The 71,321-nt window shown below is 46.4% G+C and overlaps 1 protein-coding gene across 9 annotated transcripts; it reads right to left on the bottom strand.

Annotated features, from left to right (window-relative positions):
• Positions 1-13,442: 13,442 nt before the first annotated feature.
• Positions 13,443-58,452, bottom strand: LOC119514278 (NACHT, LRR and PYD domains-containing protein 1-like). 9 transcript variants are annotated; one of them, XM_037809973.1, is made up of 17 exons: positions 58,296-58,452; positions 57,631-57,915; positions 56,532-56,705; positions 54,820-55,035; positions 51,665-51,972; positions 50,313-50,821; positions 39,592-39,762; positions 31,779-31,949; positions 31,028-31,117; positions 28,757-28,848; positions 28,007-28,169; positions 26,478-26,701; positions 19,038-19,297; positions 18,349-18,474; positions 16,569-16,710; positions 14,645-14,689; positions 13,443-14,225 (listed from the first exon to the last, which is right to left on the bottom strand). In XM_037809973.1, exons 2-17 carry the CDS (start codon positions 57,911-57,913, stop codon positions 13,891-13,893), a joined length of 3,309 nt encoding a protein of 1,102 aa, XP_037665901.1. In that variant the 5' UTR covers positions 57,914-57,915; positions 58,296-58,452; the 3' UTR covers positions 13,443-13,890. The 9 variants fall into 9 exon arrangements, 7 of the variants coding, with proteins under 7 accessions (XP_037665901.1, XP_037665896.1, XP_037665898.1 ...); XR_005212776.1 differs by adding an exon at positions 15,914-16,038 and having other exon boundaries at positions 14,120-14,207; positions 16,594-16,710; positions 50,313-51,972; XR_005212777.1 differs by adding an exon at positions 15,914-16,038 and having other exon boundaries at positions 14,192-14,225; positions 16,594-16,710; positions 50,313-51,972.
• Positions 58,453-71,321: the final 12,869 nt, after the last annotated feature.

Raw genomic sequence — 71,321 nt, 5'->3', positions numbered from 1 at the left:
CAGTACAAATTATAGATTGATCTAAGGTACATGATAATTACATTTACTCGGGTCATTCTCAGAAGACTCCATGATCCGGCGTCTTCCAAGGGTTTCCCATTTGAGGCACCACATTGTCCATCTGTCCCTCACTGGGAATGGCAACTTCATGACTCCTGAGGATGTTATCCCAACTCTACAATATGTAATTAGTGCCCCCACCCCGTCCCCTCCTAAGAACCACAGGGGAGACATGAGAAGACCAGGCATGTACCCAGCCTCTCAGTGACCCTTCCCCTGCATTCCCCAATGTCCCCCCTCGTGGGTGAGTCCGGCCTCATCTGTCTATACGGGGTGATGGCGGAAGGGACGGTCTCCACACCTGAGTCCTCCCCGTTCACCTGACGGGTCTCGGGTTCCCCTTTAAGGAGGAGTCATCCTACCTGTCCTCTTTATTATTTATTGTCCATTAATACTCAGTCAATATTTCCATACTCTGATAGTCCCAGCTCTGGCTACTAGGCCCCCTGTGAGCTGGTTGGCTTCTTTAGGAAAGGCCCAGTTAGTTTTTGAAGTTTCCTTTTTTGTTCTAACAGTTTTTTATTTTCCACCTGAAGAAAATGTTCCAGGGATATTATATTCCTACATGACACAGACAGATTCAGCCACCACAAGACTCCCGATCTTATTGATTTTAGAGACTGTCATCTGGTCACTAGGTGTGCTTTTTGTTGCTGGGGTGTCTTTGGCCTGCTGTCACTTAGAGTGGGTGGAGATGTGAGATACAGGCATGTATATGCATGCACACATATATGGTTAGACATCACCATCCGTGTGTTTGTATATCTGTGCACTTGCACATGCATGCCTATATGTGTGAATATTTATATAGATGTGTATATACAGTGGAAACCTCTCTGAACCAGCTCCATCACAATGAGCCCATTATTCTAACTCCTTCCATACACGTTCTGGCTTAACAAAGTAGCCCAGAGTCACCTTTTTTTCCCGTTGTCCTAGGCCTAGACTCAGACTTTTCTCCCAACTGCCCTGGTTCCTTTTGATAGCAAATATCATTTCAACCTAAGATATTGACCCTAGGTGTGCTGGGGTTTCTTTTCTTTCAGATGTTTTCAGTGGTCAGAAGATTTTACTCTAATCCATCTGAAATACATGTTGATGTGTGGTGTGAAGTGGGGCTCTCTCTATATGGTTCACTAATTCTACCAGCACTTGTCTTGCTTAATTCTGTCTTTTCCCACTGATTTGTGATGCCTCCTTCATTGTAGATTTAATTATTAAACTAAAGAGCCTTTGTTTCTGGGTCTGCAACTCCAAGGCATTCTTCTGTAAAGGTGTGCACCGTGGCCACTCCAGATTTCAATTTTTTTTCTTTTTGTTTTTAAGTAGTGTTGTAGTTTGCTAATGCTGCCAGAATGCAAAACACCAGAAATGAATTGGCTTTTTTAAAGGGGGTTTATTTGGTTATACAGTTACAGTCTTAAGGCCATAAAGTGTCCAAGGTAATGCATCAACAATCGGGTACCTTCACTGGAGGATGGCCGATGGCGTCCGGAAAACCTTTGTTAGCTGGGAAGGCATGTGGCTGGCATCTGCTCCAAAGTTCTGGTTTCAAAATGGCTTTCTCCCAGGACATTCCTCTCTAGGCTGCAGTTCCTCAAAAATGTCACTCTTAGGTGCTCTTGGGGTGTTTGTCCTCTCTTAACTTCTCCAGAGCAAGAGTCTGCTTTCAACGACCATCTTCAAACTGTTTCTCATCTGCAGCTACTCTCTCAGCTCCTGTGCATTCTTTAATGTGTCTCTCTTGGCTGTAGCTCCTTTTCAAAATGTCACTCTCAGTTGGTCTTCAAAATGTCACTCTCAGCTCCCTGAGTTCCTTCTGTTTGTCAGCTCATTTATATGGCTCCAGAGATTTAATTTAGACCCACCCTGAATGGGTGGGGTAAGATCTCCATGGAAATTATCCAATCAGAGTCATCACCCACAGTTGGGTGGGGTGCATCTCCACAGAAACACTCCAAGGATTCCAAAATCTAATCAACACTGATAGATCTGCCCACACAAGATTGCATCAAAGATAATGGCATTTTGGGGGACATAATACATCGAACTGACACATGTAGTCATTGGTTTAGTCTTCCAGAAAGGCATTAGAATAATTTTGTAAAGTTCTAAAAAAACTCTGTTGTTATTTCGACTGGGTTTGGGTCAAGCCTCAAATAGGTGGGCACAAGGATAGCCTCAAAATATTTAGGATACTATTTCTTCAAGCATTTGTATAGTTTAAGAAATTTGTTTACTTTTTTTTTACAAAGATCTAACATATTTCTTACCAAGGTTATTGTTCCAGTTTGCTAATGCTGCTGGAATGCAAAACACCAGAAATGGATCAGCTTTTATAAAAGGGGGTTTATTTGGTTACACAGTTACAGTCTTAAGGCCATAAAGTGTCCAAGGTAATGCATCAGCAATCAGATACCTTCACTGGAGGATGGCCAATGGTGTCTGGAAAACCTCTGTTAGCTGGGAAGGCACATGGCCGGCATCTGCTCCAAAGTTCTGGTTTCAAAATGGCTTTCTCCCAGGACGTTCCTCTCTAGGCTGCAGTTCCTCAAAAATGTCACTCTTAGTTGCTCTTGGGGCGTTTGTCCTCTCTTAGCTTCTCTGGAGCAAGAGTCTGCCTTGATGGCCATCTTCAAACTGTCTCTCATCTGCAGCTACTCTCTCAGCTCCTGTGCATTCTTCAAAGTGTCCCTCTTGGCTGCAGCAAGCTCGCTGCTTCTGTCTTAGCTTATACAGTGCTCCAGTAATTTAATTCAGACTCATCCTGAATGGGTGGGGCAACACCTCCATGGAAAGTATCCAATCAGAGTCATCACCCACAGTTGGGTGGGGTGCATCTCCATGGAAACACTCAAAGAATTACAATCTAATCAATACTGATAAGTCTGCCCACAAAGATTACATCAAAGATAATGGCATTTTGGGGGACATAATACATTCAAACCAGCACAGTTATTGTTTTATATGTCACTTTTTGTTATGCTCTGGTGAATAAAATTTTTTTTTGATTTTTCCTTTCCTTTATTTTTTATGGTGAATATATTCTTACTTTTATTGCCAAATTAAAAAAATTATCACAGTAACATATGAATATACATATACATGCAAATATATATGTCTGGATATAGGTATATCTACAAATATGTTTGTATTACATGCATATGTGATATATGGATATGGTGTATACATTATGTGATACATGTGTATAGATTATATAGACATATGAATATGTGTCTATATAGCATATACATATATGTGAATGCTAGTATATTTCTTTAAAATAAAATAATGCAGACTGTTAGAAAAATAAGCGTGTTCATTATTTCAGGAACTATTCAATGAGCTTATTTATTTACACATTTTATTCAGTTATTCACATATGCAATTATTTCTACATGACAGATTTCTAGAAGTTATATGACTAGATATTGGATCAAAGGGTATTGAACTTTAAATCTCAAAGGTTATTACCAAATTACCTTCAAAAGTGGTCCTACCAATTTATATCCCCATGGTAATATATGAGATTACCTGTTTGCCCACAGCTTCCATCTTGCCATTCAGCTTTTTGGTCATGCCAATCTCATGTGTTAAATATAGCTCATTGAAATTTTAATTTTAATTTGCGTTTCTGAAAGCACATCCTTTTCATGTGTTTAAAATCATTCATGTTTCATTTCCTGTGAACCGCTTTTGTCCTTTACCTGTTGTCATAATTTATCAGGCCACTATGACACATACCACACAATGGGTTGGCTAAAACCACAGGAATTTAGTAATATACAAGTACTCATATATATGTATATGCTATATACACGCATATTCATATGTGTTTCCAGCAGTATTTGCAGAGTGAGAAAAAGTTCCTGGGAAGGAAGGGGTGCAGTCTATTCCAGCAGGACTTCTGTGTCCCACCCCCCACCCCGCGCCGCCCAGCGTGTGGTAATGTCCCTACAAGGCCCATCTGGGAGCCCTGTCCCTGCAGAGCCACTGCCTGAGCCTTTCCTTTTTGGGGGGTTGGGGGGGGGCATTTTAAAAAATCTACTATTATGAGGTGACATCATAGGAACACCTCCCTAAACATTTTGGGGGCTCATCCTCCGAGCTTGGTCTTACAGACAAGTCCAGCCTCGTCTTTGGCCAACTCTACTAGGGGGAGGGGATCGGTGGGGGGAAAGGAAAAAAGAAACGAAGAGTAAACCTTGCTGCCGTTTAACCAAACTGAATCTGCACCAGACGATTTAATTGATGACCGGGTATTTTCAAGACACTGTTCATTGCAAGAAGGCTGTACGTATTGCAGTTCAGTACAGCTGTCTGTTTTAGTTTTTATTTTCTAAATCGGAAACAGAAGCCTAAGGTTTTGGGGGGACAGCAGAAAACAAGTGACACCAAGCTTACCTTTTATCCGAGTGGTTTTTACCACCACCACCTGAGCGTGGCTCATCCGTGCGCGGGTCAGGGCGCTGAGCACCCATTTAGGCTCCGCGGCAGGTCAGTTCCTGGTCCAGCGTCCGGGACTCGGGGGGCTGCCAGCCGGGGACCTCGGCCCCTTTCCCAAGGGCGTGTTGAGAACCCCTCCAAGGCCCCTGCGGGCGCCCCCTGCACCCCGACGGCCCAGCCGCAGCCGCACGAGCCGCTGCGTGTGCTTGCCAGTTTTTCAAGTGGATTTCTGCAGCTGTCACATCCCGGCTTATCTGGTCCTGGGACTCGCATAACCCCTGCCCCCCACTCCTCTCCCCCCTCCCCCTCCTCTCCCCCCTCCCCCTCCCCTCTCCCCTCCCCCTCCCCGCTCCACCTGCAGAGGTTTTCCTGATCCAGCCCCCTGACCTGACCTGGCGGCTGGTGTTGACTCCCCTCTTCTGGCTTTTCCAGGTGTGTTTTGAACCCAGAGCCTGACACCCTCTGCCAGGTGTGGGAGCAGCTGCCCTCCGCCCCCCCTGTCCTCTCCAGGGCCGAGTGGCCCGGTGGAGGTGCTGGGGGCGGGCAGGAGAACACCCCGTTTCCCTCTCCCAGTGCAGGGACCTGGGGCTGCTGGGACCCGGGAGAGGCGGGAAGGCGGGGCTCCCTCTGCATTTACCCCCGGAGGGTCCCGGGACCCAGGGCCTCCGTGGGGGAAGGAGTCCCGAGGCCCGTTTTCCAGGCCACCCAGGTGACTGGTAGAGGGGCTTCCTGACGCTATCCTATTTTTCTGTATGTTCGAAATGTTTCCTAAGGAAGAGTGAGAAGGCAGCAAGCTCCATGGGGCTGCGAGGAACTTTTTAAAGAGGAAAGTCATGTGGGATTTCTTTGGTCGACTGCATAGATGTCTTTAGTAAATATTCAAGCTGGTTTCTTTAGAAACACAACTGTTTTTTAATTTTTTAATGACGTGTCTTTCCTAAAGCAATCAAACATGCAAACAGACACCCTCCCCTGAGTCCTGGGCAGCTCCCAAGAGGGAGCGGCTGTGTTTCGGATAAGAGACCAGGGTCTCTGGTGGGTAAGGGGCGGCCGAGGGTCCTCTGGCAGGGCCCGGGCCTGATGCATCCCCAGCGGACAAGAAAAGATGCTGCCGGCCCAGCTACAGGGAAGCCCGGGGTCCGCGCACACCGCGCTGGCGGCGGCTGGAGCATCAGCTGGGGAAACGGACGTCCCTGACCCCGACGTGACTTGAACACGCCACCTTCCGACCTGGAACCAGACGCGATGCCATTGCGCCACGGAGTCACTGGGAGACTGTGTCTCTCCTGTGCTTTAAGACTCTGTCTTCTGGCAAAGCCCAGCCGTTTTTCCTGGGAACTTCAGATCGAGCAAGAAAGGAGGAAAAGGACGGGGCGGAGCAGCCAATGGGCGCCGGCGCTGGGGCCGGGAGGCGGGAGCCCGGGAGCTGGGGACGGGCCGGTTTCGAGGGGCGGGGCTGAGGGCGGGACCTGGCCGAGAGGGGTGGGGCTCGGCGAGGGGCGGGGCCCGGCGAGGGGCGGGGCCCGGCGAGGGGCGGGGCCGAGGCTGCCATCCCCGCCGGCCCCGATTCCTGGGGCGAGGTGGGCACCCCGCGGGGTTACGCCCCCTCCGCGTACCCCAAGCGGCGCCCCCGCAGTGCGGGTGGGGCGGACGCGCGAACCCCGTCTTGGGGAGTTGGGATAAAAACAGCCTGCGCATGAATTCCCCCGCCCCACGCCCATCCTAAACTAAAACTCAGTTTCGAAAACGTGGACGTTATACAATAAGGAATAAAAATTTGAGTCATCAGTAATCCCCCCACGCACTCCTCATACTTGGATGTGCTTCTCTCCAGCTTTTCAAGTCGACACGTGCGCACCTCTTGAGTTTTAAACTTCGGTGACACCGGGTCACCAAAGGCCACGCAGACAGACAGACACAGCTCAGTGCGAGCTTGAACATGGGGAAGCTGTTTCCAGCTTCTTGACTTGGTAGCTTAGATAAGTGACTTTCAACTTATTTTCCGATGTGTGCATTGAAAACAACACATCGTCTTCTGAAGATTGCTTTAGCTGCGGCCCCCAGGCTTTGATATGGCATATTTTCTTCATCATTCAGCCCAAAATATTTTACTTACATTGTGAATTTTTTTCTTTAACCCATTTTTTCCCTCTTTTAACCCAAACATTAGAGCTTTTCTCAGTTATCCTTTGTTGAGGTCTACACAGCCTGCCAGGCCCCCGAGGCTCGTCCCCCGCGACCCTTCGTTCCCCAACACAACAACCGGCCTCACCCCGGTGGCCACTGCCTTGCTTTCCTCCGCAGCTTTAGTCTCCAGAGGTGAGTCCAGGAACACCGTAGTGTGGTTCTGCCTGGAGCATCTCCTTTTCCCCAGTGCACAGTTATGTTGGTAAAAGGCTGTAGGTCACCCTGGGGAAGGCTGGGAGGAAGATTAACAGTATAAATTTTTGGCAGTGTAACGGGGTACTTCCCCAAGAGTATCCGGCCTTCCCCTCACTCAAGGGGCTCTGGGTCTGTAAACTGTCTCAAGGCTGGGAATTGATTAAGGGGCTGTGACTCTGTTTTTGTAATTCAAGTTAGACTTTTGTTCATTTGACCTAGAATTTTTCTGCTTATGTAGATGAAACAAGGATTTCATAGACTATCCATCTATTTTACTTCTAGGTACTGCATGATCTACTAGCCAAGGCCATAAGTCTCTGTGAGTCAGATTATTTTGACTGTTGCTTTGAGCCTGTTTTCCATTATGGTAGCCACACCCACCTTGTCTTTGGCAATTAACTGCTGCCACATGGCTTCTGCCAACTCAGGATCCGATTGTCCCCACTGTGTTTAAGGATTCCAGCTCAGTGACAGCAGTTCCACAGTAATATCTGACTTACAGAGAAGAGTGACTACAGAGCTCTTCAGGGATGACAGAGCTACTCTCACAAATTTTTTTCTCACAGTCCTGGTGAAAGGTGTGTCCTCTGGACATTCCAGGGGTGTAAGAGCAGGTCTTCCATGATAAATTCACTCTAACATTCCAATTTCTGTAAGCCTTTGAATCTCCTCCTCTACATTATACCAGGGCAGTTCTGGCATTTTGACCTCAGGTAGTGTTGGCCAACTTTTGGTCCATGTTTCAGCCAACTGCCCAAACAAACTGTTAACGCCCATTCTAACCCCTCGAGCTACAACACTGAATGCAGAATCTCTGCTTAGTGGACCCATATCAATAAATTTCGCCTGGTCCAACTTTATATTCCTTCCACCATTATCACACACCCCTAATATTTATTCCCACGTATATTCCCCTGATTTTTATCTATACAAATAGGAAAGCTCATGCAGTTCTTTTTGAGTATAGCATACTTTCTCATGGGTCACACTTTGTACCTTACCCTTTGGAGCCTGTTGAGACTTCAGTCCAGTTATAGGTCTTGAAGCAAAGACTGGTGATGGGGGTAGGGCATTAAAAGAATTTGAAGTATCCCTCAAGCCATTTACCTTGGAACATTCCATTGCAGTTTTATCTCCTGAAACAGGATTAATCTCTCCAGAGGAGTGAGGGCTGCTTCCTCAGGGGAGGTGATTATAGGTTTAGCAGGCACTGAAGGGTTAATCTCTTTAGGTTGAGGTTGGATGGCAGGATTCTCAGGGCAGACTGGAGGTTGAGAAGCTCTTTCCTCAAAGCAGGCTGGAGGTTGTGTAGTTGTCTCCTCAGGACAGACTGTAGGTAGGGGGCTGTTTCTTCAAGACAGACCACTACAGGTATATCTAGCAAAGACTCAGCAGATTCCAGGGTTCCAATGTCCTCACTGCCATTATTATCTATCCATGTGTCCCCATCCCAAGTTTCAGGATCCCATTCTTTTCCAATCAATGCCTTTACTTTAACAGCGGACATCCTGTGAAGCTGAGATTTTAGTTTATATTGTAAATCTGCTGCTCACACAATGAGACTCTGGGTCTGGTTTTCAGAAATCTCAAGTGTGTGGCCATAGAAAATAAGATTTTCTTTCAAGGTGCACACAGAAACATTTACATCTGTCTTATGGCACTTAAGTTTCAAATTTGGAGCCTTTAGCTCATCCTTTTCTCTTATAACTTTATCCAGTGTATCTAAGAGCAACAAACTAACATCATTATAACTCTTAACCAAACAAAAGTCTGTTAAGGTGTCAAAAACACTGTCACCCATAGCCTCGCTTCATATAAGAGTATGATTAGGAGAATCAAATGGTGATATTTTGTGTATCTCCATTGCCAACTCATGCCATGGACTATCAGTGTCATCTCGATTAATGCAAATGGAGTCCTTAGTGCCTTTGAATCTAATCAAAGTAGAAAGCCAATTGTAAAAGCCCATTTTAAGATTCATTTCTCAAGAACCACTCCTGGTACCAAGTTGTACTAGTTAGGGTTCTCTAGGGAAACAGAACCAACAAGAGATATCTATAAATACAAGATTTTATAAAAGTCTCTCACCCAACTGTGGGGATGCACGAGTCCAAATTCTAGAGGGCAGAATGCATGAGTCCAAATCCCAGAGGGCAGGCAGCAAGCTGGCAAGCCCGATGAAGGTCTTTGATGAACTCCCCAGGGGAAGCTGGCTGGCTGAAGAAGAAGTGAAAGTTCTCTCTCTTCTTCTTTAAAAGTCTTCAACTAATTGGATTAAATCCAGCTGACTGAATTCTCTCATTGCAGAAAACATGTCCTTCATTGATGTTAGCAGCCACAGATGCAGTCAATTGACTGATGATTTAATAAACGAGCCTTCTAGTTTATTATCCAGCTGTAAATGTCCTTGCAGTAATGGTTAGGCCAGTGCTTGCTTGACCAGACACCTGGACACCATCACATGGCCAAGTTGACACATGAACCTAACCCTCGGGGGTGGGGTTGGGGGCTCATGCTCTGAAAGCACCTGATTTGGAACTCATTTGGGCCCCAGAAAACCTGTGGTCAATAGAACCAAATATTGATGTTATGATTAGGAACTGGATGTAATGAGGAGCTGGATAGAATTTCAAGGGATCCTGGAAAGATGAAGGAAAAGATTAAAGACATAATTGTTCATTTTGTTTCTGCCTTATTCCCAAAGAGATTGAAGGCAGTGAATTTTATAGGAGTCTTGGTCACCAATAACAGAAAAGACACTGGAACTAGGGAAAGCAGAAAAGGGGGAAATTATAATGAAGCAGGATGGCTCCTGGAAACCAGGGCACAGATGCATCTTGGCTTTAGCAACACTCTGGAAGCAAGGACTGGGGGGCAATCCAGGGAAACCACCATCTCCATCCCTTCCTCCTGCTTCTCTCTGCTCATCAGTTTCATTTTCTTTCCTACTGCAGCCTGGCTTGCTCTGTTTTTCCTAGAAATTGGCCCCTGGTAACAGCTCCTCTGTGGCCAGTCTGCTGGATCTGGGGGGAAAGTTCACTTGTACAAACATGGCTATTTCTGCTACAATTTAGTATTCATGGCAGTGGGTGGGTGGCTCCATTATAGTCCATTCTTGGCTGCCTGTCACTCGTGGATACACGTGCAGGATCACAACTCACAAACTTTACAACACTACACCCACACAGTCTGGCTTTCCTTCACGTGGGCTATTTCAAAGATGTCCTCACCTAGCCCATCTGACTTCATTATACAAACTAACTGTACCAGTTTGTATACATTATGTCTCCCAGAACATGTTCTTTGATGCAATCTTGTGGGGGCAGACATATTAGGTGGGGATTAAGTTGGAATGTTTGGATTAGATTATTTCCATGGAAATGCACCCAACCCAACTGTCAGTGATAAGTCTGATTGGATAATTTCCATGAAGTTGTGGCCCCACCCATTCAGCATGGGCCTTCATTAGTTTACTGGAGCACTACAGTTTGCTACAGCCAAGAGGGACACTTTGAAGAACACACAGGAGCTGAGAGAGGAGCTGCAGATGAGAGACAGTTCAAAGAGGGCCGTTGAAAGCAGACTTTTGCTCCAGAGAAGTTGAGAGAGGAAAAACACCCCAAGAGCAACTAAGAGTGACATTTTTGAGGAGCTGCATCCTAGAGAGGAACATCCTGGGAGAAAGCCATTTTGAAACCAGAACTCTGGAGCAGACACCAGCCACGTGCCTACCTAGCTAATAGAGGTTTTCCGGATGCCATTGGCCATCCTCCAGTGAAGGTACCCAATTGCTGACCTTGGATACTTTATGGCTTTAAGACTGTAACTTTGTAACCAAATAAATCCCCTTTATAAAAGCCAATCCATTTCTGGTGTTTTGCAACAAGGCAGCATTAGCAAACTAGAACATAGTTACTGCCCTTGTCAGTGGAAGGCAATCTCCAAACATGCCCGGCTCCTGCAAGCAGAGGTGAAAGGGGGTGGGTTTCTCTGAAGGGACTGGATATTCCCACAGTTATTCTTGGGAGTGATTAAATTTGGTCCAGGAGAGGCTGGAACTGCTCTACAAGCATTTCCAGTAGGAGACATGGGCCTGATGTTCACGCCGAAGTCAATTTTGTCAGACTTGGGTAAAATATGTTGCAGGCAGAACACAGATCCTGAAAATAGCCCTGCTTTTACCAATTGACTACATCCCACCAGGTAAAGAAAATTAGAATATCTTGGAATTCAGTGGATACTATAAGGAGTTAGAAAAGATCTCAAAAGGGAGTAAAAGCCTACTAGCTGAAGTCTATCTGATAATAAGAAATAATGACTCAGTCCTAAATGTATGTTTGTGGCCCTACTGTGGTGAATTGAAACAAGTTCCAGCAATCTCTTCTTTGGTTTGGAATGACAGTGAGCCATTTACCTAAGAGAAGCTTGGGTGGTGGTTAGGAGAGCAGACTCCAGAGCCAGCCTGCCACGGGTTGAATCCCAACTCTGCCACTCTGTGGGACTTTAGGAAAGCTGCTAATATCTCTCTGTCTCAGTTTCCTTGTAAAGTGAGGATGATAATGGTACCTGTTATCATAGTGTTGTCATTAGGATTAGATGGGTAATGCACATAAAACTTCTAGAACAGGGCAGGGATGGGTGGGGTGGCTGCACTAGCAGACTGTAACTTCCGAGTTCACCCAAACTTGGGTTCAGCTTTGAGGAATCTGATACTCTCGGTTTTTTAACCTACCACAGGCTATTGAAAATTTCCTCATACCCTCAGCAAGGGAGTGAGGGCCTTTTGGGCCTCCCGCAGAGGTTGGGCACTCCTTCCCAGACACTCTGCCTGCCATGACTCTCAGCAATTGTCACACCCCCGGCTGGGGGCTAAAAATTGGAGGACTGTACCTTGGGCAGACCCGGAGCTACCAACTCTACCTGCAGCTTCCTGGGGGGGGGGGGGATCAGAGTCCCCTCTGGGGTGATGGGAATTTTTACCTTCAGAATGGATAAAATAGAACCAATTGATGGAGAACTATTCCAGCGTGTTGTCCTCTGTAAGGCATAGAAGCAAATAGTTTTGTCCTAGAGCACCCTCCCATGGTTCTAAGGGACTTATATGAGGGCTTTGGCCATTTGGGGAGGAATTAAGTTCTAAAAAATATATGGCTGACATCATCACATTCTGATGTAAGTCATGCACCTGCCACATTCAGCAGGTAATTGTGGATGCAGCTGGTCTGGAATCTGTTCAAATAAGCAAGCTTGCTGTGCACAGCTTTCCTCTCCTTGGAAGTGCAGAGTCAGGGTCTTGGGTGCAGAGTTGTGATGATCTCATGCCTTCTACCCAGGCTTATCGACCTTTGAGAGAGCAGCCACAGTTGCCTGGATCCTTCTCAAAGTATGGATGTCCTGTCCAAATCCACTTCCATCACAGGACAGCTCCAAGAGCTGGGATATGAGAGTTCAAGCACATTTCATCTCCAGGGGGAGATCCTGATGGAGTCAACCAGATGTACTGAGCGTGTTTAGCAACGTGGCCTGCGTGGGAAATCAATGGTTCATGAAGGGAGCTCCTCTGGTGCATGCTAATGATGCTGCTGGAACTGATGCCACAGGTGTGGGCCTTTCCCTTCTCAATTTTTTGATGTTTGTGTCCCCACCCTCTTGAATTCTCTTTGGGATTAGCTGTGAGAAGTTGAGATTTGATGACCTCTCTCACCGAGCCAATGAGCAATAAAACCAAGAGGTTATACCTGTCACTGTGTACTTACCATGTGCTGGACACTGATCTGAGCATATATATGTGGCTCATTTAACCCTTGGAACAACCCTTGGATTCAAGGAGGCCAAAGAAGAGACCCCCCAGGGCTGTGCAGTGACCCAAGTGGGTGGTGAGAAGTGATAGAGAAGGTGGGGAGGGAGATGCATTCAGCTTGTGCTTCTGTATCTCAGGGAAGGGTAATGCAAGGAGGTTTTGCTTTCATGAGTTGAGGACATTTATATAAGTGTCGCAACACCAATGGGTCCAGTTCTAAGATTACTGATTGCCTGGGGCTGTGGAGGTGGCCCACTCACAGGCATTGTCACTAGGGTGGGTCCTGATATGACATGGGCGGTATGGCAGCCAGGAAGGGAGTGAAGGGAGACATCTGGGCACAGTACCTAGTTATTTGGCTAATAATAAATCCTCACTGATTATGCTCCATATGCCATGCACTGTACTAGGTGCTAGGAATAAACTGATGAGCAGATCAGATGTGGTTCCTGTCCTCAGAGAGGTTACCATCTAGTGGGAATAGGCAGGCGAGGAAGCAGTGGGGCCAATGCAGCATGGTAAGTGCTCTGAGAGGGGCGCTCAGGCTGCTGCATGAGCACAGGGCAGTGGAACCTAAGCCAGGGGCAAGGGTACAGCATGGCTTCCCACAGGAGGAGACATCTAAGCTAAGGCTTAGACTCCATTCCCCCCAATGCCTTCTCCTTCACCCCTCTCCTGGCTCTATTAACACCAGACCTCACAACGACATGGCACAAATAATACCAGTAGAAAAGCCAAGCCCAACATAGGGTGCTGAAAAATGTTTGTTTTTGCACGTATTTGTAAGCCATTCAAATCCCCCAAAGCATCTGCGTCTGCTGCTGTTTCCAGCCAGAGTCACCCAGTCCCATGCCATCTCCCACACCCCACCGATTCCTCCTTGCATCCAGAGGGGACAGGAAGGGCTCTAGGCTTGGCTGCTGGGGTCATCAACCAGACCCTTGGGTTAGGCTTCCACAGGTCTGCAGAACCCTTGCCAGCTCCAGATGGACGTTTCCTGAGATGCTGTTGCCCCACCTGGATGGTTGGCCTGTGAAGTCCCAGGAGGTAGGCTGGGTGCCTGGGTGGACATGGACATATAAAGCCCAGCAGAGGCACCATCAAAGCTCTGTAACTTTAGAGCTGGAAGGTACCACCAAGGGCAACTTGTTTATAGATGAAGAAACTGGGACAGCCAGGACTCAAACATGAGTGTTCAGACTTCAGCTGCCAATCTCATCAGGACCCATCTCCCCTCCATCTCTGCTGCTGCCCCACTTCTCCCACAGTTCCACGATTAGGTGAGGATGGGTCTCCTTCAGGGCTCGGTAGAGTCGATCTTTGCAGGCCCAGTCCCAGGACGGACTGAAGCTGAAGAGCTTCCGCATCTGGCTCGGCTTGGTGGCCTCAGCCTGCACCCTCTCATACTGCTCCTGGCTCAGCACCTGCCCATACAGCTTGTCCAGGACAGGGTCCACCGATGTCACCCGGGCCACCAGCTGCTCCCGATACCGGTCCACGAAGTGCAGGGCTGGGGCTTCTGGAAATGGAGATGAGGCTGTTCACGAACAAAGAAGGGTTCCCATCATAGCCTCTACCTCTGATCCCCCAACTTTAGCCCCCTGCATCCCTGACTTTCTTTTCTTCCTGTAAGGGCATTTGGCCACCAGAAGGGCAACCCTGCCCTCCCTCACATCAGTCTCCAGCCTGGCATTTTTCCGAACACAGAGAGGGGAGGCAGCCATGCTGGGGCTATTTGAGGCTACCCAGTGGAGGTGCCAGGGCCTCCATGGGCTGGGAGTATGGGGACAAAGGGTGGGACTCTGCCCCTGGGCATGCACCCTCTTTCCAAGGCCTGATCCCTTGTGAGGTTTGCATCGACAATCTCTTCCTTTCTCTCTTTCCATCCCCCCAGGGCCAGACAGAACACTCCAGAAGTGCCACTGGCTCCTGTGGTCTCTAACAGCCTTTACTAACCTGTCAGGGTTGGAGGGAGCAGCGTGACTGCAGGTCTGAGATCTCCTGGGGGGAAACAGAGATGAAGAAGCGTCCATAACAGTGCCAGTTGTTAACACATAAGATACATCTCAAACCCCTCACCCACGTCTGAGATAACTTGGATTCTGTGAACGAGCTATAGACAAGTTCTGACAGAATCTGGGAGTAAGGGCTGGAGGGACCCTTAGAGATTTTCAAGCTGAATCTCTTCCTGTGCCAATGGGGAAACTGAGGCCTAGAGGCCCATATCATAGACTAACACACACACATGTGCACACACACACACACACACAGAGAAGGCAACAGCAATTTCTCCCACAACACCACAACACTCCAGGCATGGTTTTATCCAGTCTTGGCTTGAACAGAATACCTGGCAGAGAACAAAGCCAGTCCCTTGCTAGATAGCTTATTGAGATCTCCTTATTCTGAGTGAACCTAAACTGTTTGTTCTACATTTGCACATCAGAATCTGGAGTCAAGCAAATCTTGGCATTTGGGAGTAATGGGTGAATTTTCATAGAAAAATAAACAAAAACCTGAAGGGGCTTAAACAGTTACTTGCAAAAGGAGAGGAAGGAAGTTCCCAGCAGCTTGTGGGAACAAGGCCTGAGGGTTTGAGCAGATTCCAAGGACAGTGTGACCTCACAGCCTGGGGAGGTGGCGCAGGAGATGGGAGCTCAGGCTGCATTACTGGGAGCCCTGGGTCTTGTGGATGGAAGGAGGAGGGTGTTCTACATTCCTTACTGCTGACTGGAAAGTCCTGGACTCAGTCCTGACTCCATTCACAAAGGAGCACGTACTGAGGAAGGCTGCTGGATGCAAAGAATTTTAAAAATCCAAAATGTAAGAGGAATGACAGGAGGAACTGAAGATGTTTAACTGGAATAAGAGGAGACTTTAGGGAGGCCATGGTTACATCTTCAACCTGAAGGGTTTTCCCATGGAGAAGGAGATGGCCTTCTGTGAGTTCCAAGAGACAGAATTAAGACTGATAGGAAGAACAGATTGGCTTAGCGTGAGGGAAAAGAAGAATATTGCTACTATTTATTGAGACATGTACCTACATCATTTTACTTCATCTTTCCAACAATCCTGCAAATTAGGCATAAAAATCCCCATTTTACAGATGAGGAACCAAAGCTCAAACAAGGTTAGTGCTTTCCCACAGTTACACAGCAAGCAAAAGTAAGTGCCAGAGTGGGACTCAAACTCATGTCTGATGTTGCAGCTTGGTTAGTTGTCTACCTGTGGTTGACTAAAGTCAAGAAGGAGTAAAGCTCTTCCTCTTTCCATCACACTGTGCAGCCTGTTTGGAGCAGCTCAGGAGGCAGCTCCATCATATTTCAACTGCTGACAAGGGCTGGTCATTGCTGGAAAAAGTATTAAGGGAATTTTGGCTCTTGGAGGTGGTGGTGCTAGACTATGAGAGTGTAGGTTTCTTACATGCCTGAAGGTTTATTATTTGATTCCCTCTTGAGAATATCTGAATGATACTGGTGAGAGTATCTGATGTTGCCAAAGTTGGCTTAATCCACCCAACTACTGTGTAATCATCAAGTTCTTATTCTTTCATATCATATCCATGCTATCATGAAAGACTTTGCCAACGGCCTTAACCACTATGTCAAAATTTGGGGAAGTCAAAATCTGTTAATTCCAGTTCAGCATGTTGATAACATCCTATATGGGAAAGAGCATGGGGGTTGGAGTCAGATTGACTTAAATTCAAATTCTGATCAGACCAGCTGTTATATAATTTGAAAAAGTCACTTAACCTCTCTGGACTTTTTCTTCCCATTTGTAAATTGTGATAATACAAACTGCCTCCCTGACGAGCACACACATACTTTTACTGACTTTCTCCCACTTTTAAGACTGTTGGACTTGACCTGGCTTTTACCTGCTTTCACCAAGGCCTCCCATACCATAGTTTCATTTTTCTTATCTTTCACTTGAAGTCTGATTCCTGATCCCAAGTGGCCAACATAGAACTCAGAGAAGAGCTGGGATTCTCCGGGGCTCCGATAGCAGAGTTCCAGTTCCTGAAGAAAGAAAGAGTCACCATGTGAGAAGTTACCATTCATCCTGCACGTAATGTCTTTTCCCACATGACACCTTCTTGGCCCTCCTGGTAATGCCCCAACCCCACTGGGACACTTTGATTATCTCCTGCACTGAAATCAATTGGTACCTTCAGATGCTGCTCTTTCCTTAATTCCCCATGATCCTGATTCAGAAAGATGGAGACACAGCTGGGTACCACATGGATGAGTCAGGGCTCATCCCTAATCTATACTGTTTTCCATTGGGCATACACAATCTCACAGAAAACCCACTTCAGACAAGGTCGCTGTGTAACCCACACAATATCAAACATCTACCTTTCAGTACTACTTCTTTTTTTTTTTTTTTTATCTTCATTTTATTGAGATATATTCACATACCACGCAGTCATGCAAAACAAATCGTACATTCGATTGTTCACAGTACCATTACATAGTTGTACATTCATCACCTAAATCAATCCCTGACACCTTCATTAGCACACACACAAAAATAACAAGAATAATAGAGTGAAAAAGAGCAATTGAAGTAAAAAAGAACACTGGGTACCTTTGTCTGTTTGTTTCCTTTCCCTATTTTTCTACTCATCCATCCATAAACTAGACAAAGTAGAGTGTGGTCCTTATGGCTTTCCCAATCCCATTGTCACCCCTCATAAGCTACATTTTTATACAACTGTCTTCGAGATTCATGGGTTCTGGGTTGTAGTTTGATAGCTTCAGGTATCCACCACCAGCTACCCCAATTCTTTAGAACCTAAAAAGGGTTGTCTAAAGTGTGCGTAAGAGTGCCCACCAGAGTGACCTCTCGGCTCCTTTTGGAATCTCTCTGCCACTGAAGCTTATTTCATTTCCTTTCACATCCCCCTTTTGGTCAAGAAGATGTTCTCCGTCCCACGATGCCGGGTCTACATTCCTCCCCGGGAGTCATATTCCACGTTGCCAGGGAGATTCACTCCCCTGGGTGTCTGATCCCATGTAGCGGGGAGGGCAGTGATCTCACCCTTCAAGTTGGCTTAGCTAGAGAGAGAGGGCCACATCCAAGCAACAAAGAGGCACTCGGGAGGAGGCTCTTAGGCACAATTATAGGGTCGGTACTACTTCTTCAGCAATTCCAGCTTTATCCTCAATTTAGTCTGCCCTCCCTATAGATAAGACTTATTGAGATTCCAGTCATAGGGTTGCCCCTGCTTTCTGACAATACCCAATCTGCAGCAAATCTCTGCTTCCATAGACCCGCCCCCAAATTATACAACCAAGATCCAAATCACATATGTTCTTTCTAACACCCTCCTAATGAGATACCCCACTGGCTCCTCGTGTATGAGTTATCTCTCACTGCAAGATTAATAAACCCAACTACAAGTGTGTTCCTGCTGATTGTTGACACCCTATAACTCAAACACTTCTCAGTGCCCCCAAGTCAAACCCCATTGTCCTCCCCATCCTGAATGTGATCCTCCCTCCTAACCTCTTTTCCCCCAATCTTTGAAACCCAAATCCCACTTGCTTTCTGCCCACCCCCAAATCATCCTGTTCTCGGGAAAACTCTGAGACCTGCCCCACCTGGCATGACTGCTGGTCCCCTGGGGGTGGGGTGAACTCTGGGCTGCTCACCTTGGGGATTATTTCCAGCTTCCCTGGACCACACACAGTGTATCGGGAGCCCATGAAGAGTGGGGTCAGTGGGGGCGGCTTGAGTATTCGCACAAACTGGAACTTCTTTTCTTCATCATCTATGGCCTGAGGGACACGCAGAGCAATGATTAAAGGGTAGGGAGGGGGGTGCCTGGCAGCGCAGCGATTCTGCCCTATGGAGTCTGTCTGAATAAGGTGAAATCTGTTTCGGTGTATTTGTGTGGGTGGAGGGGGCTGTACCATCCCTGCATCCCTGTCCCCCTGTGCACTGAAATGCAGAGAGCCCCCCACTGGGCCCTAGCTTTATGCAGGGTCTGGCTGCACAGAATAGGGTGGGAACAGGGTCCTTGGTAGAGAAGAAGAGAGAATGGGGGAAAAGGCTAGAATTCAGAGCATGGAGGCCTCCCATCATTTGACTCTTGGGAAGCGGCTGCCAAAAGTCATCCAGAAATCAGCAATGGAGGTGTGAACTCAATCTGGGGAGACCTTGGGGAACCAGGAGACCAGTCCATGGCTGAGCAGTGGGAAGACTCTACCCTCATCAAGTACCCACTAATACGAGGCCAATCCCTATTTCTAATTCAGGAACCATCTAGGGGGCTCTCTGGCTGCACCTCATGTTTGCCATCAGCCCACCCTGGCCTGGCCCTTCTGGCTCTCAGCATCACCTTCTGAATGGTGCAGTCACTGGGGATCAGGTAGAGGTGGAAGGAGACTTCCTCAGGATGGGGGTGATGGTAGAGCAACACGGTGGAGGTGATGGGTATGCGCAGGGCAGCGTGGATCACTCTCAGGAGAACTCCCATGGGGGAGAAGCTGGGGCTTTCCAGGATGATGTAAGAGGGCTCCACCCTAGCTGGCTTCTCCAGGAGCATCCCCTCTTCTTTAAAGTGGGCCACTTGGAACAGAGAGTTGTCCACATGGCCTCCTGTCAAATAATGGATTCAAGAGTCATGGATTGAGTGCCCTCACTGGGTCAGGCTCTGGCTGGGGCAGTGGGATCCCAGGGTTTAGGCTCAGCAGCATTCCTGGGAGAACTTACTATGGGGGATGGGGCACTCCTGGGCCCAGGGCCTTTGGAGGCTGCAAGAGATACTGTCTGTAGGGTGGAAGCACCACAAGAGCCCCCTTGGGCCTGGCCATACACATCTAGGTTCCTGCACAGGTCCAGACCCTGGCTCTGGGGCCGGGACAGATGCTGAATCTGTGGTTCCCTGTGCTGTCCTGGACTCCATAACAGCGAGGGGCTGCTGAGTGATACTGGCAGGTCTGATTTCAGGCAGATAGAGAACAAGGGGGTAGGGACAGTGGGAAAATGGAGTGACCAAGGGAACTGTGCATGTATCAAGTATTTGGCACCTGCGATTCAAACCCTTCTTTTGGGGAAGAACCCCTCCCCCCCATTGTGTGGGTCTTGGCAGGGCACAAGTTGGGGCTCCCACTCAGGAGAGTGCTACTCCCTGACTAAATGGACACTCCTCACCAGGACCTCTAGAGATGGTGAAGCAAGGATGAAAAACCAGAGATTACTGTGGCAGCAGCAGTGGGGTCAAGAGTCCAGCAGCCACCATGGCAAGGAGGGTCCTGCCATGGACCTGGGCATGGAACCCAGTGGCTATGTCTGCAGCAGAGGCCTCTCCAGACTTTTCTTTGTGTGACCTTGGCATGTCCTTAGCTTTTCAGCCTCCTTTGGTCACTGCCTTGATTTTTTTTTTCCCAGTCTGGTTACCTAACCTTTTGTTAAGTCTATGAGCTACTCAACAAGTCTTCCAGTATATTCCTTTCTGCCTACATCAGCCAGAATTGGTTTCTTTGTTTACAGCCAAGAACTCTGGCCAATGCACCAGGTGGGGACTTTGAAGCCACAAGAGACAGCTTTAGGAGCAAAGGATGGTAGTTGGAGACATAATGGACTCGAGGTAGGGGTTGTGGCTCCATCCCACAGCACAGATGGTTTCTGGACATCACAGAGGGGTCCAGCAAGTCGGACAAAGCCTTTAGTCTGTGTAGGCATTGGTCAGAACATTGCAGAGTGATGTTGATCCCAGAAGGGACCATGGAGTCCATAACTTAAGTTTTCCTGTTTACTAACTGCTATTACCATATGAAAAATAATGTAACAGTGGTGCACATGGTCTGAAACAAGGAGAAAGAATTCACGTATGAGCTCACTAATCAAACACTGCAACTACTACCTCTTCCCCTTTTCCATTATAGCCTTTCTTTGCAGGAACACATTTTCATGTTTCCATTGTAGTGCATGTAGTTTTGTGTCCTGCTTTTTCTTTGTCAGCTTAAATTGCCACAAGCATCTGTTACCTTCCTAATGACTGCATATGATTTCTGCTACTGGACACATTATCCTATAATGAATCGTTTGCCTCTTGTTTCAGTCTCTTGTTCTGGTCACCACGATAAACAGCACTGCAATGCATATATTTCTGCAGAGAGTTTTGCTATTTCCCTTGGGTTATTGCCTTGGAATTAGTAAGCACCAAGGGATGTAAAAAGTGCATGAAAGGACAAGAATATTGTTGTGACTTGCCGTATTTTGCCAGATTGCTTCTCAAAGAAGATAGTGCTGGTTTGGTTGAGCTTGTTAAGTGGACTGATCTCACCTCATCCTCCAGGGCAACAGAACTTCCTCATCTGTCAGATAGGGGAACTGAAATCCTGAAGGGGAAAGCAGTTTTCCCAAGGTCACCAGCCAGCATCAGCACTGGCACCAGATCCTTGCACTCCCATCACAGCTCCCAGCTGTGTCAAGCTAATTGTAGCTGCATTCTGGAAGTTGCTGTGCAGCTTCCTGCTGGGGTGACCAGCTGTCCCAGTCTGCCTGGGACCAAGCAGGTTCCCAGGATGCAGGGCTTTCAGGGCTAAAACCAGGACAGCCCCAGGCAGACCAAGATGAGCTGCTCACCCTACTTCTTGCACAGACTGTAGCAGAATCACTTTCTCCAAACCTGCTGCTTAATAGTATAATTGTGCTGGTAGATTGGAGAGAGAAGAGAAGGAACAGGGAAGACTCGAAACTGAAAGGGAAGAAGCTTGAGTGGTGACTGGGGCATGTACCACTGCCAGAAAGTCCGAGTCCTCCCTGGAGGTGCCTGTGGCTGGTCTCATTAGAAATGTTCAGAACAACCTGTTATGGGCTAGGAGTGTCTCCACAGCAGGGGCTGGGGCTGAGGTTCTAGCATCCCTTTATTAAACAAAGTTTATCGAGCTCTGTGGTCTGCGCAGCGTGGCCACTGCAATTGTGAAGCCCACGGCCCAGCAGGGAAGACTGAGAGCCAACCCATCAGCAACCCAAAGCCTAACAAGTTCTCTGACGGGGAGGCCTAACTCAGCAGCCTGGGGGCTCCTCTCCTGCAGACCCTGCTCTTGGGCCTGTGGTCTGACACCGCAGCTCTGCCCTCCCTGCCCAGTATCCTCGGCACCTTCCAGGCTCAAGTGACCTGTCGAGGAGTAAAGTCACCTTCCCACCCAAAGCGGGACCTAGGATACACACCACGTGAAGGTGGGGGTGCTGGAGGGCAATACAGCAGCGTGGTTAATGACAGAGGCTGCCAGTGTGAGTTCAGCTCCTGGGAAAGCACTTACAGCTACAAGACCATGCCCACCTGCAACATAAAGCACCTGGAGCGGCATGGGTTACCTGCTACTGTTAGGGATAAAATGCAGCCTGACCAAGGCCATCAGGACCTGGCCATTGGGTTCTTTCTGTTCCTTCCTTAGGCAACCCTCAGTGTCTGGGCAAATCTTTTAAAGACACATTTTGCTGAACCTGAGGAGTTTCAGGCCTCTCTGTTGAACAATTCAGGTGTTGGTTCTAGACAACAGATGGTTTTGAGGCGTGTGGGCTCTCTCTGTGATTCCCGGCACTATGGTCCTGGTCAGCTTCTGGGGCAAGCGGGATGGGGTGGACAGAACTGAAGAATGAGCCCCTGGAGGTGGTCATATAAAGACTCTTGTTCCCAGTGGGGAGAACAGAGAGAAGGTTCCAGAAAAAAGTTGCATCAGCCCACTTCCTGGAGGGAGGACATGTGGAGAGCAGGGATCTGTGTGAGCTGAAGGAGGTGGGCAGTGAGGGGGGAAGGAGCCAGAAGGGCAGGTCCAGCTTCTTGGGCATGCTGCCTGTGCAGTTACATGGAGGCCCCATGCTCATAAATTGCTCCATCCTTGGGATTTAATGCTTTGCTATTGCCATCTTGAAAGCTTTAATATTTTTGAACAGGGGATCCCACATTTTCTTCTTTGCACTGGGCTCCACAGATGATGTAGCTGGTCCTGCAGGAAGGTGAGGTTTGCTGGACCCTGGGGTGAAGCAAAGATGCTGAAAGCTCTATGTTCTATCTAGTAGGAGAAGATCTACCATGGAAAATTAAAACTTGATGGAGAACTTAAGCTGTGATGGTGAAGAATCAGCTAGGGCCCAAGACCTAAGTTAGGGAGTGAGGTCTTGGTTTCCAGGACAATCAACAGCTACAGCCCAGAGGACAGACAGCAGGAATTCCAGGAAGGGGCCCTGCTCAATCCCAGGGCTTGGTTTTCTGGGCCGTGCACAGACACCATGAGCTAAAAGCATCCTTTGTACATTTTGCCTCTTGCTCTGTGTGCAGAATCTAAAGGGACACAGGGCGAGGCACAAAATGTACTAGGGAGGCTGGTGGGACATGGGCTTCGGCAGGCCTGGGCTAGGGCTGGGGGTGGGTTGGAATCTCAGCTCTGGAGATGGGTCTTCATCTTTCTGAGCTTCAATTTTCTCATTGGCACATTGCAGGGAAACAGCAGGACCTAACTCACGGGGTCATTATGAATGCTGAGAGGATACCACCTTGCACGGTGCTTGGCACGGAGTGCTCAGTAAATATTCACAAATGCCATTGGCCATGTCCAGGCACCTTCATAGGAAAGTTCCACCTACTTGGTAGGACAGGTTCACCCCTGTCCATATAGGGCCTTCAGTCTGACTGGCTCAAGCTGGACTCCTGTGGCCTCTTTCTTGGGCACATCCCTTTCCCAGGCCCATAGATGGCCACACAAGGCTGACCGGGGTATGGCTGGGGTCTTCCCCAGTGGGAGGGGCTGCTTGCCCACCTGTGAGAGGGGGTGTGGGAGGAGGCCCAGGAGCAGGAACCAAAGGCAGACCTGGTCTCCTGGGCCTGTTGGTGCCTCATGGCTCCAGGTTTTTTTCCTGGAACACCCAACATACAGTAGGAATGGCAGTCCAGCCCTGAGCACCCCAGGCCATGGGCAGACAAAGACTCTGGGTGCAGGCAGAGTGATGGCAGAGTTGGACCCACTGACTCCTTTGGCCAAGCCCCTCTCTTGGGGCCAAGGTCTTGCTTTGTGGAAGGGGCAGAATGGGTGCAGTGGTGGCTATAGCCATTACTCTGTATATGACCAGGTGGGGAAAAATAACTTCTCCCAGCTTGCCTGCTCCATTCCCCCAACTTCTTCTCATGCAAATGGGCCTCTGCAGCTCCCAGGACTCATCTTGCACCTCCCTCTTTCAACCCCTGCTTTATTTGGAATCTTCCCTAGTGAATGCTTGCATGATCCCATCTGTCAGACCAGGTACCCCAGGATGCTCGAGGCTCCTAAATCTTTCCCCACTGCCTCCACCTCTGCTAGGATCCTACAGCTTTCCCCTTGGTTATGGCCTCCATTTCACCTGTCCCCCAGGCTCTCTGCCTGAGAGCTTGAATTGTGTACAGCCTGAATGATTTCCTGAGCTTCTGTAACCTCAATAAATGAGACTTTCCTGGTCCTGGGTGTTGGATAAGTCCTTGCTTTTCATCTTTCTCATTCCATTTTTTTCTTTCTTCTGGTGTGTAAATTATTCTTCTTAACATTTATTCTTTGATTGACTCCCTTAATATTTTTAATGTGCACACTTAAAGTCTAAAGTTAGTTAGTACTTTTACCTAGAGGAGATATTAAATATATTTAACTACCGGGACAGCACTATAAATTAATATGTAAATCAATATATAAATAAAAAATTATCCTGTTATTATCTAATTAAACTTTACCTATTATGAAAGTGTTTACAACTAGTTTAAATGGTAATATATATTGTTTATCAAATCATTCATCAATGAAATGAGACCCTTGCCTGAGTCATGATTTGACATGGAGAATTGCACTGGATTATTTTGAAGACTTTCCAGTTAAATTGATAGACATTAGGTCCCTTGCACCCAACATTGGCTGGATTTGCACCCGATGTCATTTGGCCAGATCCAGAGAGCCTGCTCCACAGGTCATCAACACTGCTCTGGAGACCTCTGTCCTGCTGCCTGGTGGGCTCTGATCCTCCTACGTCCCCTGGGCCAGCCTGGAGCAACGCTGTCTCAGCCACCCCGTTCCAGCCTGCACCACACCAGGCCCTGTTACCCACCTCTGTGGCCAACACTGGATGACATTGTTATGTAATTTGTGGTCTCAATAAGTAGGAAGGCTTTCAGAAGCATTTCAGTATTTTAACAGCCTGGAGCATGACTGAATGTCAGCCCTGCATTCACCATCCTGAGCTGTACAAAGATCTCAGACTTTTGGACATTCTTATTTCCTGTTATTGCTGATATGTTAGTTCTTTCTCTCGCTCTCTTTACTCCCCACACAACACGCATTATTATTGTTGCCTTATCAAGTCAATGTTTTGTTAGGTTTACCCACACATGTATCAGTGTCTTTGCTAATCACGTCCTCTTGTACCTGAGACCTTCTGTATCATTTTCCTTTTGTCTAAAGTGTATACTTCAGAATTTCCTTCAGGAAGGATTTGGAAAACTCTTTTGGTTTTAGTTAGTTTTAAAATGTCTATTTTACCTCCTTAAATCATATTTCTTGGCATTTACAATTCTTGGTTGACATTTATTTTCTCCATACATTGAAGATACCATTCCATTGTCTTCCGCCTTCCATTGTTGCTCTTCAAAAGTCAGTCATCAGCCTAATTGCATTACCTTTCTAGGTAATCTATCTTTCTGGTTGCTGTCAAGATCTTGCTTTAGACTTGGTATTCTGTGATTTCACTATAATGGGTATAGTGAAGGTTTTTGTTTTCTCTTCTGGTTTGGATTATCAGGATGTCTGATTCTGAGAAGTTATCTCTTTCAGCAATTTGGGAAATTTCTTGGTAATTATCTTTTCCAATATTACATCTTCTCCATTCTCCCTGACATATCCTTCTGCAATCAGTTAGATGAATGTTAAGTTTTCTCACACTATCCTCCATGTCACTCTCTTTTTTTCATATTTTCTGTCAATTTTATTCGTTTCTAAATTTGCTTTATCATTTTTAATGGTTTTTGGCTTCTTGCTTATATTTTAAAGATTATATATATAGTTAAGCATATGAAACATACTTATTTTATGTTCTTGTTTTATAATTCCAATGTCTAAAGTTGTTATGGGAGTCATCCTGGTGCCCTTAGTTGCTGCTGGCTCTCACTTATGGTGACTTGTTTACTGTTTGTGAGATTTTTGACAGTGAGCCTGTGTTTTAGAACTTAAGCTGTGGGAAGTCTTTGGAGGCAAGAGAGGTCTGGATAACTACAATGCTTTAAAACCATGTCTCCAATTGGGAAGTCCCTCTTTTATGGCTCCAATTCTCAACTGGACTCTGGCGACACTGTTTCTTCTTGCTTGTAGTAATAGTAATGGCTTCCCATTGTTGCTAGTCCCTGGGTATTCCAACCATCCTTGTTGGTTCACTTAACCTTACTTTGCAAATGGTTCTGTCTTTGAAAAGTCTCCCCAAATATCTCATCTGTTTCATGCAGGGACCTTGACTGATACAATCTATGTTAATAGAACTTAATAAATGTTAGTTATTATTGTTACTGAGGAGATAACTTTCTATTTAGGGAGACTTGCAAGTAAGCTCAAGTGAAATTAATTTGAGGCTGGGAGACAAATGCTTCAAAAAGATATGTTTAGAGTACTGTGGAAAGAGGGAAAACTTGTTTCTACTTCCATAACCTTCTCTCAGTCTTTCAATGAAGCCACAAAGCTCCTCCCCTAGGACACTGTCATCCTATAGCCCTTTCAGGCCCACTATTGCTTCCACCCACCCCCTCACCCTTCTCCCTCTTGCTTACCTTCCAGGGCCACGAAGTGAGGGAGGTGCACAGCTGCCACAGCTCCTGGCTCAGCCTTGATGTCAAACAAAGGTCCTGCAACCATCCAGCTGTGCTGTGGGCCTGTCCCATTCAGCAACTGCTTCCACGCACAGAACTCAATCTCAAGGGTCACTGCCCATCGCACCACAAAGCAGAGGCCCGTGTTGGGCCAGTGGTAGGAGCCGGCCACAGGGAAGTGCACTCTGGGAAGAACAGGGAGAGGCAGACACTAAGTCTACACAGACTCAATGAACTTCTGTGCTAGACCCTGCACTGGGCACTGCAGATACAGGAGAGGGGCTACAAGCCCAGACTTTGCAGTCAGACAGACGTGGGTTTGAGTCCTGGCTCCTCAACTTTCTAACTGCGGATCCCTGAGCAAGTCATTTAACCTCAGGAAGTCAGTTTCCTCATCTGTAAATGGGGATTATGATAGCACTCATCCCATTGGACTGTGAGTTATAAGTGAAGGAATGCATGCTGACAGTTTCTTACTATATGTTGGGGAGTGATCAGTTGTTTCTATTATGATGATGATATTGATGAAATAGGCAAGCATTTTTTCTTTTTAATTAAGGGGCCATTTACTACTAAGTAAAACAGGCTATAAACCAATATCAGTGATAATCCTTTGGACCTGAAAGTATACTTTACAGAGATTGTAAGTGACTTCCAACTTCCCCATCAGGAAAATCAAGTCTCCCCAAATCTTCCAATCTGGCAAATGGTGGGGAACCTGTACGCCAGCTTCTGTGGATCTAAGCTGAGAGTGACATTATCTCCCAGCTGAGACAATGTCTGTGACAGTGTTTGGTGAATGGTAACGTGTCATACAAATACCCAGGACCATGATTATGATTATAGTCATTTATTAATTATCATTAGTATGGTACTTAGCCTATAGCACTAATAAAGGAGGAGCATATGAATTTTAAATGAGATGCAGATGAGGCTTAAGGACATAGAAAATCAAATACAATGAAAGGACCTTGTTTGGATCCTGAATAGAACAAACTGCTAGAAGATAAATGAGCAAATGTGAATATGGACTGGGTAGTAGATGATGTGAAGGACATCAATTTTGTCAGATGTAATAGTGCCATAGTGGATATGGAAGATAACGTCTTTATTTTTATTTTTTGAAATGCATAATGGAATATTTAAAGAGAAATTTTTTTTATCTGGATGTCTTGGCTATAAAATAGTAGAACAACAAAAAAGGGAGAGGATGAATAGTTGAAACCAGTCTGGTAAAATGGTTGGCAAAGCTGGATAAGGAGTAAATGGAAGTTTCCTGTACTCTATTTTGTGTATATTTGGAAATATTTGTAGCAGAACAATTTTTTTTTTCACTTGTTAAAAGCAGTAGCTCAGCTCTGACCCTGCCTGCTTGCTTGGCAAGGGGTGGGGGCATTGGAGGAGAGTGAAGTGCTGACTATGGGGCCCAGCGTGGGGAAAGTGGGGTAGAGGAGGCCAGCTTGGGGAGCAGGCAGATCCCCCTCACTCACCGGTACAGGCTCTTCTCCTTGTCGAGCACTTGCATGGCCACGGGCCCTGTGGGGCCCCAGAAGTCATCTTCAGTTGCCAGTGGCTCCATGTGCAGGTCCTCGGGAAGGGTGGGACCAGGCACCCAGTGGGGCTTCACTTGTGCTACTTGTGGGGACTGTCCCTCTGGAACAGGTGAGGCAGGGGTCACTCCGGGTTCTCCTGCCTGGTCTCCCCCAGCCCCCCTGCAGCTAGACAGAGGGGTCCTTCCAAGGCTGGGGCCTGCCTGAACTATGGCAGGGAGCAAATCTGCAGCCTCTTTCCTGTGCCTGGGGCCCAGCCCCAACTGCCCCCAGCCCCAGCCTCTGCCCATCTCCGCTTTCCATGGGCCCAGAAGTGTTGGTCTTCCCAGTATGCCCCGGTTGGACAGGATGAGAGAGGAATGTTGTTCAAAAGATGGATGGATAGGTATGAAAAGGTGATTCACAGGCCTCGGCAGATAAGAATGGGCCTTGGGTGACTGGGCCCTGGTTCAGAGTCTGATCCATGCCACAGCCATTCTGGAGCGGGGCAGCGCCAGCCTCTGAGACTTGGAGAGAGGGAAGCAGAAGCCCCACCAGATTCAGGAGCAGAAGCTCCCAAGTGGGGTGGGACCCAGCTATCTCGTCTTCATGCCAGAGGCAGGGGGATGGAGGGGATGACCTTCCACAGCCGCCCCCTCCTACCCATCCCTCTCCAGTCGTGATGCTGCCAGCCCGGCCTCTTCAAACTACCTGATTCTGATCTCTGCCGCTTGAGTGAGGACTTGCTACGATCCATCTGGCTCCCATCTGAGTCCTCGTTAGGAATTGCCACATTTTGCTTCCTAGAAACAGAGTTGTTCGTTGCCCCTGAGAACTCGGAGGGGCTGAGGCTGTCTACATGAGATCCCCACCTCAAAATTCACTCATTTGAATGTGATCCCGTGATCCCCCCCATGCCGGCCTCTCCTTAGTCCCTGCCTCGGTGATGATTCTCCATTCACCCAGCCAGGCCAGGGACACCATCCTTGGCTCCTCCCTCTCCTACCCTGAGAGCTGATCTACCATCTTGTTGCTACCTCAAAATAGCTCTCCTTTTATCTTCTTCTCTCCCCCACCATGGCCTCTACCCTGGTCCCAAGCCTAGTCATCAGAGATCTGGGCCTGGACCACTGCCTGCTCCTTCAAAAGGTTTCTCTGCTTCTATTCTTGTCCCTCTCCAGTCCATTTTCTACACAGCAGCTGATTTTAAAATCTGAATCTGGCATGTGGCTTTGTTTAAAAGCACCCCCATTGCTTTTAAGGTTAAGACTGAAAGTTCTTAACATGGTCCTAAAGGCCTTGCCTTGCCCCATCCACCCTCCAGCCCCACCTGTGTCTCCCTCCTCCTGCTCACTGACCCCTCGACCAGGGGTTCTCAAACTTGGTGTGCTTAAACATCACCGGGAGGGCTGGTGAAAACAGATTCCTGGCCCCACTCCTAGGGATTCTGGTTCAGCAGGTCTGGGGAGGGGCCTGGGAAGTTGCATTTCTAATGAGCTCCCAAGTGATGGGGTGATGCTGACAGTGCCAGTCCATGGACCACACTTTGAGTAGCACAGCTTCAGACCCCTGGCCTCCTCCCAGTTTCTCAAAGGAGCTAAGCTCTTTCCTCCATCAGAGCCTCTGCCTCTGCTTGGACTCGACCCTCTCTTGGCCCAGCTAACCCCTTCCACCTGTCCGAGCTCAGCTCAGCTTCTTGGCAGGGTCAATGGGTTTGTCAATGAACTCACTGGCCCCAGGTGTAACTATACAGGCTTCTGGGATAACTTGTTTATGCCCATCTTCCCACTGGACCAAGCTCCTGGAGGCTGGGGCTGTGTCTGCCTGGTTCACGCTGTATCCTCAGAGCCCTCTGCAGTGCCCGGCACACAGTGGGTCTGCGGGAAATGTTTGCTCAATGAATGAATGAATCCTCCTAGGCCTAGGAGCCCTTTCCCTTCCATTTCAGGTGAGACACAGAAACTGGGAACTTGGGGACAAGCAGTGAGATGTACTTCACAGTGACAGGCTGAAATGGGCCTAACTGGGGAAGTATGGGGATCCTAGGGGGATCTGCAGGGATGGGGTGGGGGATCGACTTTCCTGCCCCTGGGCTCCACCTTCAAGCTTGGGGTGGTGTGTGTGTGTGTGTGTGTGTGTGTGTGTGGTGTATGCACATGAGGTGTATGTTTGGTGTGTGCACATGAGGTATGTGCATGGTGTGCAAGATGTGAGCCTGGTGTGTGTGTGATGTGGTGTGTGCACAGTGATGTGTGTGCACCTATGGTGTGTGCACATGGGGTGTGTATGTGTGTGTGTGGTGTATGCACATGAGGTGTATATGTGGTGTGCACACTTGAGTTGTGTGCATGGTGTGTGTGGTTAGTATGGTGTGTGCACATGTGATATGTGTGTGCATCTGTGGTGTGTGCATGTGGGGTGTGTGTGTGTGGTGTGTGCATGGTGTGTGTGGTGTGTGCACAAGGGGTGTGTGCGGGCATGTGATGTGTGGTGCTTGGTGCGCGTGTGTGGTGTATGTGGTGTGTGCACATGGGGTGCGTGTGTGATATTTGCTGCCTGTGGGGTGTGTGCGTGGTGTGTGCCGTGATGGTGGTCTTTTTCCCAAGACACTCTCCATGTCTTTGTCTCTCCTTTGTGGCCACTTCTTTCCATTTTCCAAACCATCCCTGTTCTTCATTGAACAGGTACCTGCACCCACCCCATCAAGCTTCGCAGGCACAGAGGATTCATTCATTCATTCACTCACTCACTGCATTGGTTCACCTCCTTATTCATCTCATTGGAAGGGTTAAGCAGAGGAATGACATGACTGTATTTGCACTAAACAAACATAAAAGCAAATCCCACTCCGGCTGCTGTGCTCGCTCTAGGAAGCTTGGTCTCTCCCTGGCTCTGTCTCTCCCCCACCCCTAGTCTCTTTCCCGACCTCCTGGGTCTGGACCAGCCTGGGTCAGCTGGAGGGAGTTCAGGTCCCGCCCTTACCATCTGCTGAGGACACACAGCTGAGGCTTCTCTTCCTTCAGGGCCCTCAGCTCCCGGCTCACCTCCTCACTCCGAGGGATCTGGCCCAGCCTGCAAGCACAAGGAAGCCTCATTCCCCCAGGACCCCTCAATGATCCTGAGGTCCTCAGGGCCTGGGACCCTGGAAACCAGGCACTGAGAGGGAGACTGGGGTGAGGATGTTCACTGGGGGGTGTTCTGGGGTCAACATCAGTGAAAGGGAAGGGAGGGAAGCAGGGCTGGGCTGAGGGAGGCCTTGGCCTGCTTTTGGGGGGGTCCTGAAGCTTTTAGGGATGACCCTTCAGAGCTGTCCAGAGTTGGGATGAGGGGACTGGCCTCTATACCCCACCATGGATCAGTCTTTGGGTTCAGGACACTCCAGGGAGGGGACTCTTGGAGAAGATGGCTGTCTTGGGCAGAGGCCATCCCTGTATGGCTGCCAGCAGCCGGGGGCTCTGTCCTCACTCCTGAAGGGGGATCTGGGTGGTGGTGCTCAGCACCGTTGCATACATTTTATTTAATTCCAACCCACGAGGTGGATATTGTGTTCCCATTGCACAGATGAAGAAGCCAAGTCTCGGAGAAGACACACAGCGTAAGTGGGTAGAGTCAACCCAGGCTGACTCTGCATTTCACCACCCCCTTTCCTTCCCCTGCCAATTGCACAGCACCCCCTACCTCTTCCCCTGCCCCCTGCCCTGCCCTCCACCCAGGAGGGACCCCTGGGCCTTACCGCAGGCGCTTGAGGATGCAGGTGGGGTGTCTCAGCCCCTGGAAGAGCAGCCCCAGGCCCGGGCCTCCCAGGTCGTTCTGCTGCAGGTCCAGCTCCACCAGGCTGGGGCTGGCACTGAGCACAGAGGCCAGATCCTGGCAGCAGCTGGATGTGAGGCCACAACCCGCCAGCCTGAGGGAGAGAAGCACACAGGCCCCCATCATTGTCCCAAGGGCTCCCTCCTCTGGGTACCTGGGGCCCATCACCCATCCTGGTAGCTGTGGTCCTTTGGGGGTCCTGGGGTGATCATTAAGGAAGAGAATGACTTGCCTAGCTTGCAGGAACCTGGGCGATTTTAATTCCACATCTGCAGCCAAGGAGTCCCCCTTCTCCCTCCCATGCGATTTACGTGGATCCTGCCCACTCACCATAGCAGCCTCAGATGAGTAATTTGCCCAGTGTTCCCCTCTATACTTATGTCTAATTGTCAACCATATTGGCCTTTGTTAATCATAAATGCCCAGAGTCAGCTGGCTTAGGGTCTTATGGTGGGTTTCAATATTCTGGGCATTTATAGTACAGGAGGGAAAAATAAAGTGAGCTCTCATTATAAGAACAAGAGTTGAGGGAGTGGATGGTGGCTTCAGACAGAATCAAGGGCCCATCCTCAGCTCCACACTTAGGTATTAGGGTCTAGGATATGTGATGTCCCCAGACAAAGCTACAGGTTTCTGGCCTGTGTTGCCTCCTCCAGGGATTAACCCCACGTCTCCCATGGGTGAACTGCAGGTTTGAGGAAACCATGGCAGGGGCCAGCTGGGCAGGCCTGAGCTCTGTGAGGTCTCGGGCAGTGTGGGTCCTCACCTTTCAGGGGCCAAGTATCATAGGGAGCCAGGGGGACAGCTCATCCCAGAGGAGAAGTGAGGGGGGAGGGGTGGGCCACGTACAGGGGTCTCCTGCTAAAGACCCCTTGCCCTAATGTGTGACACCCCTGGGCCCCCAGCCCTAGTTCTCCAGTATTGTGGTCACAGAGATACTTTGGGCAGGATCTGATATTAGGGGTTGGGGATGAGGCTTACTGTGGCCCAGCTGATCTTGATTGTATCTCTAGAAAAGTACAGTCTCCTTAGAGGGCAAAATGAACAATGCCCATACTCTCCACCTAGCACTCCTACTTTTCAGAATTTAGCCTACAGATAATTCCCTGTGTCTAAAGATGCACGTAGGAGGATGTAAACTGTCTCAGTTTACTATGGCAAAGACTGGAAGTAAACCAGATGCCCGTCAGTAGGGGACTGATTAAATGAACAATGCTACCTCATGTACTGAAATTCCATGCAGCCGTTAAAAAGAAAGGAGCAGCTTATCATGTACTGATGTGGGATCGTGTCCAAGATACATTTGTAAATGATAAAGCATGGGCAGGGCATTGTTTGCGGTATATTATCATTTATGTAAGATGAGGGCTGAGCGTACGCCATATGCTGTTTATCTGGAGATCCTCTGCCCTGCTTCTGCCACTTTGGCCCCCACAGCTGGGTCTGTTCAGCAACCAGCAGAAAGCTCAGGCCCGAACGCCTTCATCTGCAGACCAAGCTGACACTTAAAGGTCTTGGCTAAGACAGGGGCCAGGGAAAGGAGAAACCAGACTCCGACCCCAGAGCTGGCTTCAAACCTGGGTGCTGCTCCTTCCTAGCAATGTGACTTTGGGACTCTCTGGGACTCAATTTGTCATCTGTAGATGTGGTGAGGATTCAATGTTAGAGAGTTCCTCACTCCCAGGGATCACAGACCCCTGGTATTGGAAGGGGATCCCAGTCGGCGACCCTTCTTGTCCCTCCTCCCATCTGCCTCCTTGCTCAGGATTACTGGATGGGGAAAGAGGCGATGGCCCAGTGAGGGCAGTGGTGTGGACTTGAGCAGAAGGGAGGGTGGAGTGCAAGGTCCAGCGAGTGAGCAAGGATCCCTCAGGGTGTGGGAAGAAACCAGAAGGAGACCCAGAGGGCAGCCCTCTGAGGCAGTGAGCAGAGATGTGTGCATGTGTGCATGTGTGTGTGTGTGTGTGTGTGTGTGTGTGCGCGCGCGCGTAGCCCAGGAGGGATGTGCAATCCACTCCTGTGTCTGGACAGCTGGGCCTGCCTCTGTCCCCTTGGATGGGGATGGAAGTGAGACTGAATTAAGGGGAACAGACCCCCAGGAGTCTTGCTCTCTTTGATGGAGCCCCTTGTTGAGGAGAAGGGCCTATTGCTTGGCAGATGACAGCTGGTGGGAACAGGCAGAGTGACAGCATACCTAGTAAACTGCAGAAATAGGCAAGAGTTCTAAGCACTTGACACTATTGCCCCATTAGTCCTCCCAATGAATCAGAGGCAGCTGGCACCCCCTTGCATCCATGCATGTTGTAGTGCCCTCCCATCAAGAAGTGGAGTCTGTTTCTCTAGCCCTAGAAGCTGGGCTTGGTCGTCATGTGACAATAGCAAATGTAACCCAGGCAGGGGCTCAGAAAGGGCTTGCACATTCATTGGGACTTGCATTCTCTTGCTGCCCTTGGAGTTCCAAGGTCACTTCTTTCAGTCTAGACTAGGATGAGGTTTCTCCAGGGCCATCCCTGCCTGGCTGAGCTCCTGAGTGCCCTGGGCCTCCTTTCCAGGGGCTCTCCCCTTCTGTTTGCTCCCACCTCCACCTACCCCATGGTGGTAGGGCAGTCCCCTCCTCCTCTCTATGCCCACCCCCACAAGGCAGTATCAACCAGGGAGCAATCACTACAGTCGCTGTAGCGTGCAGCTTGGTGGCCTCAGCCCCTGGCCAAGGCTCTGGGCTCCAGCCTGTTAGTGTGTTGAAGCTCAGCTCCAGCTCCACCAGAGTCTGGCTGGAGCTCAGCCCAGAGGTGGGGTCCTTGCAGCCCTCAACTGTGAAGCCGCAGCTGGCCCATGGTGGGAGACAAACCTACGGCCTTGTGTTTACTCACCTGTTGATTCAAAAGACACCCACAAGCACCCACTGAGCATCTGCTCTGGGCCAGGCCTGTGGGTCAGATGTAGGTCAATAAGCACCCCCACCCCCCGACTTCCCCAGGGCCTGAGAAATGCACTATCTGTTAGGAGAACAGACTTAGAAACCAGTTAACAAGTCAGTTTTCAGATCTCATTTGATCAAAACCCTCCAATGGTTTACCACCTCGCTCAGAGTAAAAGCCAAGGTCTTCACTCTGGCTTCCAGGGCCCTCAGCAGCCTGGCTCCTTGTCACCTCTGCCCTCATCTCATATCCTCTTAACTCCATCCTCACTGGGCTCCTCATTGTTCCTTAAATACCCCAGTCATGGTTGTACCTGAGGGCCTGGAACATGCTTCTTGCCAGATATCTCATGACTTGTTCCCTCACCTTCTTCAGCTTTTTGCTCAAAAGTCACCTTGGTAGAGCCTAGCCTCACCACCATCCTTATTTCAAATTGTACCTCCACCCACCCCTAGCCTCTCTGTTCCCCTTTCTGCTTTACTTTTCTCTATAGTCCCTATCACATACAATATAGTTTATGTACTTAGTTGGCTTTTTGTCTCCTCCCAACCTCCAGCGTATAAGCTCCATGAGAAAGCAGCTTTGTCTGTCTGTTTTTTGGCAGTGCCCAGAGCAGTATCTGGCACATAGTGGTCACTAAATAGGTGAATGAATGTGTGAAATAGTGTCAAAGGAAGGAGAAGTCAGGTGTAAGCGAGGGCAGAGGAATGAGTGATTGATTTTGACAAGAGGATGGGAGAATGGGGAAGGAGGGGGGACACACGAGGTGTGCACTGAAAGAGTAGGAGTTTGCCAAGAAGAGGGGGAGGGGTGGGGACTTTCCAGGTTGGCAGGACAGACGTGTAATTACTGCACATGCTCAGTTGAGCCATGGTGGCATCAAGGCTACATGGGGGAAGATGAAATTTGAGGGTAATGCTAGAAAAATATTGTGCCAGTTTGGATGTATTATGTCCCCCAAAATGACATGTTCTTTGATGCAATCTTGTGGGGGCAGATGTACTAGTGTTGATTAGGTTGGAATCCTTTGATTGAGTGTTTCCATGGAGATGTGACTCAATCAACTGTGAGTGAAATGTTTGGATAATTTCCATGGAGGTGTTACCCCACCCATTCAGGGTGGGTGTTAATTGGATCATTGGAGTCAAATAAAGGAGTTCACAGAGGACCTCAGAGCAACTGAGAGTGACATTTTGAAGAGGAGCTGCAGCTAAGAGAGGACAGAACGCCCCAAGAGTAACATTTTGGAGAATGCCATTTTGAAACACAGCCTGGGAGCAAGCAGATGCCAGCCATGTACCTTCTGAGCTAACAGGATTTCCGGATGCCAATGGCCATCCTCCAGTGAAGGTACCCTATTGTTGATGTCTTACCTTGGACACTTTATGCCTTAAGACTGTAACTTTCTAACCAAATAAACACCCTTTTATAAAAGCCAATCCATTTCTGGTATTTTGCATTTCGGCAGCATTAGCAAACCAGAACAAATATCAAGATAGTAGTAGGTCTCAAAGGTTATTATAAGATGTTTGGACCTTATCCAGGCAGCAGTGAAAGCTCTTGAGTGGGGCTATGGTAGCTGCATGGCCTTCCCTCTTCACTCCTGCCCAGGGACCCCTGCCACCCTCTGTCCCTGGTGGGGGGCCTGGTGGCCGCCACCCCATGCTGGTCTGGCAGCATGATGGAGCATTTGGTGGGCAACTTGGTGGGGGCAATCCTCTTCTCCACCCCTGAGGCAGGTTGTTGTGGGTCCCTGGGAAGGGAAGATGCCTGGGGTGGCTTCTCCACCCCCATGGTGGGTGGTGTGAGGGAGTGGTGGGTGGTAGGAGGGGAACTGCAGTGTCTGGAGAGCCATGTGCTACAGATGGAGGCACTGCCAGGGACAGGGCATTGGAGGTGATTGCGGGGCCTTTGCACATTGCACAACGAAGGAGGAGGTGGAAGGTGGTTCTCAGGCACTGTTGTGGTTGGATGTCAGAGGTGTCCCCCTCAAATCCCTGTCTCTCCATGTGCTCACTGGCCTGCCTCTTCCTCCCCTCCACTCCTCATTTTTCTGGCTTCCTTCTGGACTTCTTACCCAGCTTGGAATCCAAGGTCAGTCGTATCAAAGACATGTCCTTCCACTGGGGGTCCTTCGAGGGTGATCTTGGTCTTTGGTTTTGTCTCCCTAGACATTGTCTGTCTTCCTTCTTGGCTCCCAACCCTTAGCTGCAGAGTGTGGCCTGAGAAAGCCAGGGATTCAGCTGGCAGATGTCTCTATAGACATGGCTCTATGCCCCTCCCTGTCACATCTCATAGCTGAGGGCTTACCTCCCTGAAGGCTGTCCCTCCCTGGTTGATGGGTTCCACCCTCCTGGCCCATTGCCTTTCCTGCTGGTAGACTCACCCATCTCCTCTGGGAACATAGACATGTTTCTCACATGGCTTTATTCATCCCCAGATGACTCAAGGTTACCGACTGGGCTAGGCGGACACCCCTCCCTTCCTCAACCGAGGTTGGTTGGCATCTGGCTTCAGAAAAGAGGCTTGAGGCCATGAGTGGGGGAATGTAGGGGCTGGTAAAGGGTCCAGGCTCTGAAGCCAGGCAGACCTGAGTTCAAACCTTGCCTCTGTTGGTCACCAGTTGAAGACAGGGGACTTACCAGTTTACTCATCTATGATATGGATTTGCCATGCCTATTGCACAAGGTGGTTGCAAGGTTCAAAGAAGACAATGCATGCCCAGTACTCAGAACAGTGCCTGGCACATGGTTAGTTGTTAGTGGTTGACTAGTGCTGCTGCTGTGGGTCCCCCTAACCTCAACTTCCATAATTCTCTCCCCTCCCTCAGCTGCCTGCATTTTTATATCATCTTTCTCATTCCCTTCTGTCCCAGAGGAGGTCAGGGCTCTTGCCTTGGGTGTCTTTGAGCCTATGTCCTCCTACCTCAACCCTGACTTTGTTCTTCCTGGCATTCTCTCTTTCAGATCTCCAGCTTCATGTCTACCAGCAACTTCTCCTTTGTGTATATGGTATGCTCGATTTTATATGCCCACAAAAGACAAAACATGCAGGTTTTACTGGGTGATATGGATTATTGTGCTGATGTCTAAATGCAGTCCCTACTTTTCTAAAGGTTTCAATTATTGATGATTCACAAAGAAACATTTATTTGTATGGCTAGCTTAATCACTGAGTCAATGATACACTTCGTGTTTATAAATTTTCCTGTAGCCAAGTTTTAAAAATGTATGTTATATTCTTAAATGGTTGACTCGTATTGATCTAACACATTTAAAATCCTAAATTTGAACTGTGAAAAAAAAAAAAACAAAACAAACCCACCCCAGAATTCTTGATTCTAGCCTATTCAACATATTTCCTATTTTGCAGGAGAAATCCAATCATTTGTTAGAACTTTGCTTGGGGATCTCAGGTAGTCTTACGTCAAAGGGCAGTTAAGCAGTAGACTGTTCCATGTACAGTAGACATTTTTAGAGAGGGAAGTGTTCACCTCTGCCTGATCCAGGGTTGGGTTGACTTGGGAAACCCTCTCTTCTGATGATACTATCCCATGAGCCCTCACTCCTCAGGCTCCAGCTTCCCTGACAGGAAGGTGGTGTCAGGGCTGGGTCTCCCACTCCCCAGGGTCCTGTGCATTCTCCCACTTCTACTTCTGTGAAATCTGGGCAAGTCAGTTAACCTCCCTGAGCCTCAGTTCTTACCACTGGGACAATGGAGATAATTGTCCCTGCTTTGCCATTGTCACAGGCTGTTTTGAAGGGTCAAGAAGATAATGGATGGGGAGACACTTTGGAAATTATGAAGTTCTATACCAATGTAAGGGGGTACATTTTAGCATCTTCCTATTAGGATCTGAAGTTTGAGGTAGGATTAGGATTTCTGAGTGTCATTCAAAAGCTTTCCCTACTACTGCAGAGGTTTTGGAAGCGGTTTTACGAGAGAGTGTACCAGCCTCATGTGTATAAGAAGGCTACAACACAAGGCTGGCTTTGTCTCCTTATTCTGTCTGGTTTTCCTCCGGCCTCCCTAGCTGCTCCTTCTCAGTTTTCTCTGTTGGCTTTTCTTTGCTATGCCCTTCTCCATCTCTACTGCCAACTCTGTAGTCCAAGCTATCACATCTCTTTCAGAAACAATTGCAATTTTATTTAGTCCAACCTATCACAGGAACTATTACAGTGTTCGTACTGACTGGTTCCCCAGTTTCTATTTTGGAAATAGAAATTTGATCTCATCAGCCTTCTGCCCCAAATCCTATCACATTTGGGTAAAAACCCAAATCCCAATACGGCCCACGAGGTCCCGCCCAGTCTGGCTCCTCTTGACCTCCGTAGCCCCATCTCATCCTTTGCTCTCTATCCTCCAGCCACACTGGCCTGCTCTCAATTCCTTGAATGCCCCACCTCCCTCCAGCCACAGGGCCTTTGTACGTGCTGTTCTGTCTCCCTGGGACTTACTTCTCTCTTGCTTCACTTAGTTAACTCCTCCTTATTCAGATCTCCTTCAAGACTCACTACGTCAAGGAAGTTTTCACCACTGGATCCCTTATCTGGGATTGTAATTACATGTTCATTAGCGTGGTTCCTCAATTCATGTCAGTGGCTTGCAAACTCTATGGGGAAAGAATCCTGTCTGTGTTTCTTTATCAAAGAAGCTCTGGAACCTGGCACAGTACATGGCCAGACAGGGACTCATGGCCAGAGAGAGATTGAATGAATATTTGTCGAATACAAAGACCAAATCCCCATGCTTTGCTCAGCGTCCATCTCGGCTCTCCTGCCCATCCCTGCTTCAGAGCAGAACCCAGGCCCGACTCACCGCAGCGTCTCCAGGTGGCAATGAGGGTGTCCAAGGGCCTCACAAAGAGCCTGCACTGCAGAGCGGCTCAGGGAGTTTCCACTCAGGTCCAGTTCCTGCAGGCTCCCGTTGACCCCGAGAATGGAGAAGAAAATCTTCCACTGGGCATCTGTAATCGGGACCCTTATGAACCTGAGGGTGGGAGAGAGGGACAGGAGAGGTGTGACTTGTGTGCACAAGCCTGATGTGCAATGGATGGTGCCATCTCCACAGCAGTGGACCAGCCTCCCTGACCTCCACTGGACCCCCCCATTCCCTGATGCTCTTTATTCTACCACAGCCCCTTGCCACACTGTTCTGAAATATTTGTTTTGTGTGTCTGTTTCTGCCTCTATCTGGGAGTTCCTTGAAGGCAGGGCAGATTTGTTCATGTTTTTTGTCCTTGGTGCCCAGCACAGGACTTGGCACAAGGAAGAACCTGGGGATTCGCACAGCCTCCTCCTTTCAGTGTGGGCACATCTGTCTGTCTTTGCACAGTCCTTATGGATTCTCAGTGCCCAAAAAGGGAAGGTGGAGAAGGGAGGTGGACAGAGCTGTGATGGTGGTTTGAGGATGACTTTCTGATGGGAAAATTGTACATGATCATTTGAGTTGGCTCGTACAGAACCCTAGCCCCTTCCAAGGACAGCAAAGGCACAGAGAGGGTCTGCAGGGGGCAGCTGTTCCCCCAGGGGGAACATTTGAAACCCAAAGTGGCAGAGAATGATGGCCTCATTGGAGAACACCTCGTATAATTTCCACCCACTACTTTCTCAGTTTTCACACACTTCTTCAGGGGTCTCATCTCCTTCTAGGACTTCAGCTACCCAAACTCCATACCAAGTTCCAAACTGGTACCTCTATTTTCTTGCCAGATATTTCCACCTCGATCCTCAGACCTAATAAGTCCTTAGACCTAATAAGTACCAAAATGTTCCCAACTCAATTTATCTTTCCCCCAAGACTATGAAGCAACAGAGAGGTAAGGAGCAGAGGTTCTGGATTCAGCTGCCTGCAATGAATTCTACTTTCCTGTGCCTCACTCAGGCTCCTTAGCTATAAAATGAGCTGTACCTACTACAAAATATACCAACTGCAGAAGGTTTTGTGAGGATTAAAAGATATTACAGACTGTCCCAAAAATCTTAGTTCAGGTTTTTTTCAAAGTGTACAATCAATGGATTTAGTATATTTGCAGAGTTGTGCATTTGTGCCAGTTTGGATGTATTATGTCCCCCCCAAACACCATGTACTTTGATGCAATCTTGTGGGAACAGACATATTAGTGTTGATTAGGTTGGAATCCTTTGATTGAGTGTTTCCATGGAGATGTGACTCAATCAACTGTGGACAAGACCTCTGACTGAATTATTTCCATGGAGATGTGTACCCTGCCCATTCAGGGTGGGTCTTGATTTAATCACTGGAGTCCTATAAAAGAGCTCAGACAGAAGGTGCTCAGTGCTGCAGCCAAGAGAGACATTTTGAAGATGGCCATTGAAAGTAGACTTTTGCTACTCCAGAGTTTGCCTGGGAGAAACTAAGAGAACACCCCCAGATGCCTAGAGAGAAATGTCCTGGGAGAAAGCCATTTTGAAACAACCTGAGAGCAAAGGAAGAAGATGCTAGACACGTGCCTTCCCAGACAACAAAGGTGTTCCAGACACCATTGGCCATTCTTCTGTGAAGGTAACCTATTGTTGACGCCTTAGCTTGGACACTTTTATGGCCTTAAGACTGTAACTTGGTAACCAAATAAACCCCCTTTATAAAAGCCAATTCATTTCTGGTATTTTGCATAATGGCAGCATTAACAACCAGAACACATTCATCATCACAATCAATTTTAGAGCACTTTCATTATTCCAGAAAGAAAAACCCCACACATCTTAGCAGTCACTTCTCAATCCCTCTGTCTTTCTCTAGCCCTACATAACCAGTAATCTATTTCTGCCTCTATAGATTTTTTTATATTTACATTTTATATAAATGGAATCATACAATATGAAGAACTTTGTGTCTGGTTTCTTTCACTTAGTATAATACTTTTTGTTTAAATTATTATTATTTTAAATTTTAATTAGAGAAGCTGTAGGTTTACAGAAAAATCCTGTATCAAATACAGTGTTCCCATATACCCCCATTGTTGACACTTTCATTAGTGTGGTACCTTTGCTACAATTGATGAAAGAATATCAAAATAGTACTATTAGGTATATTTGTTTCCCATATACCACCCTATAATTAACACCTTGTATTACTATCATACATTTGTTACAGTTCATGAAAGAACATTGTCCATAACAGTGTTCACTGTGTTATACAATCCCATATTTTGCTGTCTTTCACTCTAGTAACATACAAGACCAAAATCTTCCCTTTCAACCACATTCACATGCATAACTCAATGCTATTTATTACACTTACAATAATGAGCTACCATCACCACCATCCATCTCCTAACCTTTACAATCAACCTAAATAGAAATTCTGTACAAATTACGCTGAAGTTCCCCATTCTCAACCCCCACTATATTCTTTGGTAACTAATTATAAGAAAAGTCTTTGCATTTACTTATAATTAGTTCATATCAGTGGGATCATACATTATTTATCCTTTTGTGTCTGGCTTATTTCACTCAGCATGATGTCCTCAAGGTTCATTCATGTTGTTGCATGTATCAGGACTGAATGATATTCCATCACCTGTATACACCGTATTTTGCTTATCCTTTCTACAGCTGATGGACACTTCGGTTGCTTCCATCTTTTGGCAATTGTGAATAATGCCACTATGAACAATGGTGTGCAAATATCTGTTCAAGTCCCTGTTTTCAATTCTTCTGGATATATACTTAGAAGCAGGATTGATGGGTCATATGGTAATTCTATTTTAGCTTCCCAAGGAACTGCCCAATTGTCTTCCATAGAGGCTGCACCATTTTACATCCCCACCAGCAATGAACAGTGTTTATATTTTTTCACATCCCCTTCAACACTTGTAATTTTCTGTTTTTTAAATTGTAGCCATTCTAGTGGATCTGAAATGATATCTCATTGTAGTTTTGATTTGCATTTCCCTAATATCTTGTGATTAAGCATCTTTTCATGTGCTTTGTGGCCATTTGAATATCCTCTTTGGAGAAATGTCTATTCAAGTCTTTTGTCCATTTTTAAATTGAGTTGTCTGACTTTTCGTTGTTGAGTTGTAGGCTTTCTTTATATATTCTGGCTATTAAACCCATTTCAGATATGTGGTTTCCAAATATTTTCTTCCACTGAGTACATTGCCTTTTGTACTTTCATGACAAAGTCCTTTGATGCACAAAAGTTTTTAATTTTGAGGAGGTCTGATTTCTCTATTTTTTCTTTCATTGTGCTTTGGGTGTAAAGTCTAAGAAACCATTGCCTACCACAAGATCTTGAAGATGCTTCCCAACATTTTCTTTTGGAGTTTTATAGTCCTAGTTTTTATATTTAGGTCTTTGATCCATTTTGAGTTAATTTTTGAATAGGGTATGAGACAGAGGTCTTTCATTCTTTTGCATATGGATATCCTGTTCTCCCAGCACCCTTTTAAAAGAGACTATTCTTTTCCAGTTAAGTGGACTTGGCAGCCTTGTCAAAAATCAATTGGCCATAGATGCTAAAGTCTATTTCTGAAATCTCAATTCAATTCCATTGGTCAATATATCTATCCTTACGCCAGTACCATGATGTTTTGACCACTGTAGCTTTGTAATACGCTTTAAAGTCAGGAAGTGTGAGCTTTCCTGCTTCGTTCTTCTTTTTCAATATATTTTTGTCTATTCAGGGTCCCTTACCCTTCCAAATAAATTTGATAATTGGCTTTTCCATTTCTGTAAAGTAGGCTGCTGGAATTTTGATTGGGATTGCATGAAATCTGTAAATGGATTTTCGTAGAATTGACATCTTTATTTATTTATATTTTACAGCCTTTCTTATTGTTCACCAGTATTTGTTAACCACTTTTTAAAGCAGAACAGGATTTGGGCACCACATTTACATTCACAAGCCTAGCTGAATGTTTTCACTGCTTTAAACAGCTTAGGCAGGCTTATAATTGTACTACTCTACACAATACTTTCCTTTGGAAAATAAGCCCTCTGAATAGTTGCTTCTGTTGAATTGGTTGTTTAACATACTCATTTCTAGAGGCCTAGTACATGCAGAGTTGTTAACTACAGGGGATGGAAGTTTTAAAAAAGCAGATTCTATAAGATGAAACTCAAGTCATTCTTCCAATCCGTGAACATGGATTGTCTTTCCATTTATTCAGGTCTTCTTTGATTTATTTTAGCAATGTTTCATAGTTTTCAGTGAACAAGTCCTTTACATCCTTGTAATAATCCTATTCCTACATACTTGATTACTTGATTCTTTTAGTTGCTATTGTAAATGGCGTCTTTTCTTGATTTCCTCCTCATTTTCTCACTACTAGTGTATAGAAACACTACTGATTTTTGCATGTTGATCTTGTATCCCACCACTTCGCTTGAACTCATTTATTAGCTCTAGTAGCTTAGTTGTAGATTTTTTGGACTATTATGTATAGAATCATGTCACTGGCAAATAGTTAAAGTTTTACTTCTTTCTTTCCACTTTGGATGTCTTTTATTTCTTTTTCTTGCCTAACTGCTCTGACCAGAACTTCTAGCACAATGTTGAATAACAGTGGTGACAGTGGGCATCCTTGTCTTGTTTCAGATCTTAGAGGGAAGGTTTTAAGTCTTACACCATTGAATATGATGTTAGCTGTGGATTTTTCACATATACCCTTTATCTTGTTGAGGAAGTTTCCTTCTATTCCTATTTTTCTAAGTGTTTTTATTAAAAAAGGATGCTGGATTTTGTTAAATGACTATTCTGTATCAATTGAGATGACCATGTGTTCCCCCCCTTTGTTTTGTTAATATGGTGTATCACATTAAGTGATTATCTTGTGTTGAACCACCTTTGCATTCTGGGGTAAAACCCTCTTGACCATGGGCTGTTGGATTCAATTTGCATGTTTTGTTGAGGATTTTTGCATCTATATTCATAATAAAAATTGACCTGTAATTTTTTTTTTCTTGTATTTCTATATGGCTTTGGTATTAGGGTGATATTGGCTTCATAGAATGAGTTAGGTAGTACTTGTTCCTCTTCAATTTTTTGGAAGAGTTTGAGCAGAATTGGCATTAATTCTTCTTGGAATGATTGGTAGAATTCACCTGTGAAGCCATCTGGTTCTGGGCTTTCTTTTTTGGGAGGTTTTTGATGATTGATTCAATCTATTTTCTTGTAATTGGTCTGTTGAGGTCTTCTATTTTGTCTGGAGTTGGTGTAGGCTGTTCGTGTGTTTCTAGGAATTTGTCCATTTCATATAAGTTGTCTAATTTGTTGTCAAACAGCTATTCATAGTATCCTCTTATGATCCTTTTTACTCCTTTGGGGTCGGTAGTAACATACACCCCTCTCATTTCTGATTTTATTTATTTGCAGTGTCTCTCTTTTTTGTCAGTCTAGCTAAGGGTTTGTCAATTTATTCAACTTCTCAAAGAACCAACCTTTGATTTTGTTATTCTCTCAATTTTTTAAATTCTCAATTTCATTTATTTCTGCTCTTATCTTTTTATTTCTTTATTTCTGTCCCTTTGGGATTAGTTTACTGTTCTTTTCCTAGTTCCTTTATGTGTTCAGTCAGGTCTCTGATTTTAGCTCTTTCTTCCTTTCTAATGTAAGCATTTAGGACTATAAATTTCCCTCTCAGCACTGCCTTTGTTGCATTCAATAAGTTTTGATATATTGTATTCTTGTTTTCAATAGTCTCATGATATTTACTGGTTTCCTTGCAATTTCTTCTTTGACCACTAATTGCTTAAGAGTATGTTGCCTAATTTCCATATATTTGTTAATTTTCCAGTTCTTTGCCTGTTATTAATTTCCATCTTTATTCTATTATGGCCAGAGAAAGTGCTTTGTATAATTTTAATCTTTATAATTTTACTGAAATTTGTTTTGTTTCCCAACATGGGCTGTTGGATTCAATTTGCATGTATTTTGTTGAGGATATCCTGGAGAATGATCCATGCCCACTTAAGAAGAATGTATATCCTGCTGTTTTGGGGTCTAGTGTCCTATATATGTCTGTTAGGTCCAGTTAATTTATCATATTATTCAAGTGTTCTATTTCCTTATTGAATTTCTGTATAGTTGTTCTGTTTATTGAGGAGAGTGGTATATTGAAGTCTCCTACTATTATTGTAGAGACATCTATTTCTCCCTTCAGTTTTGCCAGTGTTTGCCTCATGTATTTTGGGGCACCATGGTTAGGTACATAAATGTTTATGATTGTTATTTCTTCTTGGTGGATTGTCCCTTTTATTAATATATAGCATTCTTCTTTGTCCCTTATAAGAGTTTTGCATTTAAAGTCTATCTCATCTGCTATTAGTATAGCTACCTCAGATCTTTTTTTTGGTTACTATTTGCATGGAATATCTTTTTCCAACCTTTCACTTTCAACCTATTTGTGTTCTTGGATCCAAGGTAAGTCTCTTGTAGGAAGCATATAGTAGGATCATGCTTTTTTTTTTTTTTTTTTTTTAATCCATTCTGCCAGTCTGCTTCTTTTGATTGGGGAGTTGAATCCATTAATTCAATGTTATTATTATTATTATTATTATTATTATTATTATTATTAGGTCTCTCTCTCTTTCTCTCTCTCTCTCTCTAACCATTTTAGTTACCCTTACTGATAATCTTCATTTCTTCACACTACTCTAAGCCACTCTCTCCTGTCTTTTCCTTTTAGCCTGCAGAACTCCCTTTAGCAATTCTTGTAGGGCAGGTTTCTTATTGATGAATCTCTCAGTATCTATCTGAATATTTTAAACTCCTCCTCATTTCTGAAGGAGATTTTTTCCAGATAAAGAATTTTTAGCTAGCAGTTTTTCTCTTTTAGTACCTTAAAATATACTAAAAATACAAATGCCATCTCTCCTCCATGATTTCTAATGAGAAATTAGCACTTAGTCTTATTGTCATATAACTGATGAATCACTTTTCTCTTACTGCTTTCAGAATTCTTTCTTTATCTTTGGCATTTTACATTCTGATTAATATGTGTCTCAAAGTAGTTCTATTATGATTTATTCTGTTTGGAGTACACTGTGCTTCTTGGGCGTGTATACTTATGTCTTTCATAATAGATGGGAAATTTTGGGCCATTATTTCCTCAAATATTCTTTCTTTCCCTTTTCCCTTTTCTTCTCCTTCTGGGAAACCCATGACACATATGTTTGTGTGCTTTGTGTTCTTATTTAAATCCCTGAGACCTTGCTTAATTTTTTCCATTCTTTTCTCTATGTGTTCCTCTGGCTGTAAGATTTCAATTGTCCTGTCTTCTAATTTGCTGATTCTTTCTTCTGCCTCTTCAGATCTGTTGTTGTATGCCTCTAGTGTATTTTTAAATCTCTTCTATTGTGCAATTCACCCCTATAATTTCTGTTATGTTTCTTTTTATACCTTCAAATTCTTCTTATTCTCACATATTGTCTTCTTAATATCTTTTACCTCTTTATGTATATTTTCCTTCATCTCCTTGAATTAATTTAGGAGATATGTTTGAACATCTATGATTAGTTGTTCCAAATTCTGCATCACCTCTGAAGTTTTAATTTGTTCCCTTGACTGGGCCATATCTTCTTGCTTCTTAATATGGCTTGTAATTTTTTGCTGATGTCTAGGCATCTTATTATCATGATGTGTTTACTCTGAAGGCCAGGTTCTCTCTCTGGTCTTGGGTTTTATTGTTGATTGGCTTTGTTTTCAGGTTATTCTTTGATGTTTGGTTCAACTTATTCTAGATCTTTAGAATAACTCTTTTTAACCAATCAGATTTTTTCTGCTGTTCTTCATCTGATTCTTGCCCTGTGTATGTGGTATAGTATTTAAGATTACATTCTTTGTGCAATTATTTCACCACCTGGAGAAAACTTTCTTTCCTCTGTTCCTTCTCCAGGAATTTTGTCCTGTTTGTTTTTGTTTTGTCTCTACAGTTTTTATTCTCCTGTCATTGTCTCTAACTGCCTTGCAGGCATCTTCTAGGAGGAGGCTCACCTCAGAAAGGACTTTCCCAGGTCAGTATTTCCCAGCCAAAACAGGGTCAGGGACCCCCAAAGGGGTGCAGACTGACTTGAGAGTGCCCTGGGGAGGGGATCAAGGAGAATGCCAAAAACCTCTTTGAAGTCTCCCTAAGGCCGTGCTTTCCTGTGCCCAGCAAATGCAGCCTTTCAGCTAACTGTTTCCCATAACCCTGAGGAAGCACTGCATCTTTAAATCTCCACTGCCTCAACCCCTGTCTGGGGCGGGGTTGAAACAATGGCTGCCACCTCTTTTGTCCATGGTGGGTTGAAACGGTAGCTCAGAGCTGGGACCCAGTGATCTGAATATAATAATAAAAAACCATGATCAGTGATTGGCTGTGCCCACTCCTGCTCTTAGGGGAGAGGATTTTCATATCCCTTTCTGCCACCAGCAAGCTAGCCAGGGAGTGAAACCCAAATGGCCTGCCATGAGAGTGGGGATGGGTGCCAGAAGCCACCATGTGGAAAGAGCAACTCACTGTTCTTTACCATGGTTTTTTCAGCCTCTCTTCCTGCTTTTCCTTGGATGCTGTAATCTGAGGCCAGTGTTCTTCTGGCCTCCAGAGCCCCTGAAGACTTTTTTCAGACAGTTCCTTCCTGTTTAATAGCTTTTGGTAGGAGGAACTGAGTCCTGGAGCTCCCTACTCCACCATCTTCCCTGGGAGTCAGCCTGTCAGTGCAGGTTTAAGCTTTGATGACTTCAGAAGTAAAAATGCTACAAACTTACAGAGAAATCATTTGAATATTTACCTGTTTCAATTTCTTTTACACTTATTTTGTTTTGTAAAATTTAAATTATAAAGTTTAATTTTTTCATTTTGGTCACTGTTTGCCATCTTTAATCTTTAACCAGAGGAACTAAAACAAAACATTAAAAATTATTATTCAAAATTCACAAAGCTTGATTAAATGTCCGATGCCTGGAGGCCACCCTCCTGCCACCTTCATTTTCTTGACATGTCAGAGTGGCTGCTTCCTCTTGCTTCCCACTATGTTTGGCCAAGACTCATCATTTCTTCCTGGCTTTTTTTTTTTTTAACAATAGCCTTCTCACTGTCCTCTCTGCAAACTGACACAGTGCCTTTAAGATCTCCATTTCTAATTGCAGCTGTAGCTTCTGACTCACCCATGGGACTCTCTCAAGGCTCCATTTGCCAAACTCTCCTGCTCCAGCCCACTGTCCCTCGCTCCTGCTGCTCATCTGTCCTTTGCCTCTGTACCTGCTCAGGACACCTTGAAGGCCCCATGTCAGGCCTCCACAACTTCCAACACTGTGCTCCACTCCTTCAAGGCCTAGTTTACATTTATAACCATGAACAACTAGAAATAGCTGAAATGTCCAAGAACTTAGGAACAGTCAAATTGGCCATGGCACCTTCCCTATGGATGTTGTATCACACTATTGAATAATGTGGGAAGATAGCCTTGCTCTATTAAGAAAGAAAATCCTGATTGTAAAATAGTATATACAGTATGTATATGTAATTTTGCATAGAAATGAGTGCAGAAAGATAGAAGGAGATGTGTCAATTCTTAATGATGTTATCATCTCTAAGTGAGGGGATTCTGGTTGATGTTTCCTTTTGTCTTTTCACTTATCTACATATTCTTATTTTTCTATAATGAACAGGGGTTGCTTTTTATTGTGAAAAGAAAAAAACCTAAAAATATATGTATATAAAAATAAAAGACCCAACTCAAGTGTTGCTTCCTCAGTCTCACCCTGATATGGTCCATTCATTGTGATCATTTCTCCATTACTATAGGCATCATACTTTACCGCAATCATTTGGATGGATATCTGTCCTCTCCCCTGGGTTTTGAGTAACTTGAGGGTAGGGATTGTGCCCTGTTAGTCTGTGATCTGCATAGAATCAGTGTTTAATAAATATTCATGGAAAAGGGAAGATGGACACATGGAGATACTCTCTGACCAATACTGCAAGAGCATCAAGGGAACCTGAATGGGGAAGTTACTTGTTTTGCTGGGTTTGGAGGGTGGTTAGAGAAAGCTACTCTTTCTGCTCAGAGGGTGAGTGCCTGGGCTAACAGCAGGATCATGCAAACAAGGAAGTCAGTTTTGCAGGAAAAATGAGGACTCCCTTTCAGCTACATGCATCCTGAGAGGATGGGGTGATCCCAGGGCCGACGTCATTCTCAACAGTCTTTCCAATCAAGGGGGTGCCTGATGTAGCTGAGGGGCAACCTCTCAGGCAGAAGTGATGTCAAGAGAGAAGCAGAGGCAGGTGGACTGTGGGATCCTGGGGGAAAGCGGAGGGAAGCTATGGTCAGTGTGCAGGTGGAGGTGCATCTAGGAGAGAAGGCAGACCCTCATCACAGAGGGAGCAGGGGATGACACTGTCCATGCTGTCAGAAGCTGCAGAGGGTTTTAGGTGGACAGAGAATTTTACGTGGTTACATTTGGGCATAAGAAGTCACGAGTGGCTTTAGTCCTTGGCATAAGCTTAGCGAGTGTGCCTCTGGGCTCAGGAGATTCCTGCTACGGGAACTGACAGAGAGGAGGTGGGATGAGGGCAGGGTAGAGGTACTCACAGAACCACCCGGGGGTCCCGTGATGCTGGTCCGTGCTGCCCGACATCATTCACTTGAAGCCTCTTCACATTGCGGCAGAATTTAAGGCAGAAAGTGAGCACCAGGAGATCCAGGTCCGTTTGAACCTGCACCCTCGTTCCTTGTAAATGGGCCATTGCTTGTGTTAGAAATTCCTCATCCTGAATCTCATACAAACAGTGGAACAACTCCAGAGAGCACAGCTGCAGTGAGGACTCCCCGTGCTGGACTTCCGCTTCCATCCACTGCAGCAGCTCACCCTCCACCCCACCAGAGGGCTTGCGGTTGAAGATGTTCTCCAACTCTCTTGCCCCATGTTTACCTAAAAGGCCGAATAGGAAACGTGTGGTTGGTGCCCCAAACATGTCATGCCTTCCATACCTTTGCAGCAATTTCTTCACCCTTTGTATGCTACTGGGGTGATCTCTTGTTTCCTCCTCATCTCCCAACTCCACATCTCCCAGTACACAGAATATTGCTGCCAAGAACTCCTGGAAACAAAGGTGAATGAAGCTGTAGCTTGGAGAGGTGGGGTGTTTTTGAAGAACACCCATCTTTATGAAGGTTAAGATGAGGCCCCTATCTAACCCCTGCATCCTGAATTCAGCTGGACTGAACAGTGTCTTTCCTTTCTGGGTTCCCTTAGCAGCCAGAGAGCACAAGTTCCTCAGGTGGATACTGAAGGGCTGAGATGGGAGAGTCTGGGAGAGGAAGTGCAGGCAGAGGGCAGTGGTGGTCTGGGAGGCCAGTGGGAGCTCTTCTCCCTTCTCCATCTGCTGCTTCAGGCAGGTGCAGACCATCCAAGACACCCAGGGCACAAGGCACAGGGTCAAGAGGGCTTGGTTTGATTCCACCAGGCTAAAAGCTCTGATTGCTTGACTTTCATCTGTGAAATATTTGTAGAAGTATTCCTTCCTGCCAGCGTCAGAGAACCCCAGCACCTCCACCCAACGTGGCTGCTTCAAAGAAGGAATGAGTTTCTCTAGAGCTGTGTTCCGAACTGTGATCAGCAAGGATGCCCCGGGGAGGGTGGTTTTCCCCAGCAAACTACCCAGCAGGGCATGCACTGGCTGCTGCTGGCTCCAGTGCAGGCACAGCTCAGAGCACTGCTCCTCAAACACCCATCCGGGCTCATCTAAACCATCAAGGATGAAGAGCAGCTGTTCGGGCTGAGACAGGATCTGCCCAGTGGGAACCAAAGGGGTGGGCCAGTCTTTTTCCAGGAGCTCAACGAGACTCGCCACCCTGAACTGGGCCAGCTCTCTGCAGTCAAGGTAAAACACATGCTGGAAGCGGTCCCGGTACAGCTGGCCATCCTCCCAGGCTCCTCTCACCTGTCTGGCCAGTGTTGACTTCCCAATCCCAGCAGCTCCCAGCAGTATGACTGTGGGGGCCTCTTCCTGGATGCCCAGGGCTGGGCCAAATAAGTCTTGGACCTCAATCAAATGCCCTTGCTCCTCCAGCATGTCCTGAGGCCAGCTTCTGCTGACCAGAGGCCCATGGCCTTGAGGGTGAGGTCTGTGTAGAAGTAGCAACTCTGTGAACTTTTGATGCAAAATCCCTTTTTTCCAGGACTGAGAATTCTGACCCTGTGTGGTGCAGGGCCTCTCTGTCTTCTGGGGCAAGGATCTTTCTTTGTTTCCTAAGTCAGGGAGGAAAGATGGAACAACATAAAGATATAGGATTCATTTGTTCATCCATCCATCCATCCATCCATCCATCCCTCCAGTCATCCTACAACTCTTTTAGGCATCCACTCCCAGTCACACGCTGTGCTGGCTGCTGATCCTGTGTGTTTTCTCTGGTGTCATGGAAGGAACATGGGCTTTAGATCTTGATGCTACCAAGTCGTTCTCCCTGTATGACTTGCTTTCATCCTGCAAATACTCATCACGGGCTTACTATCTGCCAGTCATTGTTCTAGGGGCTGGAGATAAAGAGTGAACTAAACAGACACAACTCTCTGCCCTCATTAATCCCATGACTTGGGCAGCCCCACTGGACCCCGGTTTTCTTATCTGTAAATTGGGGCTCATGATTTGGAATGAGATAATGGACAGTGGAGCAAGTGCTGTTGGTGTATGACTGTATCACCTCAGCAATCACCGTTCCAGAACATGCTGACGGTGTCTTTCTACAAGCTCCTATGGTTCTACCTGAGAGGCTCTCTCTTGGCTGGGCAGACCCTCCATCAATGACAGACGGGAGTCCCTCGTCCCCCAGGAGAGAGAATGCAAGCATCCTATACTCTTTCAGAGATCCCCAGCAGGATCCAACCTCAGGGGCTCACGGGGTTAAACTACTCCACAATGCACCTAGTTGACTTCCTTCCCTTCTCTGTGTCACTTCTCCCCTCTCCTACCAGTGTTTCTGAAGTAAACTGCCTGTACTTTATAAACATCCTCCTGCCTCAGGGTCTGCTTCTGGGGGGATCTGACCTGAGACAGATGAGAACTTGGAGGCACTAAGCACATATAAGGGATCACCCCTTAGATTCCAAATAGAATAATTGTTACAACTGCTTCCTTCTTCCCTTCAAGATACTTTGAGGGCTTCTCACTTCTCTCCTTAGGTGAATTTTAGAGACAATGCAAGGGCCCCACCTGGGATCCCAAAGCCCAGTTTATCCGGGGAAACCAGCTGGGACTTCAGACTTCAAGTTTACCTGTTCTATCTCAGTGGGTGCCTTGAGGAAAACCTGGGGAAGGGTGGGGTTTGGGGGGTCAATTTACATCTCCATTACTGGGAGAGATGGGGTGTCAGGGGGCCATCTCCACTTCTGAAATCATAATCTATAGATTCACTTTTACTCTCTCCTGTAGGAACATTTCTGGCAACAGGAAGATTCTCTAAGAGTATCAGGATGTCTACTCAGGGTCAGTGCCACAGCTGGCCCTGCCCAGGAGCCTGTGTCTGCCCAGGGTGCCAGGAGAGGGCTCGGCTCTTCTCAGATTCACATTCTCCCAATCATGACTCTGTCACTGTGCCACATACCAAAATCCTCTTGACTCAAGTTATACTTAAAAACTTCCCCACCCCCAATACCTCCACACTTCACTGTTCTGTTCTTGATCGGGGTAGTGAACTCTAAACCACAGGCCAATCTGGCCCACTTGCCTGTTTTTGTACAATCTGCAAACTAAGAATGACTTTTACATTTTTCAATGGTTGAGAAAAATCAAAAGAAGAATATTTCTTGATAAGTGAATTATAATACACAATTCAAATTTTTGTGTCCATAGATATAGTTTCATTGGAATACAGCCACACCCATTCTTTTATGCCTTGTCTGTGGCTGCTTCCATGTACCAAAGGCAGAGTTGAGTAGTTGCAACAAAGACCATATGGTCCACAAAGCCTAAAACATTTACAATCTGACTCTTCACAGCAAATGTTTGCCAACTTCCACTCTTGATTTATTTCAGAATGCCTACCATGTGGTTTTTGTGCTTGCTGTGACACTGCGGTTCAAGTTCCCCATTTGAAGAATTCCCTTAGAATTTAGAAGCAAGGAAAAAAAATGTTTCTCTTGAACTGGTCATTTCTCTTCTGTTGAGTAATATATTATGTAACTGTCATATTTCCCTTTTTGCCCTGGTTGCTAGAATGCTCAAAATCAAATGATTTGTTTATAGCACCTAATTACTCCTCATAGCTTTTTTCACTTGCCTTTTCATTTTTAAGACTCTGATTTGATATTAAGGTTCTAGTAAGGTTATTGCATTTGTACCTTTCTGAAAGGCATTTCTAATCCTTCCTCCCTCTCTTTCTCTCTTTCTTTGTTGGATGAGGTGGTGTGCCAGTCAACTGATGTACTTTGAGCCCAGTGCACATCTCAGGATCATAAATTCCATGAGTTCACTCCTAGAATTCCTTTAACTTAACACCTATTGGACTTCAAGGGGCAGTGTAGGTCAGTGGGTAAGTCTGTAGGATCAGGAGCCTGTGTGCCTGGGGCTTTGATGTAACTGTCCCTGCTGCCCAGGTGGTGGAAGGAGCAGGATGTTGGGTGAAGGATGTGGACTGAGAGCGTGAAGGCTGAATCCCATCTCTGCCAGGACTAACTGTGCCACCATGAGCAACACATGAGCCCCAGTTTTCCCATCTCCAAGGCAGGATAACATGTACCTCATGGAATGCTGGTGAAATTTAAGTGGAATGTGCGAGTGAAATGCTGGGTACAGACCCAACACAGTGAGCTCCTAGTAAACCCTTCTAGGCCATTTGGGGTGAGGAGCTGAGCGGAAATTGAATCCAGCTTTCCCGAACCCAGGCCAGTGCCCTGTCCACTAAACTGGGGGAAGTGTTTTCTATACTGGGTAACACACCTGCATTTTAACACAGGGGCCTCCTGGAAACAGAAACTTCACCCAGCAGGGGACCTCTCATGGTGGGATTTCAGGGGCGATGTTTCAGATATTTGTGAGGCCCTGCGTGCTCAGCCTGCCCACCCAGCCCCCTGGGGAACTTCCCCCCACCTCTGTCTCACCTGCCCCTCTCCAGAAGCCCCATGGGTCCTCCTCCTCGTGACCTTCAACCAGAAGCCCTATCATCCGGGGAGCCGTCTGCTCTCTGGCATCCGTTCTGGGCTGAGATGGCAGCTCCCAGCCTCCCAGCACCGCTGTGGATGTGGGCGGAGTGGGCGACTCCAGGTTTGGAGATGTGTGGCTCGGGGAGTGTGAGAAGTAGAGGGAGGATGGGTTTTCTGGAAGAGAATAAGAGGAAAGACATAACTATTGAGCATCGCGTTTGTTTCAGGCTCACACATTTTGAATTCTCACTATAATCCTGTGAGATGGGTGATACCAATTCTATTTTTGAAATCATGAAATGCTGGAGATACAATTTGATTCTCTTACTAGCTGGCCTGAAACTTCCTCTTGGTGGGGAGTACAGTGACTATTAGGTAGAAAGATTTTCATAAACCACTTCAGGGGTTGCTCTCCCTAAGTAACAAGAAATAGTTACTGAGTAACCACAAATTTCCAGTAATGACAGATAGTTACTAAGTGGCATTCTAAGGAGGATGGGTCCTGTTTACTTCCAGGCGTGGTCTTGCTAGGCACAAAACACATGGCACATGAAAGTTGGGGGCAGAGTGGAATTCTTGGCCTCTTGGAGAAGGGAAGGGTCAGTGAGGCCAGGCATGGGGGACGGGCCAGAGAGAGGAACTCTGGTGGGGGTCCAAGAGGGGATCTTCATTGGGAGACAGATACTGCGAGCAGCCGGAGGGTCCTAACCCTCTCCTACTACCGTATCTTCAGGAGAGTTTACGTTACGCACTAGCATTTTGCGTAAACAGATTTTTTTGTATGGCACTCAGTGAGCTGCAAATTCTGTGGGGTTGGGTTGGGAGGTGGTGTGAGAAGTGAAAAGTGAGCAGTATGAGGCTCAGACAAGGCAAATGAGATACAGAGGGATGAAATGACTTGTTCCGAGTCACACAGCAAGGCAGGGTGAAAAGTGAGGGCAGCTGAGCTTTAGCTTGTAACCACCACTGCCAGGGCTTGGGGGTGAGAGTGGGCTCAGGGGGAAGAAAGGGAGGACGGGGGAGGGGGGAGCTGGGGGTGGGGTGGGGGGAAATTGCTGCAACAGCAATGGGTTGTTCAAGCTTCTAGCCCAGCTTTGCCTCTAAGTGCTGTGTGAGTTTGGAAAAGCGTCCTGCCTTCTCTGGGCCTTCTGCACTGGGAAGAGGAGGCCATTTTGATGCTGGGAAGGGAAGAGGAAGAGGCTGAGTTTTGCAGCTGGGTGGCTCAAGATGGCAGAGACTGAAATTAAAGAAGATGGGAGAGGGAGCTGGGTTGGGCTGAGGAATAAACTAAGCCTCTTCTCGGAACCCAAGTGGAGAACAGACTCCTCCTTGGAACTTTCTGGATGACCCTGACCTCAAGGATCCTTAGAGCTCACCAAGATTATGCACTGAGCTCTGCTTCAGCAGGGACTGTGTCATACGTGGCACCCAGTGAGACTCACTGCCTGCCCCGCACGGGCCTCAGTTTCCCCATCTGTCAAATGGGTGGGGGTGCCTCTGAAAGATCATTTATGGGCCTGCTGTTCCCAGCACCCCAAGCTGGCTCTCCCTTCCTTCCTCTGCAGTCTCCCCAGCCCAGGTCCTCCTGCAGGGACATGCTCACCTGGCAGGGACCCACCGGTTGACTCACAGCCCCACCCGGGGCCCTGGGGCCTATTAGCAAGTCTTACCTCTCCAGCTGCTTCCGGACAAGTTAGTCAGGTACCTCAAAACCCTCCTCTGGTCCGAGTCCTGAGGGGACGGCTGCTCAGGGTCACAGAACCTCAGCACCTCCGTGGAGGTGGGCCAGCTGGGGGATTCCAGGCTGGCTACATTTGGGGAGCCGAAGAACGAAGGAGAGGGGTCTGCGAGAAGGAGACGAAGAGGCTGGGGGCTTGTCAGAGGGGCAGGGGCTGGGGACTGAGGCTGGGGGTCTTCCTGTGAGGCAGGTCCCTTTCCCGCCAGCGAGAGCTCAGGGTGAACCAGGGAACCCACTGGAAACCCCTCACGGCTCCCCCTGCAGGCTCCTCTGGAGAATGACAGGTACCGCTGGGCAAAACGTCTTGGTCTGGGGTTCTGGAAATTTGCGTTTCTGTCCTGGTTCTGACTCTCCCTCCTTTTGTCACTTCCTCCTGAGCCTCAGCTCTCCCAGGAGGGTGAAGAGCTTCCACCTCCCAGGGCTGTGACAAGTAATAATAATAGTGGCAATGACAATGATAGCAAGGCAAAGAGGGTCTTATTTATTGTGCACTTACTATGTGTTAGACCCCGTGCTACATGTTTAATGTGATTAACTCTTCTAACCCACACATGGGCCTATGAGGCAGGCATTGCTCTTACTCTCCCATTTTACAGTTAGAAAAACAGAGGCAGAAGGTGGCAAAGTGACTTGCCCAGTGAGGTACAGGCAGGACTGGAAACTGCCTCTTCCTGACTCCCAAATCTGGGCTCATGTCCCCAATGCCACAGTTCCCCAGTGAGTTTGGGAGCCGAGCATGGGGCAACTACATGCCCCTCCCAGGGCTTCTTCCCCCTCTGGCCTGCTAAGCGCTCCCTCCCGGGTGCTCTGAGGACCCCATCCAGTCCTGGGAAGGCATCTGCATAGAAAGGGGTGTGGGGCTCCAGAAAGGGACCCCAGGAAGTCTCCCAGCTCCAGCGTAGCCTGGGGCCCAGGGCCCACCCCTCCCAGGGGAGTCCCAGGTCACGGCCCAGAGGAAAGCTTGTGGGGAGGGTCCAAGGGTGGGGGTTCCAAGGCAAAGGGTGGGGAGCTCTGCGCCTGGGCATGCTCACCTAACATCAGGTACCCCTCTGCCCGGGCTTGGGTGCACAGCCAGACCAGGCCCATCTGCTCCCAGGTGCGGAGGGCCAGGTCCCAGGCCTGCTGCTCCCCATACTGAGCCACCAGGTGCGAGGCCATCTCCAGGCCACCTGCCTTCTTTGGCTGAGCCGGGGTCACACAAGAAGAGCCCTCGTCGAGTGCCTCGCCGGGCAGCCGAAGCTGGAACTCCTTCATCTCCTCTTCCTTCAGGAGCTCCAGATACGCGGCCAGCCGCTGTTGGCCTCCACTGGCCATCTCTGCCCCAGGGGGGTTTGGGGATGTCAGGGGGAGGTGAGGGGATGCATCAAGCAGGCAGAGAAATGTTTTCCCTTTGCCTTGGCTCCTACCATCTCCCAGTGCAACTCTTCCACTGGGACCATTCCTCTAGCCTGGCAAACTCCTGCTCAGGCTTCAGAACCCAGTTTGTAAAGCCCAGGGCATGTGCCAGTAGATGGCGTTGGGAAGAGAAAGAGGAGGGGGAAGGGGAGTGGTGGGAAGCCCAAGGAGCAGGGAGCCAGGAGGGGTCTGGGGGAAACTGGGAGAGGTCAGTGGGGGTGCTGGGGCAGGGGCTGGTCCAGGGAGGTGGGGGAAGAGGAAGGATGGGAGGATGGGTGAACAGGCTATGTGTGACACTCACTGTTTGGTGCTGCTCAGAGTCTTCCTTCTCCTGGGACCTGGACTCTTGGCACCCCAGGTGGGGGGTGGCTTTTAGAGCATAGGATCTAGCTCAGGGTCTTCCCAGACCTGGCCTGGCCCTGGGACACCAACCAGGGAGAGCAGTCGTGCCCCAGCCAGAGCAGGAACCAAGTGGCAGAGAGGAAACCACGTCGGGGCGTGGCCAGGGGGCGGGGCCGGACGGGGCCGGGCACCTGCAGAGCCAGACTCCCAGGCTCCCGCCCACGAGCCCCAGCAGGCCAGGTGCAGGCCCCTCCACGCAGACAGGTGCTCACACGTGGATCCCCGTGGCCCTCACCGGAGCCTGCCCGTGGGGCCAGTGCAAACTCCCCAGTAAGCCAGGCGGCGTGTCTGTCGGGGCAGCTCCTGCTTGGGAGACAGTGCAGCCAGGCCGGGGAACACCTCTCCCAGCCTCTCCTGATTTTTGGAGCTTCCTGAGCTCCGTGGTGCGCCCTGCTGGACGACAAGGGGCACCGGGGTATGTGGTCCCGGCCGGGTTGGAGGGGACCCTCTGCTTGTGGGCAGCCCAGCACTTGGCAAGTAAACATTCCCACCCGAAAGAGGAACAGCCCCTGCAAAGCCAGGCCCCGGGGAGCTTAGGCACAGACGCTTTTTCTTTTGCAGAAGTGGCAGAGCTTGGGGACTCTGGCTTAGGAATGACATTGCCCAACTCACTCTCTGCTGTGCAATAGCATCAGGTGGTGGCGGAGAGGCCCTGGCCCGGGTTTCTGGAGCTTGGGTCCTCTGCCTCCTTGGACACTGGCTCCTTGTGTGGTTGATTCATTTCTCTAAGCCTCTGTTTGCTCATATACTAAATGGGACATCAGACATTTGTCAAGAGGCTCAAATTAGGTAAAAGCTTATAGTAACCTTTAAAAATGTTATATAGCTTTTTTTTTTTTAATGGCCAATAAGCAAACCCCAGCACATTCTGACAATCAGACTTACCAGGAGCAGAAAGCACTGCCCTAAAAGGTCAGCGGGATTTGAGCACTGGATGAAGGATCCTGAGACTCCCTGTGTGGTGGGGAGGGTGTCGTGGAAGAGGGGGCTCCTAGAATTCTGGGTAATGTGGGAAACCCCAGGCCTTGGAGGTCAAGGTCAGGCAGAGAGAGGCTGTCAAGAGCAGAACAGTGGCAGAGACATGTGCTCCCCGAGTGCCAAGCAGAAAGCGTGGCTGCCTGGTCACCACCCCCCATTTCTCTCTGGGTGTGTCTGAGCATGTGGGGTGAGCTTGTGAGCTTTACTGGCCTTGAACTCTCAGGCATGGATTTGGGGAATCCCAGACTAAACCTTTAATCTCAGGCATATCAACAAGAGCAGCAGAAGGGGGAGTGGAGGCCCAGAGAAGTAAGAGGACTTGCTCAGATTACACCACAGGTCAGTGGCCAAGCTGGGACCAGGAGCCAGGTCTCTGTTTCCCAGAACAAGTATCTTTCCTTTTCCAGAACATTCCATTTAATTTTAGGACAGCAGGATTTGGAGAGAAAGACATGGAATTTGGAGTCAGAAGGCTCCACTCTGTCCTTAGCAGTTTTGTAATCTTGGACAAGTCATTAAACTCACCAAGCCTCAGTACCTACCTTTGTAAAATGGGGATAATAAGGCCTACTTCACAGGGTATAAAGCCAAATAATGCACATGATTGCAGTGTGCACAGTTGCTGGAGCACTTAGCAGGTACTTAATACAAGTTAGTTTGTCTTTTTTAAAAAAAATTTCGTCTGCCCCAATCCTACTCATTCTTTAAGGGCCAACCCAAATGGCACTTCTCCCATGAAGCCTTTCCTGCTTTGATCTTCCATCCCACAGCTCATATCCCAGGATGCTTTACAGCACAGCCATCTGTACCTGGAGGCCAGGTAGCACAATGGGAACCAAGAGGGCTTTGGATCTGGTCAGCCTGGGTTCCAGACCTGGCTGTCACTTGTTGATGGTGTGACCTTGGGCACCACCTGCCTGTCTCTTGTCTCTTAAAAGGAAATTCCCATCCCTAAGTGGTTAGGAAGGTTGAATGAATAAATATGAACATGACTTAATACAGGAGCCAGGATGCAGCTGAGGGCAAATACATATCAGTTACCTGTTACCTTCTTCTTCTTTAAGATCGAGGGTTCCTTGAGGACCAGTACTGAGTTTTGTCTTTCTTATATGTAGAAAAGTAGCTGTTTCTTAAGTTTCCCAGCTGCTAAATAGGTTACTGTGATGGTTAGGTTCATGTATCAACTTGGCCAGGTGATGGTGCCCAGGTGTCTGGTCAAGCAAGCACTGGCCTAACTGTTGCTGCAAGGACGTTGGTGGCTGCTTGATAAACCAGAAGCCTGGTTTAGTTAAATCATCAGTCAATTGGCTGCAGCTGTGACTGATGATGTCAATGAAGGGCATGTCTTCCACAATGAGAGAATGCAATCAGCTGGATTTAATCCAATCAGTTGAAGACTTTTAAGCCAGACAGATAGAGGACCTTCACTTCTTCGGCTAACCAACAAAGCGTTTCCTGAGGAGTTCATCAAAGTTGCCAGTTCATTCCTGAAGAGATCATCGAACACATTCATTGAAGTTGCCAGTTCACTGCCTGAGGAATTGATCGAACATTTTCATTGGATTTGCCAGTCTGCTGCCTGACCTACGGAATTTGGGCTCGTGCATACCCACAGTTGCTTGAGACACTTTTATAAATCTTATATTTATAGATATCTCTCGTTGATTCTGTTTCCCTAGAGAACCCTAACTAATACAGTTATCTTAATGGGAATTTATTTGATCACAGTTTTGAGGATAGGAGAGGTCTAAAATCGAGGCATTGGCAAGGTGATCCTTCCTCCCTGAAGACTAGGGCATTTTGGAACTGGCAGCTGGTGATCCTTGGTCCTTGGCTTTTCCGTCACATGGCAATGCACAATCTTCTCTGGATTCCTTTGGCTTCTGGTTTCTTTCTCCTCCCTGGTGACTTCTCCCTTCTCTGAGGCCTTTAGTAGCAGTAATACGATTAAGACCCATCCTGCCTCAGTTGGCCACACCCTAACTAAAAACAACCTCTTCAAAAGGTCCTATTTGCAATGGGTTTCACGCCCACAGGAATGGATTAACATTGAGAACATATTTTTTCTGGGGTACATAATTCAACCTACCACAGGAGCTCAATGCTTTGCACAGAATTGGTGTTCAGATAGTATATTTAACTGAAGTAATTTCAAACATCATTTTATTTTTAATTTCACAAATAATATGAACACAGTTTCACTGTTAAAAGTTCAAGCAATACAGGCATTGCTCCTCCCACTTTCCCAGTCTCAGGCCTGTTCCCAGTATGTTGTATGTCCTCCCAGAACATTCTCTGCATTCACACACACATGCACACACACACACACACATACCTATATCTACATAGCTTCACTTTGTATCATAACATGTGTCTCATTATACAACATCCCTAAGTCTTTTTTGTTGTGTCATGCTTCACATGGACCAAAGAATCCTGCTGTGAGCATCCTTGCACCTCCTTCAGGGATAGTGTTGGGGTTTCTTGGTATGGAGGCTTAGAAGTGGAGTCCATGGGTCAGGGGTTATGCACCTTGTACATTTCACTCCCTTGGGGTCCTCATCCCATCTCACGGCTTGAATGTCACCCATCGGCTGATGACTCTGATGTTTATATCTCCTGCCAGGACCCTTCCCCTGAACTACAGGTCCTTTATCCAACAACCCCCTCAATATGTCCACACGAGCGCATCTGGCCATCTTCAGCTTAACACCTCCAGATCTGAACCCTGATCCCATCATCTCCCCCAGCCTCTTTTTTTCAGTCATTGATAACTCCATCTCTGCTCAGTTCCCAAAATGCTGCAGTCTTCTTTGACTTCTTTCTTTCTTTCAAGCCCCCCATATGATCTGTGAGCAAGTCTGCCAATGCCATCTTTTAAATACATCCAGAATCTCTCACCACCCATGCCCTCCTCATCCAGCCCACCAACATCTCTTACCCAGAGTGTTGCAATAACCTCTTGGTTGTTCTCGTGGACTCTCTGATGCTGCCCGTTTGCTATCTATGCTCAGCCCAGGAGCCAGAGTTATCTATTTAAAACATAAATCAGGTCAAGAAGTCACTTCTCTGCTCAAAATCTTCCAATGATCCTGATTTCATTCTGAATACAAGCCGAAGTCCTCACTGTGGCTCATGAAGCCCTACTGGATCTGTTCCCTGATGACTCCTTGACTTTATCTCCTACCCCATCCCCTTCCTCCCTCTGCTCCAGCTCCACTCATCTCCTTCTTGCTCCTTGAACACTGCAAGAATACATCCACCCCAGGGCCTTTGCACTGGCTTTTCCAGCCTCTTGGAATGATTTCCCCCAGATAGCCAGAAAGTTTGTTATCTCCCCTGCTATAAAACAGCACCCTTACCCACCTTTATTTTTCCCATAGCACTATCAGCACCCAACATTTTATATTTGTTTATCGTCCATCACCCGGACATGCAGACAGAATGTTAGCTCCCTGAGGGCAGGGCCTTAGCCAGATTGGTTCATTATTGTATGTCCTGCCCCTAAAACAGTGCCTTTCCTGCAGTATCAGCACACATTGAATGTCTGTTGAACGAGTTCCTCTTTATTCTTCCAAACAGCCACTCATCCTGGCCGTTAGATGGCACTCAGGTATTTTCCATGCGTTAAAGCAGCAAGAAATTTGGACCCATTGGCACTCTCCCTCTTAGACTGGATTTTTCAAATTATCCCTGTTTCTGGTGTTTTGGGTCTTTGCTCCCTTCCTGATGCTTCGGGGACTTTTGGGAGTACACCCAAAACCTACTTTTATTCAAATAATGGTCATTTCTATTACAAATTAACTTTATGTCTAACACTCTTCAAGGTAAAGTGGTATTTTCTTTTTCTGTTCAAATAATTATGACATGAATCCAAACCGGAATAACTTCCAGAAACTGGTCTCTTTGAAATTTCCCTCTTGTCAGCTATTTCTAGGGTTTCCCAGGTTTTGCCTCAGGGGGTCTAAAGTCCCTCGGTCTCCCCTCTTCCTCCCTGCAAAGAACACAATTTACGTCACTTGCTCTGGAACATGACCCCTCCCTCTGAGCATCCTCATTGGACTTTCTTAGCTACATTTAATCTCACCCAAGAAGAGTGATTGGTTCCTGCCTTATATGCACAAAGGGATCTGCCAATGGGGTCCTCTTAGAACACTGGCACCACACATCGAAGTCTCCACCCTTGAAGGAAGAAATCGCATGTAAATTTTTAGAAAACCTTTTTGTTTTGAAAGCCCTTCAAATGTATAGAAAACTTGCAAGAGTAGTAGAGTGAACTCCCATGTAAACTTATTATTTTGTTTTTATGTCTTGCTGATTATTTGAGAGTAAGTTTCACAATCTTTGATTTCCAACGACTCCAGCAAGTATCTCCTAAGAATAAGAAAATTTTCTCATGTAACCATCACACGATGATCAAATTCAGAACATTTAACATCGATACAATACTATCTAATTACATGTAACTTCTAAAATGGCAGTTTTTTTTTCCTGGTTCTTTAAACTATTCTTTATGATTACAAAAATACAATACAGAAATATTACAGAGTAAAAAGTAAAAATGTTCATATATCATCCCCCACGTTTTATTCACTCTGCAGGGGTAACCACTGTTTGTGTTTTTACATAAATGGGGTTATACTTCTCTATATTCTGTGTTGATTGTAATGCTATTCCTTACAAGTTGATTTTTTTTTCTCTTAAAATATCTTGCAGATTCTTCCATGTTAGTGTAAGGCTCTAAGTCATTATTTTTCTTTGTTGTAGTTTCACAACTACAGTTTGGATGTACTATAATTTATTGATTAGTCCAGTTTAATGGGAATTTAGCTTGGTTCCATTTGCATTTTGCTGTTACCATCCAGGCTGCAATAGCCAACTTTGTACACGTGTGTCTGCACACATGTGAGTACCTCTAAGAAATAGATTCCTAGAAAAGGAACTTCCAGTAGAAGGGAATTAATGCTAAAATATTTTGGTTCAGAAACGTGCTTTTCTTGGTGTGCTAGTTTAGATATATTATGTCCCACCAAAAGCCATGTTCTTTGATGAGATCTTGTGGGGGCAGACATATTAGTGTTGATTAGGTTGGAACCTATTGATTCAGGAGATGTGACTCAATCAACTGTGGGTGAGACCTTTCATTGGATAATTTCCATGGAGGTGTTGCCCCACACATTCAGGGTGGGTCTTAACTGGATCACTGGAGTACTTTAAAAAGAGCCACACAGGCCCAGATGCAGAGCAACTGAGAGAGATATTTTGAAGACAGCCGTTGAAAGCAGACTTTTGCTCTGGAGAAGCTATGAGAGGACAACTGCTTCAAGAACAACATTTTGAAGAACCCACAGGAACTGAGAGAGGAGCTAGAACACAACCTGGGATCAGCAGATGCCAGCCACATGCCTTCCCAGCTTAGAGAGGTTTCCCTGGATGCCATTGGCTTTCCTTCAATGAAGGTACACGATTGTTGATGCCTTACCTTGGACACTATTATAGCCTTAAGACTGTAACTGTGTAACAGAATAATCCGCCTTTATAAAAACTGATCCATGTCTGGTATTTTGCTTAATGGAAGCATTAGCAAACTGGAACACTTGGCTATTCATTTTTTTTTCTTTCAGGTGCTGCATTAAATAACCAGTCCAGTGTGCCTCTTTGGTTGTCTTCTAGGAAGCTTTTGAGTCAAATGTTTGACCATCTCTTACAGTTACATGCAAAATGCAACTTGAAAGTCCATGATCCCTGCATTACCTTCACTCCTGGTTTCATATAATCTCCTCCCTACTCTCATTTTAACTTTCTTTGATATATGTACCAAGTTAATAAAAATTTTTATTTAATCTTCTGTCTTCGTATGTACATAAATTTGTATACTGAGTCCTTCCAGAACAAGATGGACTTAATTGAGATTTTTCACAACAATCCTGGGAATAGGGCAAAGGGTAAGTGAGATAATTAATAGCCATTGTGCGGGATCTGATTTATGCCAGGCACTTTACTAGTTGCCCTCTTCTTCGCAATAATCCTGTAAGATTGGGGTCATCCCTGTTTTGCAGATGAGAAGCTTCTGCCCAGGGAAGGAAAACAGCTTGCCACAGGCCACTTGTGTGGGACTCCAAATCAGGCCTGTAAAACTCAAGCTCATGCCTTCATCCCCAGGCAGCACGCTGCCCCCAAATTGTAGAAAGATGTGCTCTCAGGGTGGCTGGTCAGTGTATCCACCTCTAATGAGCTTTCCTCTTGTCACTCCTAAGTCTGCTTTCCAAGGCCTTTGGGAGGCAGATCTGATGTGCACCTTGAGCCTGCTCTGGCCCCTACCATGGACAGGCCAGCACCTCTTTGAACACACCTGTGTCTCTTGCATTAAATGTATTCCTGTCCTCACATTCCCACCCCAAGGCTTTTTTAAAAAATTCAATTTTATTGAGATTATTCACATACCATACAATCATCCAAAGTGTACTATCAGCTGTTCATGGTACCTTCAAATAGTTGTGCATCCATCACCACAATTAATTTTTTTTCAATTTTAGAACATTTTCATTACTCCAGAAACGAAATAAAAATAAAAAAGAAAATCCAAATCCTCCCATGCCCCTAAGCCCCTCCTCCATTATTGACTCACAGTATTGGTATAGTATATTTGTTACCGTTGATGAAAGAATGTTAAGATATTACTAACTGTAGTACATAGTTTGCAATAGGTAAATTTTTTCCCTATATACCCCTCTATTATTAACTTCTAGTTATAGTATCATACATTTGTTCTAGTTTATGAAAGAAATTTCTAATATCTCTACCATTAATCACGGACATTGTCCACCACAAGATTCACCGTGTTATACATTCCCATGTTGTAACCTCCAACTTTCCTTCTGGTGACGTATGTGACTCTAAACTTGCCCTTTCCCTCACATTCACACATCATTCAGCACTGTTAGGTATTCTCACAATAACATACAACCATCACCTCTGTCCATTTCCAAATGCTTAAGTTCAAGCTAGTCAAACATTCTGCTCATAGTAAGCAACTGCTCCCCATTCTTTAGCCTCATTCTATATCCTGGTAACTATATTTCATGTCTATGAGCTTAGGTATTATAATTAGTTTGTATCAGTAAGATCATACAACATTTGTGCTGTCCAGTGTCTGACTTCACTCAATATATTGTCCTCAAGGTTCATCCATCAACCTGTTTTTTTTAAAGACAGTTTTGCTCACACACCATACATTCCATCCTAAGTAAACAATTGATGGTTCCCTATATAATCATGTAACTATTTGCCACCACCACCACCATCTATATAAGGACATTTCCATTTCTTCCACAAAGAAAGAGGAAGAGTCAAAAAAGGTAGAGAGACAAAAGAGAAAGAAAAAGAAAGCTAAAAAGCAAAAAAAGAAGAGATAAAATTAAGATAAAGTACAATAAAAGAGTCAGACAACCTCACCAATGCCAAGAATCCCATACCCTTCCCTTATATCCCCCTCTTACAGGCATTTAGCTTTGGTCTATTGCCTTTGTTACATTAAAGGAAGCATAATACAATGTTTCTGTTAACTATAGACTCTAGTTTGCATTGACTGTATTTTTTTCTCTATACCACCCCATTTTTAACACATTGCAAGGCTGACGTTCATTTGTTCTCCCTCATGAAAAAACATATCTGTACATTTTATCACAATTGCTGACCACTCTTGGTTTCACTAAGTTATACAGTCCCAGTCTTTATCTTCCTTCTTTCCTTCTGGTGTGTCACATGCCCCTAACCTTCCTCTTTCAACCATATCACAGTCATCTTTGTTCAGTGTACTTACATTATTGTGCTATCATCACCCAAAATTGTGCTCCAAACCTCTCACTCCTGTCTTTTCCTGTCTGTAGTGCTCTCTTTAGTATTTCCTGTAGAGGAGATATCTTGTTCACAAAATCTCCCATTGTCTGTTTGTCAGAGACTACTTTAAACTATCCCTCATATTTGAAGGACAGTTTTGCTGAATATAAATTTCTTGGTTGGTGGTTCTTCTCTTTCAGTATCTTAAATATATCACACCACTTCCTTCTTGCCTGCATGGTTTCTACTGAGAAATATGCACACAGTCTTATCAAGCTTCCCTTTTATGTGATGGATCACTTTTCTCTTGCTGCTTTCAGGCTTCTCTCTTTTTCTTTGTTGTTTGCTAATCAGATTATTAAGTGTCTTGGCATAGATCTATGCAGATCTATTCTGTTTGGGATATGCTGCACTTCTTGGATCTGTAACTTTATGTCTTTCATAAGAGATGGTAAAACTTTCATTGATTATTTCTTCCATTATTGCTTCTGCCCCCTTTCCCTTCCCTTCTCCTTCTGGAACACCAATGGCACGTACATTTATGTGCTTCATGTTGTCATTCAATTCCCTGAGACATTGCTCATATTTTCCCATCCTTTTCCCTATCTGTTCTTCTGTGTGTAGGATTTCAGGTGTCTTTTTCTCCAGTTCCTGAATGTTTTCTTTTGCCTCTTGAAATCTGCTATTGTATGTCTCCATTGTGTTTTTCATCTCTTGTGTTGTGCCTTTCATTTCCATGGGTTTTGCTGTTCTTTTCTCAAACTTTTGAGGTCTTCCTTATGCTCATCCAATATTTTCTTTATATCTTTAATGTGTTTTGCCATATCTTTCCAAAACTTATTGAATTGATTTAGCATTAGTTGTTTCAATTCCTGTATCTCAGTTGAAGTATAAGTTTGTTTCTTTGAGTGGGCCATATCTTCATTTTTTCTACAGAGATTTGTAGTTTTCTGTTGTCTAGGCATCTGGTTTCCCTGATTACCCTAATCAGATTTGCTTTTCCTAACCTGCCCAGCAAGTGATGCCTGTCAGCCTGTAGCTCCCCACTGGTGTAAAGAAGTGTGGTCCTTTAAATTCTCAACTTAAGTTGTTTCTGGTTTGATTGTTTTCCCCCAGACCCTGGGGCCTGGGTACTGAAGGAAAGGCAGACACTAGAGCTAGACCCCACTTCCTTCGTCCTAGGGAAGGTACACCCCCTAGGGAGCTATCTTCTGCATTTGAATTGCTTCTTTTTCTGACTTTGTTAACTCCACCCCTGTCTGGGTCAGAGCACTACAAACTGAAAATGCCTGATGCTTTCTCCACTGAGCCACTCAGATTGAGAGAGAAAAAAGACAAAAGAAAGACCCTTTTCAGAGCCAGTCCACAGCCCCCCAGTTTTGGCCAGAGATAGTTCCAGCCTTCTAAGCTCAGATGTTTCCAGAATCCTCTGTGTGTATGTATATATACATATATATTGTCCCCATCAGCCCCACCTACTCTCCACTGGGAGAGACCTCAGGTTGCTTTGCTGCTTGTCAGGAATTTGTTTGTGTTTATAGCTTGTATTCAGCAGTCCATACTTGTTAAAATCCCAGTTGGAGCTAAGTTGAGCTATATTTGCTTGCTCGCAGCAGGGACTGCTGGTTTCTCCCACAGTGAGGTTTTGCAGCTCAGCCTGCTGTGTGGGGAGGGGGCTCCTGGAACAGTTCCACAGTTTTTACTTATGCTTTTGTGCTGTGATCTCAGCCATTGCACCCATTCCAGGCTGGCATATGATGTGTGGACAGTTACGGTTGTCCCCCAGAAGTTGTTCCAGACTATTTATTAATTGTGCCTGGCTATGTGCTAGTTGCTCTAGAGGACTAATTAATTCCATGCCTCTCTATGCTGCCTTCTTGTCCTGCCTCCTCCCCACCCCAAGTCTTTTGAGTAGCAAAACACAGAGGTCAGATAATCCTTGAGTCTATGTATGCAGCTCCACTGTAGCAAAGAGGCTTTAACTGCAGCAGGAAGAACTGGGATTATCTGTGAGGTAGGACTTCTGCTGAGTGAGAAGTGCTAAATACAGGAATGAGTTATGGAATTCCCTTCTAGGAGCCTTTAAGAACAGGTCAAATCCTCAGCCATCAGGGGCTAAGCACAGACAATTAACAAGGCCTCTATGACAGCCCCTTTCAGCCTCCTTGGAAAACTAAAAATCTGCAATGTTAACTGGTCATTAAATTCCTTTACTCCAGGCTCCTCTCTTTTCTTGACAAAACTCGTCTCAGGCCACCAGGTGGTGATAATTCAACAGAAAAAAGACTGTACAGGGTTCCTTCAAGCCAAGAGAGTGTATTAAAAAACAACAACGACAACAACAACAACAAAAAAAAAAAAAAACCCAAACAAAAAAAAAAAAAAAAAAACAACAACAACAACAAAAAACCAAACCCAATGAGTTCTGACTTTGAAGTCCGGAAGTCCCATAAGAGGGAAAGATCTCTGATCCTGAACACCATAGCTCTCAGAAACCTCTTTGTGGAGCCAGAGAGTCCATGGGGTGGGTTGGTTGAGGTGCATTTTGGAGGTTGAAGTCTCTAGCCATTCCTCAAGAGGAAATCTGAGCAATGAAAACTCTGGGGAGGGAGAAAATGCCATCCATGGGACATTTCTCCTGTCTTTCAGGGACCCCATGGGCTCCCACCATGATCACTTTAGGTCACATCAAAGGATGCAGCCTGATGCCCAGGGGATCTCAGACAGCTGAGGTGGGTCCTCTCTCTCAAAGAAACTGTGACTGGGAGCAATCAGACTAAGTCCATTTTTTTTTAATTGAGTTTTATTGAGATATATTCACATACCATGCAATCATCCACAGTGTCACAATCAATTGTACACAGTACCATCATATTAATCACCACAATTTTTGAACATTTTCATTATTCCAAAAATAAAAAAATAAAAAAGAATAAAAATAAAAGTAAAAAAGAACCCCTAAAACATCCCATCCCCCACCTCCCATCCCACCCTATTTTTCATTTAATTTTTGTTCTATTTTTCTACTCATCTGTCCACACACTGGATAAAGGGAGTGTGAGCCACAAGGTTTTCACAATCACATGGTCACATAGTGTGAGCTACATAGTTATACAATCCTCTTCAAGAATCAAGACTACTGGGTAGCAGTTTGACAGTTTTAGGTATTTTCTTCTAGCTATTCCAACACACTAAAAACTACAAAGGGATATCTATATAGTGCATTAGAATACCCTCCAGAATGACCTCTCGACTTCATTTGAAATCTCTCAGCCTCTGAAACTTTGTTTCATTTTGCTTCCCCCTTTCGGTCAAGAAGAATTTCTCAATCCCACGATGCTGGGTCCAGGTTCATCCCTGGGAGTCAGGTCTCACATTTCCAGGGAGATTTACATTCTTTGGAGAGACCAAGCTCTTTGGATCTGCCAAATTTCTCCCAGAAACTGGGCCCAACAAGGAGGTTATAAGGGCAAAACCCACAATGGTGATGCCACTTTTCTTTGTTCTTGGCTGTCTGCCCCTAGAATGTAACTCCTTTGAGGGAAGTGATCATGTCTATCTTGTACACCACAATATCCCTAAGCACCTAATAGTTTATTAGTTGTATGTAGTAGAAACTTGAATCAATGAATAGTAGGATAAGAGCGTGGGTCCTTGGAGCTGTCCAGGGTGCTTGCTAGCAACCAGCTTCTTTTGCAGATTTGGTTTTTTGCCTTCTTGCTTTGTTCCCAGGGTTTTGCCACAATACCTGGAGGGCCTCATTCCTGGAATGTGCCTAACACATATTTATATTATTATTTGCACCCTGGTAGCTTCACTGTATCCCTGCCAGCCACTCAAGAGCCAGCTGACTCAGGTCCAAAAGAATGGTTCTCCCTGCACAGAACCAAATGGGTTAAATGCCTCATTCTTCATCTATATCCATAGAGTTTTTGTTCATGCTCCTGGTTAAACCCCTTCAGTGTCTCCCTACTGCCAAAGTGGCATTCTAAGACCTTCAAGATGTTACCCTAGACCACATTTCAAGCCTTCCCTTTACTTCTCTCCCCATGTACTTTACACTCCAGCCTTGTGTTCTCAGTGACCCCCAAACCAATAACTTTTGCTT

The sequence above is a fragment of the Choloepus didactylus genome, chromosome 18, assembly GCF_015220235.1.
Source record: "Choloepus didactylus isolate mChoDid1 chromosome 18, mChoDid1.pri, whole genome shotgun sequence".
In the NCBI taxonomy this organism is placed as follows: Eukaryota; Metazoa; Chordata; class Mammalia; order Pilosa; family Megalonychidae; genus Choloepus; species Choloepus didactylus.
Note: the sequence above shows the minus strand (reverse complement) of the source record. Positions and strands in the feature narration are given on the sequence as shown.

What these genes read in the sequence shown, in the direction of transcription:
- LOC119514278 (XM_037809968.1), bottom strand. Translation starts at nt 57,913, where the DNA reads ATGGCCAGTGGAGGCCAACAGCGGCTGGCCGCGTATCTGGAGCTCCTG. An exon ending in AGAGGGGTACCTGATGTTAG is followed by an intron (nt 56,706 to 57,630) that starts GTGAGCATGCCC and finishes TCCTTCTCGCAG; the next exon opens with ACCCCTCTCCTTCGTTCTTC. An exon ending in TGCCACCTGGAGACGCTGCG is followed by an intron (nt 31,950 to 39,591) that starts GTGAGTCGGGCC and finishes TCTCTCCCTCAG; the next exon opens with GCTGGCGGGTTGTGGCCTCA.